Here is a 72,089-nt window from a genome sequence, read left to right as displayed (position 1 = left end):
AGCTAGAACTTACTGTATTTTTCTGCTAAAATCCAGAATCTTGGTTGATTTCATCAATTCTAACACTTTCAAAATTAAAGTCAAAGTTGGTCTAGTGATTGCTTGGATTAAGGCTTCTAATCATTCAAAAATTGTTGAAATTGAAAATTTGTGTCAAAATTGTGTTCTTACTGTCCTAAATCTAAAAAGTGTGTCGGCATTCATTCGAAATTTTAGTGCTTTATTCAAATTCTTGCAATTTGTGACTTTTGAAATTAAGTGTTTAATTGCAACAACTTTGATTTCCACTTTCAAAATTGAATTTTGTGTGAAATTGAGTCAACTTCTAAATTTCAAAGCTTGCATTGCTCTTAGTATTCCCTCTCTTTTTCAAAATTCAAATTTTGCATTTTTCAACAATCTGGGTAGGATTCAATTTTGAGATTGCAACTTTAATTTGGCCTATCTACAGATCATAAAATCACTCAATTTTTTCAGATTAGCTTTAAAATCATCATAACTTTCATCCTTGAAAATTTTGAAAAAAGTTGCGAGGACCGTGTGCACTCCGTTCGCCACGGTCCCTGACATTTTTTTCGAAATTTCGGGAGATTGTCGTGATTGCATTTAACAGCCTAAATCTAGGAGATTGGTTGATTTTATTGAAATTTGATACCTCTAAATTCAAAATCTTCTCTCTCTCTCCCTAGTGCATGAGTTTTACAACAAAAAGCCCTACTTACACTATTCCCATTAGACGAAGCCATAGAATTAAGTCTTTCCAAGGTTTAATTACCAAGGAGATGGAACCTAATTTGAATAGCCTTTTTAATGAGGACACGGGTAATTCCTCTAATCCTCCTAATGATGAAGAAGCTCTCCATGAGGTTTTTGTAGAACAACTTTCGAAATTGGATAACCAATTTGATGATTTTCAGTAATGGATGTCTCAAGAGTATCTCGATAGTCAAGCTCTTTCATTAATTGAGGGTCTAAAATGTATGGTTCAAAGTGATAAGAATGGAATTGATATTTTTTGTGGTATTGCACACATCATGGATTCGAATGTGATGCCTATGAAGAGTTGTGCCGAAACTTTAGGTTATACATAACCTCCCACTCAAGTTAATCATTCTATTCCTTTGACAACTCCTATTGCTAGCATACCTACCTTTACATCAAACATAATGACTACTTCTATACAAGACATTCCGCCTATGATCACCAGTCATGGGGGTAATCCTTCCTCTTCAATTAACCCTCTTCCTTCATTCAATCCAACTTCTTCATTCATTCCTTCAATGAGTGTTCCTATTACATCTCCACAGATGAACATGACGCAAGGGGGCAATTCATTTAACCATTCCATTCCTCCTTGTAGTGCTCCTCTTTTCCAATCATCTCCTATGACTAACTATCATAGTGTCCCGCCACCTTATTCTCAATCAATACCTTCTTTCAATAACATAATACCTCCATCACAATCTAACACGTCTAATATGAACTCCTTAACTGAAGCGACCATTAACAATCTTGCACAAACTGTCTCTTCTTTACAGCAACAAATTGCCTCTATGAATCAATCTAAGTTTAGTGTGCCCACATTTGATGTTGCAAGCCCACTTTCTCTTGACATTGTTCGAACTATTCCCCCTAAACATGTTGAAATTCCGCATTTGGAGCTTTATAATGGTAAGGGTGACCCTCTAACACATGTTAAGACCTTTCAAACAATATGTACCGATTTTGCTTATGACCAAAGGTTGCTTGCAAAACTATTTACTAGGACATTAAGAGATAAAGCCCTACAATGGTATTGCTCGTTGCCTTCTTATTCTATTACTTCTTTCGAACAACTTGCAAATGCTTTTATTCAACAATTTCAAAACAATATAAGTCCTAAAGTTACTTTGATTGATTTAATGCATTGTAAACAAGGTGTTAAAGAAAAAGTGACTGATTTCATTGGTAGATATAAGCATTTGTGTGCTCAAATTTCTTTTCCAGTGCCTGACAATGATATTCAAAGAATCTTTATTTCTAATTTACAAAAAGATATTAGAGAAAAACTTCTATTTTCTGAGTTTACTTCTTTCCAACAGTTGTGTGCAACTCTTCACAATTATCAACTGGCTGTGAGTCAAATGGAACAAGCAAATCCTATGGCTCTGAGTGATAAGGGTGATAGTAGTCAACAACCATTTGGGAAGTTTAAACTGAACAGAGAGTCCATTAAATTCAATGAAAACATCATCAACAACAATGTGAATGCAGCATCAGGTGTGCCTCCTATTTCTAAGTTTTTCAAGAAAGAAAGAAAGTTTACTCCTTTGAATGAATCATTGCATAGTATTATGAATAAGTTATTGGAACAAAATGTGCTTACTCTCCCTCCTGTAAAGCAAATAGATCCTGCAAAGATTAATTCACCCTATTTTGATAACAAATCTTTTTTTCAATTTCATCGTCAACCTGGGCATGATACTGAAAAATGTTTTGCTTTAAAGGGTAAAATTCAAGATTTGATTGATAATAATACTATCTTTGTTTCAAGAGTGAATGATAAAGGCAACACATCTGTAGCTCCTCCTAACCAAAATCTTAAGATTTTTACTGATCCATTACCTTCTCATACCTCTAATGTGATTGAGACTAATGATTCCTCTTTCTCATCTGATGGTCTTGTGTCTATGACTTCGAATGTGATTAACTTTGTAGAGCAGAAAGAAAACCCTAAAGAACCTTCCATCACATTTGATTCTAGTGAAACTATTAGGGCACCTAATGGTCCTTTATGCATAGTTGCAAAAGTCAAGAATACACCTTTTCGTGGAGTGCTTATTGATTCTTCTTGCATGGTTAATGTTATTACTGAAGAATTTCTTTTTGCTTTGCAATTGAATCAAGTGATCTATGACAAAACAGATGTGATTGTGAAATTATTTGATGCATTTTCTTCTCCTGCAATTGGTTCTATTACATTACCTATTGAAGTTCATAACAAATCCCTTGATGTGAACTTCGCTATTATTCCTTCATCCGAACAATTTCGTGTGAAGCTAGGCTATCCTTGACTATCTTCCATGAAAGCTATTGCTTCTCCTATTCACAAGTGTTTGAAATTTCCCCATAATGGTGAAGTTGTTACTGTCAATCATAGTCTCTTTAAACCAGCTGAAAGAACTTCTAGCATTCCTATTGATTATTTTTGGCCTAAACAATTCCAATCTCTTCCACCACGAAGTGATCATCTTTTCAAATCTTATCAAAAGTGGAAAACAGATATGATCCTATCTCTAAGTGAACCTAGAACACCCAAACTTGATATTCCTATTGTTCTTGAGAAGGAAGTTCTTCCTTTGAAAGATAAAACTAATGTCTTTCCTCAAGAAGATTCCCAACCCATTCCTATGGATGTGACTATGTCTATGTCTAATAAACTTCCTAAAAGTAGGAATATACCTCCTCATCATGATGGACTTGGTCTCCTTACTAAACCAAATATTCCTCCTTTATATGGAGCAGTTCCTCCTCCTTCCTCTTATAGAGAGAATAGACCTTCCTCTTCTCTTATTATCCAACCTCAAAAACCACAACCTAAACACCCAAGTGATAAGGATGAGAACATTCCTCCTCCTCAATCTTCTCCACTTCCTACTAAGACTAGATGAAATCATTCTGCTCGTGAATGCTGATGAAAGCGTCATCTTAGAGCTCAGGCAGCTGCTTCTCAAACTTTGCAATCCCCAAAAACACCTTCAGTTAGTATTATTCCATTTTCTCCTTAGCCAAAAATTGAGCCAAAATCTCCTAAACATAAGATGCATGATGGTTTTGATCCTGTGCGAGTTAAAGATCCTATTTTTATAAACCTTGATGATGATATAGATGAAAATGTTATTCATGATGAAAATGTTACTTCTCTTGCTTCTGATAGTGAATATGAATTTGTTGATATTGATAACCATTTATCTAACGAATTTTCTAAAGCACTTATCGTAGCTCCTAGACAAGAACAACGTGGCTTGGAACATGAACATAGCCCTTGTTTGGATCTTGTGATAGCTCCATCTGCTGTGTTGAATGTTCCTCCTCTAGCGTGTTTCCTGCCTTCCTGAAATATTGATCAGCAAGATCGGGGGGTAGATGACGTGCTAGACTAGTTTCATTAGCATAGCAGATTATCTCCTCCTCTCTTTTGTTACTTCTTCTATGTGTTATTCTCATTCTTCTATTTGTTGTCCTTAGTGTTGTCTACTTGAGGACGATGCAAAGTATTGAGATCTCTTTTGGTCTCTCTCATGTTGACTCAAAAGACACATGTGTTCCCTTCTTCTAGGTGACCTTCCTTGATTGGGGAATGAAGAACAATTATGCATACATACATATGATATAAATGAATTATCATACAGCATACTGACCCCAAGGACAGCGAAGTCACCTCGTGCTTTATGTTTTGTGTCTATTATCCTTGGGTTTATCTCACACTTGGGGGCTAAATCTTTGTGATAACGTGCTCCTTTCCCTTCTCATTTCTTATGTGTATCACTACCTTAAAGCAATCACCCCCGTTGAGGCATGTGCGATTGCTTTAATGTAGGGGGGCATACACCCCGTCTATCCCTTCAGGATACTTGAAAATTTCTTGGTGAACTTAGCTTTGCCTTGAAAATTTTTGGTATTTCTCTTGCATGACTCATAGTGAGGGAACCTTACTACCGACAGTCATGGTTCTCCCTTGTGATCTTCCCTTTTACTTTGTCAATCAAAGTCATAAGATCCTTAGTCCACTGGGGGCTTGGCATATCTTGCCTCCTTGACATGGTGAAAATCTTTCAATGTTGTTTCCTTGTACTTTATCGAAAGTATGGGCATACGCTTATACTCCCGTTAAAGTGGGGGCTAAATGTAGTGTCCTAAAATTGTGACACTTGCAATTTTGAATGCATTTGGGTCTTCACGATGGTGATGTAACACTGAACCTGAATGGAGACCCTGAAACTTGTTTATGACATCAAAAACTGCATTTTTCAGCACCTTGGCCTGATCCTCCTTGCACCCTGTTGTCCTTGGAGGTGGGACCATGGCACCCAGCACCCTGGTCCCTGGCCCTATTTTGGGCCCGGTCTCTTATGGGGCTTCGGGTCTTTAAGTTTGCAAATTGGAAAATAATGTTTCCTGGTCGGCCTAAGGTCGGAAAAATTAGTCTTTCAACCCTAATTGGCAAGTATATAAACTACATTTCCTCTCCCATTTTAAGGAGGAGGGACATATGTGTACAAGACGCGGAAGCGATATTCAAACATTCAAGCATTCAAGCATTCCTTCAAGCAATTGAGCATTCTAAGTCTCCATTCAGGGCTAAGTGTTGCATTCAAGACAAGGATTCAACCATTGAAGAGGAGATCACATACAACATACAACATACAACAATATTTACACCTTCGCATGTAAGAATACAAACATTCTTATAACAAGGTATCAGTACTTGTTTACATTACAATCATTTACATTTACAGCATTCTCATTTATTGGTTAATTCCAAAACTGGGGTTTGACCTAAAGGCAAACCCCTAATCCCTAACCCCCCAATCATCCTCTCTTTTCTGTGTGTAGGTTGCAGGTACGCGGCTGTAATTGAAGATCTAGAATCCTTGTGCAGAGACGAACAGATCCCCCTTCATTTCGTGGATTTTTCGGAGGACCGTGTGCACACCGGGCGCCATCGTCCTATCAACTTTCGCTCAAATTTGCAAGACAGCGTCATCCCGACATTTTACTCCTAATTCCAGGTCCACAGCTTCATCCTATATTCCTATCTCTGTTTATAAGTGAATCTTTCTCACTTTACATGCATTCCTAGCTCAATCCTTCTATCTACATTCTTTACAAAAGAGGGTAGCCTTGCTTTCACAACCCTTGAAACTCATTTAGAATCCAATCTTGCATTGTGTGGGATTGGATCTTGTGGGTTTCAACCCCTCTTTTGAATGTAAAGTCTCTCCTAAGTGAAAACCATCAACCCTAGTGACCTCCTTTCTCTCTCCTTGGAGTTGGGGAGGGGAGAACAACTAGGGTTCGATCGTGATTTTCCGCTTTACAAGAGGTTTACTGTATTTGACACAAACAAGACCTGATATTATGAATGTAGTATGTATTGTTTCAAGATTTTAGAGTAATCCTAAAGAAAATCATGAATCAGCAGTGAAAAGGATTTTCCGATATCTACAAGACACAACAAATCTTGGCTTATGGTATCCTAAAGATGAAAATTTTGACTTATGTGCATAAACCGATGCAAATTGGATAGGAGATGTAGATGACAAAAAGAGCACCATTAGAGGAGCATTCTTTCTTTGTAGTAGATTGATTTCATGGCTGAGAAAGAAACAGAGTTGTACATCACTATCAACAACAAAATTAGAATATGTTGCAACATCAACTAATTGTACTCGGGTATTATGGATTAAGCAAATGTTGAAAGACATAAAGGTAAAATACAAAGAACCTATAATCATTTATTGTGATAATTCAACAATAATTGATATATCAAAGAATCCGGTATTTCACTCTAAGACTAAACATGTTTCTATCAAATACAATTTTTTGAAAGAGAATGTTGAAGCAAAGGAAGTGAAATTGGTTTATGTGAATACTAAAGAGAAAATTGTAGATATCTTTACAAAGCCTTTGCCTAAAGAAACCTTTAAATATCTCAGAGAGTAGCTTGGGGTAATACCCTCATGGTAGAGACTTAGATAGTTGGAGATTGGCATCAGACCGATAGAAATTAATAGAGAAACCTTTTTTCAGCTTTGATGGAGGCGAGCTAATTCTCAGGGGGAGTAGTTGGATATATCTATTGGTTACTGTAATTGGTTTTATGTTCTGGCATTTGTATTGCTTTGGTATTAGATGTCAAAGGGGGAGAGATATCTATGGAAAAACTTTGTATTTAGGAATCATTATCCTAGGGGGAGAGATGTTTACTCTCTGTATTTGTATTTTGATTTCTAGTAATTGATCTCTTCGGGAGATTGTTGGTTTTTGGTTTTTGGCATTTTTATTTTGGCACTTAGATGTTTTTCCATCTTGTGTTGCCATCAATGCCAAAGGGGGAGATTGTTGGTATTATGGATGTGTTGCATTGGTTTTGTCATTGATGTCAACACTTATCAACACTTATCCTTCTGGAGATCTATGGTTACATTGGTTATGTTGAACCGACACATTATATTCACCGACATGTTCAATGACTTATGCACAGTCACCAATATACTATTAATCGGCATAAAGTTTGGTTTACCGATATTATACACCAAGTTTGATTAAGTTATATTTGGGTTGAAATTAATAGACAATTGATTCAGCCCCCCTCTCAGTTGCCTTCAGGTCCTAACACTAAGTGCTCTAATGTTTAGGCATGTGAAAGAAATAAAATAAAAATGCCCCATCCATTAGAATTCTATGATGATGATTTCATTGTAGAAGTAGTGAAGGAGAAAGGGCTATGTGGAAATAGAACTAGAGATGTTAAAACATAGAAACTTCCAAGCAAATGCAATTGTTGAGTGTGAAGCCAACATCCTCCCCTCACATGCCTCTCCAACTTTATCCTTGCCTGTGTGTGGGTGTGGCATGGTGGATAATAAAAACATAGAAAATTTCAAGTAAATACAATTGGTAGGCTCAAGGCCAACATCCCCCTGCGTGGCATTGAAAAGGTTGAAGAAATTATAAAACAAATACGTTGGCAACATCCTCCCCTCACATGCCAGTGAAAGGATAGAAAAGTGAAGGTTTTAAGAACTTTCAAGCAACTACATATTGGCAGGTGTAAAGTATCCTCCCCATTGCGACCTTTCCAACATCTTCCCCTATAGATGAGAAATGTTGAGGTGAAAGGCATTAGAAACTTTCAACAAATGCAATTGGCCCGTGTAAAGCATTTTCTCTTGGGCACCAAATTGGGGTTTTAAAAGCTTTATGAAGCTTTCAAGCAATGCAATTGACAAGTATAAAGCCAAAGGATGCAACTAGAGAATGCATCCTCCCTACCACGCTTAGTATGTTGGAAAATATCATGTGAAATGTGGGAGCTTTAGCACAGATTAGTAGGCATGAGAGGAGCGTTATCCCACATTGGTTGTGGGGTGGGCATTTTTGTATTTAAATACAAAGCCACACACATATCTAGTGTCTAAAGCTTAAAGGTTTTTGACAAGAGACAAGGCATGGTGACCATGTGGACCCTCATGTGCACATGCAATCCCAGGTGAGCATGCATCCCAAGACAACCAAATTTTGTGACAAAAAGGCAAGTTAATGGGTGAGAAATTTTCAAAGGATCCAACGATGGTCACTGATACACGATGGGAAACTGCTCGCTTGTTATTCATCACGACTTGGCGACAAGGCGACCAAAGTCCAGTAGTGGATCCAGCCTAAGGTGAGTTGGTAGGTGAGGTGACGAATAGGTGGATCCATGAGTGAACTAGAAGAAGACACGTGGTAGATCAGAATGGGTGAAAAATCAAAATTAAATGTATAGTTCCAACTATAGTGAAAAGTGCAAAGATTTAAATGACTTTCTGCACTCGAGATTAATGGTTGAGGGCTTATTTTTTACCCAAATATACAAGTGTTATAAGTCATTGGAAAGCTCTTAGAATGAAGAGTTCATTTCTGCAATCAATTTCAACACATGCCAAATATTCTGAGAGCAATTTCCATGGGGCATGGTGCAAAGAATTTTCAATAGGGGAAAGAGGACACTTGGCAATTTGTGATGCAGATTTGATTTTTTCCCTTTTCTTCATATTCTCAATTCTTCTCATTTTTAGGGGTTCCCAATTTTTTGGAAATTTTCTCCAAGGGAGAAATCCAAAATTGCAAGTTCCATTGATGGCATTTTTCATTTTTTGCAAATGATAGTGTGTTTCTTTTGGGTTTCCAGTGTTGTCTTTGCTATAGACTTTGTTTCAATTTGCAGGTTTACACATATGCAAGGCATGTGTGAGTTTCCACAAAATTGTCTCCAAAATGACATTTATATTTATACAATTTCATCTTATCAAGGATAATTTGGATTTGTCTTTTTCAGTCTTCTCTGAGAGTGTAATGTTTGTCTTTTGGGTATTTTTCAAGGAAGGATTTAATTCTTGAAACCTAGTATTAATGATTTTGAATGTGTATATTGGATATGTAAGTATGATTTTGTGACATAGCAGAGGATTGTATTAATGTAAGGCATTAATATATGAAAATTTAATGTTGAAAATAGCTTGCAGTTGAGATTTCTCTTCCAATTTTATGCATGATTTTGTGGCCAGGATAAGGCACTGTTATTTTATAATGTTGAAGGATTGTCAAAACATCAATTTAAAAATCAAGTATCCATTTACTTTTATGTTTGTAGTTGTAGTTGGTTCTGCCTATCTCATGCTCAAACATAGCTGAGGTGTATGTGTAAATCTAGCCCATTTACAATACCCTCCTTGTTTTTGAGCCCTTAATGAGATCTATCTACTTTTTGTTGATGTTGTCATATGTGTGTAATGGGTCTAATTATATGCATCAAAGGTACACCCACCTAGGTTTTGTAGAGCCTGAAGAGTAGAAGGATTTGTATCCTTGTTATGTTGTCCCAAGCCCTAAAGTATTTCATTGATTGAAATTGGCTATTTCATAGATAATTTGTAGGTGAACTTGGGTTACTCATTTTTTAGAACAACAACATGCATTGTGTTTAAAATATTTATTGAGTTCATCTATCGGTTAGTGTTTGAAGTAGTTTTAGTTTTGGTGTCACTGATTCCCCCCGCCCCTCTCAGTTCTTGTCAAGTCCATCAATTGGTATCAGAGCCTACCTTCTTTGAAGCCTAATCACTTAGCAGGGAGCCTTGAAACCACCATGGGGAAAATGAGCTACTTTGAGATGGCTAGAGAGCTAGAAGCTAGTGGAAATGAGCTTCAAACCCTTAGGGTCAAACTGAAAGCTTCTCAAGTCAAAAGGAGAGAGCTAATAAAACAACTGTTAGAGATATCTGATAATAGTTGTTTAGATGAAGCCACTATTGATGCTTTAGTAGAGGAAGTTGAAAAGTTAAACAGTGAGAAACTAAATCTGAGGAGAGAGCTAGAAGGTCTCACTATCTGCACGAGTCAAGAACTAGAAGCTAGAAGAGTTGTTGAAGATCTTATCAAAGAAAGAGATCAAGAGATTTCCAAGATCAAGCGGGAAAATGTCACTATGCATGAGCATTTAGTTGCTGAAAGAGAAGAAAAGGAGAACCTATAGCTATATCTTGAACTTGCAACATCTCTTAAAGAAAACCTATCTAAACATAATGAAGATCTCACAAAACAACTTACTGAAGCTAATGAGAAATTGGAGAAGTTCTTTAGAAGTTCTACCATGCTAGAAGAACAAATTCAATCACAAAGGATGAAGGGTGATATCTTAGGACTTGGTTTTCACACATTTGAAAAAGGTGAATCCTCTGGTACAAAGAGCAATATTCCTAAGAACAAATCTACTCCTAAGATCAATAAGCCTACTGGTAAGAAGGTCTTTAAACATGTTTGTTATGTTTTCCATAAACTTGGTCACACTACAAATGTTTATAGAGACAAACCTAACAAAAATGCAAGCTATGATACTAATGCTAGGTATGTGTCCAATAAATTTGAAGGTCATTGCTTCACCTATGGAATGTATGGACATGGATCTATTGAGTGCAGATATGGAGCAAACAATCCTGTACTACACATGCATCCAAGACCAAATAGTGATCAGATGAGGAATTTTGACAACCGGGTAAACTTGAACTGGCAAAGACCCTATGACAACCGGTTTAGTCCATTTGAGATGGAAAAGGTAAAAAATGTTATTTGCACCATCTATAATAACTTTGGTCATGTGGCTATGAACTGCAGAAGAAGAACATGAAGAGGAAATGCAGGACCGTGGAGATCATCTGGTATGGCCTATTAACACTGTAACAAACTGGGGCACTTAGCAAAATTATTTAGATCAAAAAATAGCAAACCAATCAATTCTTCTAAGGATTAGAAAGGAAAGTAGAAAGTTGATGTTGAAGAAACCAGAGAGGATATGAATTGGATTTGGAAGAAGAAAAGTGATGACTCACCTGGAGAAGAAACTATTCCTTCACCCAGTGAAGAGAACCCTACATCGGTGACTTAAGCCTTTTTAATATGGCTAAGGGGAGCTTAACGGTCAAATTACCTCTGGACCCCTTGAGAAAAATGAGTGGTAAAGAATTTTGAAGCACAAAGTTTTGGTAACGTTTTGTCAATATGTTATCAACCGGTTTTATCCTTGAGCGGTGAAATTAGGGTTTGTAACCCTAACGGGAAAACATTTAATGCACTAGGTAAAAAGGATAAAAGTGAGTTTTTACTTTGTCATTTTTACCCTAATGCATTCAAGAAAGAAATTGGAGCACTTGCTAAGTTGAGAAAGATTATTTGTTGTCAATTGCTAAATTTATTTGTGATCTGAGTAATCAAGATGAATTGAAGGTTGCAGAATGTCTAACTGGTATACACTTGGGCATTTCAACCGGTAAACAAGGCAACGTGCGCGAAACAAGGTATTTATTTGAACATCCAACTTTGAATCTTGTTCATCTGAAATGGCATCATCTTCAAAGACTGTAGAGAGGTTAATGATTACTTTTGAGCCTATAGAAGTTGTAGAGGCAGAACAAATTGTGTCGTATAATGTATTGTCACAAGTTCTGAGTGGAGTTTTGGTCAAAGGTGATTTATCTAGTTATACTGACTGCAAGATAAAAGATTTAGGATCTCTATACATTTATACATAGTTGAAATCACTTTGTGATGAGAATGGAAAGATTAAAACAAAGTATGCTAGGGTTTTTAAAATTTTGCTTACTTTCTTGAATATTTCAAGGAAGAACACATCAAAATCATTTTGAGTCAAGTTCATGGAGAGAAAATGTATTTAGAAAGAACTCACACAATAACTAAAGAAGCCATTCCGGCTGTAACTAGTTATTTCTCAACTAGTGAAGTACCTGTTCTAAGATGAATTTTAAAAGATATGGTATTCTCTTTAACTGGTTCTAGTACTTCTGATAAGCGTGCTTTTTCTATTAAAAATATTAGAGACCCTGTAGTGAAGTGAAACTAGCAGCAATGGTGATAGGCTACCAAGTGTTTTACTCTAGTAGACTTAATAGTGTTCCATCTATAGCAATTCATACAACTCACAAAATGATTGTTTATAATGCAAATTATGATCTCTATGAAGCCATCAGAAGGCAATTATTTCAAAATTTGCAATCTATTAAAAATGACAATAGTCAAAATTTCAAATATGGTCATCTATTAGTTGGGTTATTCTTCTATTTCCAAAACTTTCTATCAGGAATTGGAGACATTGAATGGTCAAAAGACCTACCGATCACTGCACAAATCAAGAACAACATTAAGGCTATAAAGAATACCTTCCCCGTAGCCATGAATAAGTATTTTAATGAATTTAAAAAAAAGATGAGCATGAGAATGAGATTACCAGAAGATGTGGTAAGGCACTTTGCAAAAGACATAGTCTTTACTATTACCACTAACTTTTTCTTGATGCAAGAAATTGAGCCAAGAGAAGAAGAGATGGAAGACATGAGTTATGAGGTGACCTATGATCTACTGGTCAGTTATGCTAATACCCTATTAGAATCTCCTAAAGACAAAAAGAAGGCAAAATTGGACATTGTGGAAGTCCAAGTTACACCAGCAGAAACTAGTACTGTTCTTGTTACTAATGTGAAAGGAAAGAAAAAGAAGTCTGGTGAAACACCTCCAGTGATAAAGACTACAAGGGTGACTCGAAGTGTCCTAAACAAAAAGGAACTGACACCTAAAGTATATACAAAGAAGGAGAATGCACCAAAGAAGAGAAATCAAAAACTTATTCTCCAACCAGAATCTGAAGGTTCAAATATTGAAGAAGAACCAAAGAAGATGAAGGCTACTGGTAGAGTAGCAAAAACAGTTAAGGAAGTGCCAAAGACAACTATGCCTATTGATATAGCATCTTACAAGTCTAAAACCCATTTTGAAAGAACAATGAAGACACTAGGGAGGAATAGGTTTGACAATGTCAAAGAGCATTTTGATTCCTTCATGGAAAATGAGAAAGAGCAAGTCATTCAATAGGTAATCAATCATTTGTGTCATTACAACAAATATCCACATGAACTAGAAAAGGATATCTCAAATTCTTTGTACACTATTCTTTTGAATAAATGAGAGGAAGCTATAAAATTAGAAAAAGAAATCATTGATGAGGTATTTGTACAATATTTTCTTGAACTTTCTAAAGATGATATTAGTGCTTTAGTCACTTGATACAAATCTCAGTTTATGTTCAAAGCAAGAAGACTAAAGTTACTTATTCGAAAGAGGGCAATTATTGAAACTGAGACCCATCGAATTTCCTATGAAATCAAATAGATGGAAGATCTCATCCAATACCCTATGAATGAGGATAATGTTGACAATATTGCTAATCGATCGAAAATGGATGAAGAAGAGATTGTTCAAGCTGATGAGGTCTATCTTATCAAGAAGAAGGATGACACCATTATTCATGTTGTTGATGATATTCAAAATTCAATTGATCTACTTGGAGACAACACTGCACTAGATATGGAGCCTCCTACAATTACTGATGTACAGGTCACCTTAGTTGAGAAACTGACAACTCAACTAAAAGTGGACAATCCACCAGAAACAGAACAACTAGAGAAACCTCAATCTCCACCAGTCATTGAAAATACTCAGAAGGAGTCTACTGGAAAAGTTGTCACTCAGTCTTCTGAAAAGGAAACAAAGAAGAATGCAAAGAAAGCAATCATTAAGGTTATATCCTCTGAACAAGCAAAGCAAAAGCAACTTGATGAGGATGATGATGATTCTTTAAGTATTTTAGGACCTATTGATATGAACAACATGAGCGCATTGGAAATGATGAAGATTGCAAGTGTCATGCTATCTAGAGTGCATAAGAAGAGATTGAAACAACAAAGGGTTGAAGAAGAGACAATTCAGAATGCAGTAGATATTTTATCTGGTCTCCTACCAGAAACATCTACAACACATCTATCTACATGTATTAGCAAACTTGGTCAGTTAGTTGCAGATGCTTCTGATCAAATCAAGTCACTAGAAGATGTTGCTCAAATGTATGCTGAAAAGAGTCACAAGAAGAAGTGTGGAGAAAAAGTGGCAAAGGATATTGATAGTGGGAAAATGGCTCTATCGCAAAATAAAGATTTGTTGAGAAATGCTATTGAAACGGGAGGAAAGTATCTTGCTTCCACCTCTAATGTTTCTTTCTTTTATTATGACATTTCAAAAAGACAAACAAAAATAGAGCAAGAGCTAGAAAGGATATGCAAGGCTTATGTACCACTTTAGGACTCTATATTTGCCTTTAACAAATCTATAGCTGATTTACAAAATAGGCTGGATATCTATGATAATGAGAAGGGAAAGAGACTCCGGTCTCTCAAGGAACTCAAGAGTCTTCTCACATCACAAGTAGACATATTACAGAGAGCCTACTCAAATGCATAAGCTAACTTAGCAACTCCTGAAACCTACACACTGGACTCAATGGAAGAATTCCATTCACAACTAATGTCTACATTCGAGTATACTAAGAATGTGTTGGAGTCATGGAAAAATACTTGTCACAATTGAAGACGAGTTGCAATTTTATTTTCATGAGACTTGCTTATGCCTGAATTTTGATACAATTTTTTTTTTGTTACTATTGTATATACTAAACACTTTGATACAAATTCTCTCTCTCTCTCTCTCTCTCTCTCTCTCTCTCTCTCTCTCTCTCTCTTTTTATATATATATATATATATATATATTGCTTTTTCAATTTGGCATTGTTGTCAAAGGTGGAGTAGAAATATGTGTGTGTGTTTTTGAGAATTTTGTATGATGTATGCATTAAGGGGGAGCATGAGTATATGTGTAAATTTGTTGTGTATGCACACTTAGCGGTATTACTGGAAAATTTTCTAAGTGTTTCCATCAAAGCAAAAAGGGGGAGATTGTTGGCTTGATGATGATTGTAATGTATTCATCATATATTGTCATTGATGAAACACTCACACACACATATGATTATATTGACAACCGATGTAACTTCAATTGTTTACACTATCAACTAGTATACTTAGTGGTTAATCTCTAATCAAATAATTTGTGTTAACCGGTATGTGCATAAGAGACAACCTATGGTTATACTAAGTCAGCATCAAGATGAAGATCAAGATGGAGATCAATCAGAGATTCAAGGATAATGGTTCATGTGTTTTCCTCAAACTGCTATTAATTGTTCCAACTGGTATTTGTTGATTTTTGTGTTGATTTACCAGCACCAATTGCTTGGTGATAATTTTTGTGATGAGTTACCAGCACTGACCGCTTGGCAGAAATTTTTGTGATGAGTTATGGTCACTTGTCTAGATACACTACACCTATAAAATTGTGTTATGATTTCCTTAGGTCGACATGAAATATGAATGTCCATATATCGACATCTCCGTAAATTATTTATGTATGTATGATGGTATGCATGAAGAGTGAAAGATTTGGTTGAAGAGAAATAAGTGTTAAGATGAAGAGTGTGTTGTATAACAATGTTGAATATTCTTAGAAGGATTTGATCAAGCAAGTATTGTGCTACTCAGAACAGATCAAACCTATCATGTTGTTCTCTAACAATTATAGCATAATCAAATCCCTTAATCGGGTAAGCTCTAACAAGCTTCAATGTATAAATCCTCTAACAAGGTGATCCATTAGTTTGGATTCTGAAATCCTCCACCAAGGTTACTCCTAACAGGGTACTACTCTTAACAGGGTATAAGCTTCTAATAAAGCTTTTGGATCTCTAACAAGATTCGCTCCTAGTAGAGAACTTTGTAGACCTTAACTAGTAAATAATCTATTACTGCAGATAGTTAACTTGTGAGTTCCATCTCGCTGTGGTTTCTACCTAATTGGGTTTTCCATGTACAAACACTTTTGTTATGGTGGATTCTTTACTTTTTGTTGATGTTGTTATATCATTTTGGATAGCATGCATTTTGTTTAAAAGCTTTGTTAAGTTTATCTACCAGTTAGTGTTTGAAGTAGTTTTAGTTTTGGTGTCACTAATCCCCCCCCTCTCGGACCTTTTCAAGTCCATCACCCCTCATATGCTTTAGGCATAGTTTTCTTAAGTTTCCCATAGGGATCATAGTAATCCCTACCATAATCAAATTCTTTTAAGTTCAAATATTGGAGTTCCTACTCCGCTAACTTCACCACCTGGATTTTTTAACAAGAAAAATACCCAATAGAAATTGAAAAATATTCTCACTTTATGTTTTGATGATAGGAGGGATTGAAGGTTGAGCAACTGTCTGACATATTCTGGCAAAATGATGCAATCATTACAATACCTTGGCAGCAACATAGGGTTCCCTATAAACCCACTGACCCTTATGTAAGTGGAGTGTTGGTTTTGAATGAACCAACACGCCCATTCTTGAATAATGGCCATGGCTTCAGGGCTTATTCTAAACCCTGTATCTCCTATTAGTTTAATAGTTACATGGAGAAGGAAGGCATCATCGATTCTTTTAAAGTGTGTCTTTGCATTAGTGAGGGGCAGTTGGGAATAATATTCCCGAACCTTCTTCTGGCCTTCTTCATCCCCAAGTTGACCTTCCACCTATAAGCCTGGAAACTTACCTACTCGAGAAGCCACCCAAATGACATAGGAGGTGAAAAAGAACTTCTTTGTTTAGTGGACATCCTTCATCTGTCTGCATATGTTATCTGAAAGGATTTGAGCCCACTCAAAATATTCTTTCCCTATGAGGATGGTAGTCATGAATTGGAACATCCAGGGAAGAAAGTACTTGCAGTTAGGCTTGCCAAAGGCCCTGCTCAACATGATGATCAAATCCCTTTGTGGCTCTTTGAAATCTTCCCTCAATATATCAATGGCCTTTAAGCCTATTTTCCTCTCTTCTTCTAGTCAATTTTCATTCATGTGCCTCTTGTTTGAGGTCACATTACTATTCCATAATCCCATGGCTTCTTCTTTAGTAAAAAGAAATATTTCATCTCTTGTGGGGATCCCAAACACAAATCCTAGCATGTCTGGAGACAAAGAAATCATTGTCTTGCCCTGTGCATCTATGCATTTCCTAGTATCAGGATCATAAAACTAAGCAATTGTCATGATAAATTCAAGGGCCTATACTTACTGTGGGAAGATAGTAGCCTCCACTAGGGCTAATCTTTTAATTCTTCTCAATGGGGCCTCTAGCCTTGGCTTCTCCAATTGTGCTCTGATATCCTCAATTTCAATGTGGCCTATCTCAGTGTTCGTGACCCATTTGATTTAATCATCCAGTTTTGACACATTGACTTGCCCTTGGTAATGGTACTTCATTGTTATGGGAAATTTGTCTATCTCTTTGCCTCTCTTGCTAGGATTTGGGTCCATCTAATCACTTCAATCTACAAGAAAGAACCAAGCATTAATCCACTGTATAAAAACATTAAAAAATTCATCCACCTCGAGACTCCGGGGTTCCGGGGTTCCAAGGTAGATAACACCTTTTTAAACAAATGACCTTGGAACTCCAGGGTTACGAGGTTACCAAGTTCTGAGGTAGCTAGGATTAAAACACAAAGTCTGGAACTATGGGGTTCTAGGGTTTCGGGCTTGATATAGTGAAAAAGGGTCCAAAACTGTGGGGTTCTAGGGTCCTGGGTTTGAGATGTGAGGTTAACTTTGGGACTCCGAGGTTCTGGAATAAATCCATAGGATACCAAAAAGAGATTCTAGAACTTTGGGGATCCAAGGTTCCGAGATTTAAACATAGTGGGCTCAAAAGGGATAGACCTCAGAAGTCTAGGGTTTTGGGGTAAACATGCACAAGGAACAAGACTGACTTTAGGACTCCGGGGTTCTGGGGTCGAGGAAGAACAACCTAACCCAAAACTCTGGGGGTCTGGGGTGAAAAACTAGGGCACGCAGGAAACTAAAAATAAGACACAAAAATGACAAAGAAAAACAAGAAAATTAACAAAACAAGAAGATCTAAACTATAGAACAACAAGGAAGGCAAGAAAAATCACTAACCTGGTGAGGAACATCACCTAAGAACACAAAAGGAGCTCGGAAGGATGAAGTCATGAAGTTGGAAGGTCAAAGGCAAGAGCTTTGGAAAGTTGAATGCACAAATGAGCTTTGAAAATTTCATTCTTCCTATTTATACCCCCCCGAACCTCGTCCGTACGAACGCCTTATACAAGACCTCGGGACTCCGGGGTCGAAGAAAAACAAAGAACGAAAACTCACCTCGAAACTCTAGGGATCCGAGGTTTTGGGGTGCACAAAACATGCAAGCAAACCAATGACCTTAGGACTCCAGTAGTCCGAGGTTCCGAGGTGAACAAAACAAAACATACCTCAGGACTCCAGGACTTCGGGGTTCCGAGGTAAACAAAACAAAACATACCTCGAGACTCTGGGACTTCGAGGTTTTGAGGTATATAAAACAAAACATACCTCGGGACTCTAGGACTCCGAGGTTCCAAGGTAAACAAAGAAAAACATACCTTGAGACCTCTGGGACTCTGGGGTTTTGAGGTAAACAAAACAAAACATAATACGAAGAACTCAGGATTTTAAGACTCCGAAGTCTTGAGGCTTCCACAAAAAGGAAAAAGACAAGTCACAACCTTGGAACTTCGGGATTCTAGGGTTCTAGGGTTGTGCACCAAAAAACAAAAGAGACCAACCTTGGGACTCTGGGGTTCCAGGGTTGACAAAGAAAAAAACAAAAAGAAAGAGACCTTGGGACTCTGGGGTAAAAAGAACAAAACACAAAACAAAGCAACATAAAGAAAAAGGGGGACCCATATTTTCAACACAAGGAAACTAATGGGGGTTGGATATGCAGGGAATAACAAATAGAAACTATCTAGGAAAAATGACTCTAGGCAATTTAGAACTTCAGGATCTCTTGTTAACCCGACGCCTCAGGCTACTATCATTCAAAAGGGTGTATAAGAGAAAGAGGATGATCAAATTAATGAACAACCAACCAAGTCCAGAACCAAACAGGATTAACTCTTAAGTGTGTGCAAATGATTTATTACTCCATCATTTTCAATAATGAAGATAAACAAAGGAAACTGGGCCCAAGCTACGTAGGTGAAGTCAACCAATGTGTTTCATGCAGGGTCATCCTGGGCATAGATCTGCTACCATCCAGGTGTTCATAGCTCTGACATAGATACCTCTAGTTCTCATCAAGTAGTGCTCCACTGCCAGCCAGATGTCCATAGCCCAGGTGGAGATTACTTGAAACACCCAAGTTTAGTTGCTTTAAGAGGATCATTTCTTTTCTTTTCCTTTTTCTTTTTGAAAACATCATGGAATATAGAAGGACTATTTCTTTAATAACCTTTTAAGTAAATTTTAAAACATTGAAGTCTGATTACTAGGTTGGGAACCATGGCGGACAATGTGAAACATCCTGACTTCTATTTTTTCACTTGGAAATAAGTTCATCTGATATCTTACAAAACTTTTTGATGTATCTTAATGCGATGGTAGTGTTGAGTTATCAAGCTAGCCTTTTCCAATTGAGGGTCAAAAACTCAAATCATATTTAAACCATTATATACCACCTTGAATGAGTGTAGACAAAGGTTTCACAATTAATGAAATGACCATGAAGTTGTAAATAGCAAAGAGTGAAAGTCTCTCAAAATTAGGCAATTTGTTATGCAAAGGATACATTCCTTTCAAAATCTATGAGAATAAATATATATATCCTGACACAACAAAATGAAAATGAATGAAACAAAACAAGACAATAAAAAATGAAAGGGAAACAAGCATGCAGCAAAGTGAAAACATAACAAACATGCAAAAAAAACCCAAACAAGCAACAAAGAAAATGAAACAAAAACAACTATCTATTAAAAATAACTAATCTACTAAAAACAACTAATCAATTATATACAACAGGTCAAGCTTCACTAGGGGTTAATCAAAGTAGTGTTTGAGGAACTGACCATTGACAGACAATGGTACAAGTTCTCCAATCAAAGAGCTTAACCTAAAGGTGTTTTCTCCAAAAATTTTGGCTATTTGGTAAGGACCTAACCACAACCTTTCAAACTTGTGGTGATCACCTTTCTTCTCCTTGGCCTTATCCAATAACAGAACTAGGTCAGACATCTGAAAGTCTTTCACCTTGGCTCTTTTGTCAAACCATCTCTTAACAATGACTTGGTGCTTGGCGAAGTGTTGTAAGGTATTAATCCTTTTTTCATCAAGTTTTAACAGATTTAGGAGGCGAACCTCTACCTGATCCTCAATTTCAAGTTATTTCATTAACTAGAGGACCGGTATTTGTAAGTTGATTGGGAAGATAGGAGTTTAGCCATAAACAAGGTAATATGGAGAAGTTCCCAGGGCGGCTTTTACTCTATTTCAATCAACCCGTAATGCTTATCTCAGCTGATTATGCTAGTCCTTGAGATTCTTCTCGAGTAGCTTTTTAATGACATCTAGGATGTTCTTGTTCGTAGATTCGGCTACTTTGTTACCTTGCAGATAGTAGTTGGATGAAAATTTCAGTATCACCTTATGTTCGTATGAACATTGCATCAACTGTACGGAAGTAAAAGCAGGGCCATTGTCACATACCAGAGCGAACGTCATACCAAACCTGGTGATGATGTATTCTTTAATGAATTTCAAGACTACCTCCACAGTAGCATTTCGACATGCAATAGCTTCCGTCCATCGAGTGCAGTAATCCATTGTGGTAAGAATGAACTTATGTCCTACAGATGAGTTAGGATTAATAACACCTACAAAATCCAGTGCCCATTGGGTGAAAGGTCTTACCTTGAACACTGGCTGGAGAGGCATGGTAGGATTCATCTCTCTGGAAGCTGTGGTTTGGCATGTATATAGTGACAAACATGCTCATGAGTATCCTTAAAAATACTAGGCCAGTAATATCCAACCTTCCAAATTTGATGTGTAGTGGCATCTACCAACCCATGACTTGTACCATACTTCTCATGGAATTCCTCGATCATGTTACGGGCTTCTTGATGATCAAGACATCAAAGGTAAATACCTTCGTAATTCTTTTTGTAGTCACATAAATCTGTCCACTTAATTAAATGAATATTTAGTATTTATTTGATTATTTAACCATCAATCAATAATTAATTAAATTAATATTTAATAAATTCATCTTAACCCTCTTCTCCTATTAATTAAATAAATTATTCAATTTATTTGATTTAATTCACTTAACCAAATTCAGACCATTAATTAAATAAATAAATCATATTTGTTTAATTAAATCTTCTCTCACATTTAAATAAATTAATATTTATTTAAATCCCCCAAAATACCATCTCTCACATTTAAATAAATAAATATTTATTTAAATCACCTTTATCCTCCACCCACTTGCATTTTCCTACAAATGAAAGTTGCACAACTATTTTAAATAAATAAATTATTTATTTAAAATCCTATTTATCCTCACCCACTTGAAACCTTTAATGGTTTCCCTTAAAGTCTTCAAACTTAATGACTTCCTTCTAGAGTCTTCTCAAGCCTTTAATGGTTTCCCTTAAAGTCTTCAAACTTAATGGCTTCCTTCTAGAGTCTTCTTAAGCCTTTAAAGGTTTCCCTTAAAGTCTTCAAGCATTTAATTTTTTATCTTCCTTTTTCTCATTTAAATAAATTAATATTTATTTAAATATCCACCCAAATGTAAATTACACCATTTAATTGAAATAAATGATTTTACTTCAATTGAAAATCCCAAAATTCCTCCCACTTGCATTCTCCTACAAAATCCACTTGCATGACTAAATCCCTTCTAGATTCTTTTAACTCCTTCTAATTACCCTAATCCTACCTAATCATTGTCACATTCCTAAATAAAAGGAAGTCACTTCTCAAAAACCTCCAAAGTCTTCAATAACCATTAAAGACTTTATGTCTTCAAATGGTTAACCTCTAAATTCTTCCAAACCATTAAAGGCTCTTACATAACCATTTATGGTTAACTCACCTTTTACCTTTGGTTAGAGACTTTCCTCTAACTTAACCATCATTTTGACTCATGGGTCTCTTCAAAGCATTTATTTCTTTGACTAAGGTAACCATTTAACCCTTGCACATTCATTTATCTCCTGGATAAAAGGAATATCCATTAACCTAACCCTAACCCAACCCCCTAGGGTAACCATCATGTCCCCTCAAGCATTTAATGCTCCTTATCTCTCCTCTCAAGCCTCCTCATGGTGACACTTGTCAACATGGGATTGGGTTGAAAGTCTCACATAGATTGAATATCTTTCAATCTTAACCCTTGTTAAGATTGCTCAATCTTAACCCTTCATTTCCCAATTTCTTCTATAAATAGAACCCTTCTCCTCAAGCAAAGAAGGTAGTATTAGAGCATTGTTGTTATACTGGTATTAGCAAAGATATTTTTCATTGCATCACTATCTACACTTGCATAGCATTTTCTTATCATATTCAACCATCTTGAATCTCCATATGGCATCCATGGCTAGTGCTAAAAGTTGAGAGCTACACTCATGTGGAACTTGGAGAGGAGAGGAACAAGGGAGGAGCAACTATGAGCATCTTGATTAGCATTTGGAGGAGTATAGTTTATCTATTCTATATTTGTATTCTTTCTATTTCATGCTTAATATCTCTCTTGATATGCTTGTTTAGGATAATCTTTTGTTGCTAACACTAACGTTTGTTTGTTGTGCTCTTGTGTGTGTTACCATCAAGTGGATTTTCTAATCCTTTTTGCAAAGCATCACTTTCTATAAAGTGTTGAATCCTTGATCATAATTGGCACTTTTGAGCCTTAAAGCTCATCTTTGTGTGGTTGTCAACCCCTCAGGACACTTATTATTCAATAATATAAAAACAAAATCCGTGTACCATGGGTCTTGAGTGAATGACTCCAATGTATACTGTTGGCACTAGATTTGAGGGATGTTAGTCACCATAGCTTGAGACAATCCTTGGCCTCTGACTAACTTCATTTGATGCATCTCCAAATCAAACTCTTCTAAAATTGTCATCCATTTTCCTCGACATTCTCCCAACTCGGATTGCATAAGAAGTGACTTCATTGCTTGATCAGGCACAATCGCATAGATTTTACTCCTTAGGATATAATGCCTGATTTTCTTGAATGCTCTTACTAACATGAAATCCTATTTTTCAAGAGAAGAATATCTCACCTCAGTACTCTTGAAAGGGGAGCTCATAAATGCAATGGGTTTCTTGTCCCCTGCTTGCCTTTGCATCAAAACAACTGCTCCAGAGTGTAACAAAGCAAAAGAATATATGTAAAACAATAGAGTATAGTCAGGACTAATAAATATGGGAGCTTCACCGATGGATTTATTGATCTAGGTGAAAGCATTTTTTTCTTCAGTAGTCCATTCGATTTTAGCATCCTTCTTCATCATTTCATTTAATGGCTTGACTATCTTTGCAAACCTGGTGATAAATTTTCTAACAAAATTGATCTTCCTAAAGAAAGATCTCATCTCCTTTTTACTACCAGGCATTTGTTATTTTAGCAATTCTTCTACTTGATATGGGTCTATAGATATCCCCCTTTCAAAAATTACATGACCGAGGAGTTTTCCTTCAACCACTCCAAATACACACTTCTTGGGGTTAAGGGAAATCCCATATCTTCGACATCTCTCCTGAACTTTTTAGAGGTGTTCCAGGTGATCTTCTCTAACCTTGGAAAATATAGTCAAGTCGTCCATATATATAATAATACATTTTCCAATTAGATCTTTGAAGGCCACATCCATTTCTCTTTGGAATGTTTCCCCAACATTAATTAACCCAAATGGCATCCTTTGGTCCACATATGTTACCCATGTTGTTCACAAAATCTGGTTAACCCAAATACACTTGAAGTTGATCTATGAAATAGCCAATTTCAATCTATGAAAACTTCTGGGCTTGGACAACATAACAAGGATATGAATCCTTATACTCTTCAGGCTCTGCAAAACCTAGGTGGTTATACCTTTGATGCATTGAATAAGACCCATTACACACAAGACAACATCAACAAAAGTAGATGGATCTCAAAAGGTTCAAAAACAAGGAGGGTACTGTAGATGGGATAGATCTACACTTACAACTCAACAATGTTTGAATCATGAGATGGATGGACACAACCATAGAATAGAAAAACAAAAGATATTCTGATTTTGGATTTTTAAATGATGTTCTGACAATCCTTCAATGTTACAAAATACCAGTGCCTTATCCAGGCCACATATGTTACCCATGTTGTTCACAAAATCTGGTTAACCCAAATACACTTGAAGTTGATCTATGAAATAGCCAATTTCAATCTATGAAAACTTCTGGGCTTGGACAACATAACAAGGATATGAATCCTTATACTCTTCAGGCTCTGCAAAACCTAGGTGGTTATACCTTTGATGCATTGAATAAGACCCATTACACACAAGACAACATCAACAAAAGCAGATGGATCTCAAAAGGTTCAAAAACAAGGAGGGTACTGTAGATGGGATAGATCTACACTTACAACTCAACAATGTTTGAATCATGAGATGGATAGACACAACCATAGAATAGAAAAACAAAAGATATTCTGATTTTGGATTTTTAAATGATGTTCTGACAATCCTTCAATGTTACAAAATACTAGTGCCTTATCCAGGCCACAGAGTCATGCATAAAAATGGAAGAGAAATCTCAGATGCAAGCTACTCTCAACATTAAATTTCTATGTATGAATGCATTACATTAATACAAGTCTCTTCTCTATCACAAAACCATACATACATATCCAATATACACATTAAAAATCATTAATGTTGAGTTCCAGGATTTAAATTCTTCGTTGAAGAATACCCAAGAGACAAACATTACATTCTCAGAGAAGACTGAAAGAAACACCTCAAATTATCCTTGATAAGATGAAACTGTATAATTTCAAATGGTATTCTGAGGACAATTTTGTGGAAAATCACATATGCCTTGCACATGTGTAAACCTGCAAATTGAAACAAGACCTACATCAAAAACAAAAACCTAGAATAAACACACTGTCATTTGCAAAAAATGAAAAATGTCATCATTGGAACCTGCAATTTCAGGTTTCTCCCTTGGAGAAAATCTCTCAAAAAACTGGAACCCTTACAAATGAGAAGAAAAGGGAATATGAAGAAGGGGGAAAAAAAACCAAATTGCATTAGAAATTGCCATGTGTCCCCCTTTCTCCAACTGAATATTTTCCTTTCTCCTTCCCATGGAAACTTCTCTCAATATATCCAAAATCTATTGAAACAAATGGTACAAATGGATTCCTTGTCCCGAGAGCTTTCCAATGGTATATGATACTTGCTATTTTGGGTAAACAATAACCCCTAGGTGAATTAATCTCTCAGATGGATCCATCATTTAAATTTTTTGAATTTCTATCTATAGTGAGGACTTTACATTTAATTTTTAATTTTTCTCCATTTTTGGCCCTGTGTCCTGCCACGTGGAAGTCTGTGATTTGCTTGCAGGGTCCACTATTCACCACCTGGGATGACACCTCACTTGTCTGCCACTTCACCACCGTGTGGATCGCCACCTATGTGCCACTGGACTGCTCCATCATCACCACCTTAGCGGGACCTGCCAACTCATCTACCACCCAGATCTGCCAGCTCATCGGTCACTACTCCATGATGGTTAATTGATGAGCACCTTTGCTTTACGGAGTAGCGACAACTGTCGATCATCCTCGAATTTGCACGATCTTTAATCCACCATTTTCTGCACGTGCTTTGTTGCTGATCCGCGATGGTTAACCGATGAGCATCTTCGCCTTGCGGAGTAGCAACCACCATCAATTGTCCTTGAACCTGCTCACCAGTTAACTCATCCTTCCTCTGCAAAATTTGCTTACCTAGGGAATCATGCACACGTGGGGTCCATCTGGTCGTCAGCTAGCCTCCTTCCTTATCGCCCTGGGAGTCATGTACGCACATGTGGGGTCCACTGGGCACCCAACCGACACCTTGCATCAAAAGCCTTCGAGGCTTTGACACTATGGTTGAGTGTGTTCTTAGTTTTAAATATCAAAAAGATCCACTCCTCAACCAATGTGGGATATATGGTATTTGCACATTCCCCTTCTTTATTTTGGCATTTGCATTCGCCTAGAAGTTTTTAATGACCATGTGATCCCTGGAGTAGTTAAAGAAGGTTAGGGACTTTGCATTACACATTCCAATGTTTTTGTTGAAAGTTTAAAATGCCCACTCCAACCCATACATGGAGGATACCAGCAATGTACTTGCCCATTCTGCATTTTCTGAAAACTTTCCATGCCTCCTCAATCACATAGGGAGGAGAGGATTTGGCTTCATCTACTAATTTGCATTTACCTGAGGTTTCAATGGCATTTACCCATACCACAACTCACACCACGCGAAGGAGGTTCAAGGATATACACCTACCAATATTTTTGTTGAAAGTTACTAAAGACTTTTCAACACCATTCTCTAGCCTTTGCATTTGTTAGAGTTTCATTACCCTCCACCATAGGAAAGATGGGCAATATAAGTGCCTTGAGAATCCCCAATATACTCAAATTCCATGCAGGAAAGATGGGAAAAGGTTGTGGAATTTGTCTTACACCAATGTCAATTGCATTTGTTTGGAAGGTTCTTTAAAATCCTTTCCCAACCACCAACGTAGAGGGAGGACTTGGCCATGGGCCTGCCAATTTAATTACTGAAGACTTCAAAACCCCCACACCATCACTTAGGAAAAAGAGGATTTGGTTTTAAATTCTCCAATTGCATATGTTGAAAGGTTTTCATTTCCCATGCCTATGAAGGGAAGATGCTACCAATGTTAAATGACTTTGGTTTTATGCTAGGCAATAGAATTTGTTGAAAACTTATAAAACCCTCTCCATACCACACCATCTACCAGGTGCATTTACAGTTTTTTAAATGTCTCCTCTGTCATTGAAGGAGGATTTGGCACTAAACTCGCCAATTTGAAATTTCCTAGAGTTCTATTAGGATCTTGAACTCTTATGACATGTCTTGTGATTACAATCCACATTAAAAAAATTTTGAAATTCTCCCAGTCAACCAAGTTGCCAATAAAATCAATGCACGAGCATGAGCCAACTCGGGCCCCAAAGTGGGTCCGACTAAAAAATATTTCATTTTCATGTAACTGACCTTTGAAATTCCTCACAAACCTTAAACATACCTCTGGAATCGATTGGCACCATTTTCTGATCATTAAACTGAGTTTTGCAACTTTCAAGCACTTGTGCCACATTTTCGCATTTAATCCTAAAGACGTATTTTACAAACTGGTCAAAACACCTTTCTGTACTTTGCAAACTAAGAGGTGTGTACTCTGATATACAAACATGAATTCTACCCAGCAACTTCTCAAGATGAATCCCGAGTGAAGAAATAGTAATGGTCAAAGATGACCAACTGGCTCAGTCAGCACTATGAACCTAATAAAACTAGTGCGCAGGGAACACAAAGTGCCTTTCTTAAAAATATCAAATGATCTTTGTAGACCCCCAAATCTAGGGCATAATTACCTTGAAGTACACAAAAGACCTTGGAATGCTCAGTTCGATCGGTAAGATGACTGGGTGCAAATAGTGCGCTCATGGAAATAGCCACTTTAACTAATGTAGCAATGAAAATGCAGAAAACTGACCAAACAAATTGGTAGGGGCCTCAAACTAGAAACATAGCTTGTCTTTTATACCAGTAGTAGCCTAGAAGAACATTCTGGCATGACATTCACCGGGGCAACTTTTACATGTTCAAAGTGAGGCTCTAACTAGGGATGAAATAGGGACTTGTGCAAACCATAAGCTGCAAACGGATTGAGCTTACCAAACTAAGAAAATGGATTCGCATGGACTTGAAATTTTGCATGTTGACTCACATTTATGCATACAATTCAATACACCTTGAATTTCACCATGACAATCAACCAGTCAAAAGTTATAGGCGCCCAAAGTAGGCTACTTAATTAAATTAAATTTGCACCTATGATGCACTTTCAGCTCACCCCTTGAAATGGGTACTTGATAAACTAATCCAAACTGAAAACTGAAAGTTGCAGAACACTTCATAGGCCAAATGAAAGGTGTAGGACACATTTTCCAAGCCTTACCCTTTGAAAATCAACTGGCTCCATTTTAACCTCTCTCTAACTAGGCCACCTAGATGAGATTAGGTGCCTTTTTGAAAATGAAATAGCAAAATTTTGAAATGGGCCTCTCAAATTACTCAAATTTAATGAGTCCCAACAACCCACTTCATTGTAAACATTGTTTTCATATGATCCCCATAGTTCACCAAAACTTGGTTATATCCAGAATAACCATCTAAGAATGACATCATTTGTGAATCATTAATAATTTGTAGTACTTAATCCAAGGAAAGAAGCGGGTAATTATCTTTTTCAGATGCCTTATTGAGGTTGCGAAAGTCCACACAAAGCCGAATTTCCCCATTCTTTTTCCTTACTGGTACCAAATTGGTGACCCAAGTAGAATGACGTACTGGGAAAATAATCTTAGTAGAGAGCAACTTTTGTACTTCCTTGAAAATCAACGGTTCTATCAGTGAATTAACTAGTCGTTGCTTCTTCCTGAACGACTTTATATTGGATTTCAAGGCTATAACATGGGTGATGATTGATGTATCGAAAGTTTTTAGATCTTCGTACCCCCATGCTATTACATCAATGAACTCTTTCAAGATTTGTAGAATTGTCTCTCTTTCACTTTGAGTACAAATCTTCCCAATATACACAATCTTCTCTTAGCCTTCTAGACCAATATTATGTGGTTCATATTTATCGACATCTGAATCCGTTGTTAATCTATCTTTTACCCTAGGATCAGAGTCAAAAAGCCTCTCTAAGGTGACAATACCTTTAGGAATAACGTTAGTTGGTAAATTCATAATTTCTTCATCACCCACTTCATCAAGATCATCTGATTTATCCTTCTCATCAATGATTTGTTCTTCAAAAGCCCCTGAATTGGCAACAAATGCTAGAATGTGGTTATCATCCTAGAAAACTTGAAAGTGTTTGATACTATCAAGCACAGCAGGCATGGAGACCAACTCTACGAAAAACTTCTTCAAAGGGGATTGGCTCACTAGTTCTAATATACTTGCTTCTACGGCCAATGCATCTGATATTCTGTTCATTTTCTTGGGTTCTAGCTGAATATTGAAAGCATCAAAATCCTCATCCAAACCCAATACTCTATTCCTATATGCTACTAACCTTTTATCATGACATGGATATTGACTTCGCACTTGTTTGACCACCATTTCAGAATCTCCCTGCACTTTCAAGCATTTAGCTCCCTTCTTATTAGCAAAGAGTAGTCCTCTAATTAGGGCCACATACTCTGTCATATTATTAGTGCAATGGAATTGGAGCTGGTAGGAGCCTAGAAAGGTTTTTCCTTTTGGGCTTGCTAATTCTATGCTTGCTCCACTGCCTTGCTTGGATCTTGACCCGTCAAACTTTAAAAAACATATTTCATCTTTCAGATTCTTTACATTCTTCATCTTAGGGTCAGTGGTCAAATTAGCTTCTGGAGCTAATTGTTGTCTCTTAGGTTCAAGGTCTTGTAATACCTGAGGTTGTTCAATTACTAGTTGTAAGAGTACTTCAAGGGTGTTAGGAGTAGTCTATTGCACTTGAGGTTGCGCTTGAGATTGGGTTTATTCCTTCTCCTACTTAGGTGGGGTATTCTCATTCTCTTGTTTGTAAATCTCAACCATGAAGATATCCTTGTTGCATTATCAAAATTGGGAAGTTTTGTTTATAAGATCCATTGTTTGGGGTATTACTCCCTTGCAACTTGGAACTTGAATTTCTTCCATGTTGATGACATGATCAGCATCCTCACATGGGACTGGGCTCATCAAATTTGTAATCTCATTCTAACATGGGATACATGACATCTCTGAGTGCTCCTCATGATGTATTTGACACCATTTTGGAAGCAACAAATCTTGTATTTTCATAGTATCCCCCTGCAAATTCATCCCTTGGTTTACTGTTGTAAGAAAATATTTGACCTGCCCTCTATATACAGTCATATCAGCTTGATGTAACTTAGGAAGGGCATGTGCAGAGAAAGTGAGGATTTCATTTACTCTATAGACTTCTAGACTCACTTCAGCATATGCCACCTCATTAGGAGCTCCATAATTTGTGACCAACTTCTTCAACTTGGGTTCACTATCAACTCGGATCTAGTTGCTCACCCCTTCCATGGAAGCCATAGGTATGTAAAACAGGTTGAGAAATAGCCTCCTAGATTTTTTGACCAATCCCTACTGAGGAGCATCCCATACACCTCTTGAATATCCACCACTTGAATGTCAATGTAATAGGATATGCAGGGATCAACACCCAATTAGATATATACATCTTTTAATTCTCCAATTACATTAACCTCAGTCTTGTCTAGTTGTACCACCTTGCTGTTTGCACATACTGGGTTGAGACCGAGCTTTTGACATACAGAGTAGGGCATTATGTTTCCTAAAGCACCTAAATCTACCAAACAATTGTGTATATTCTTTCGACATATCCTCAAACTAAGTAAAAATGGTGGGTTCTCAATTCCATCACTACTGACATTGGTGTTGACTTCATTTAGGTCAGCCATCTTAACCTCATTGCTCTGTGACTCTAATAGTTCCAACTTCCTAAGGAGAGCCTTCTTTTGTTCAAGGCAATATCTGAGTACCTCCATTAAGGACATAGTGGTAGCAGTCCTCTCCATCTCCTTGGTAACATCAAATGATCCTTTCAAAACATATTCTTGCCCTTGAGTTTGTCTAGGGTATGTTCCTTGAAAATCCTGAGGAGGGTGAGGATTGTTGCTTGCATTCACATCGGGAGGTACAAATCCTCCCTTTGGGGGAAGTGGCTCTATTAATGGAGCCTTTCCTTGACTCCTAAGATTGTAATTATCTCTTGTCTGAAAGGCCTGAGCATCATAAATACATGGTTCACCTTCAGCTTGAGCTTGAAACTCTTTGCATAGGAACTTGTCAACCAACATTGCGGTATTAACTTTCTCGAGTTCATCATTAAAGCAATCCTTTAGTTGAGAATCAGCTTGAGTGATTCTTATGATCTTCTCTAACTGGGCACAATTAACCTTGGAATGTGCAGCTATATCATGCAACCTACACCAATTAGTCAATAAATTCATATCAGCAAGGTTAACGCTTTGTGTGTTATTTGGCTTATCTCATGCGTAAGGATGATCATGGTTCACCCCACCATTGTTTGGATCAGTGTTCCATTTCCTATTATATGGTTTGTTGTTATACCTTTGGTTTTGGTTCTAGTTGTTGTAATTTCACTGATTATTGTAAGGTTGGGATTGGTTATACCCTCCCGGAGGATTCATCTTTAACTGACTCAAATCTGAAGTAACTTGTGGGATCATTTTCTTTAATGCCTCTACTTCAATGGATATATGAGATCCTTGACCCTCAAGCGTCGTAGTTGGAGGTTGTCTTGTTGCATGAGAATTACCAAATTGTTGATTTTCCCCTTGTACTTGACCAACATATTGTATTTGACTGGGAGCAGCATTGGTATTATTCTGCCAAGTCAAATCTTGGGCAGCAAACTGTTGATTAGCCTGAGTTTGGGATGCATGGATTGGCACCGGGTTCATTATTGGGGCTCCTATAGGTAAAGGTGAGGGTATGCCGAGAAGTTCATTATAGTTGCCTTTATTCACTCCTACGGGTAAATTGTATCCAACCCCCATGGCATTTGGTTCAACTCATGATTCATGCTAATCACCAAGGTGTCCATTTGATCTTCGGGAACACTCTTCTTGATAAACATAGCGGTTCATGGGTCAATATCTCTTAGATATGAGTCAATCGCTATGTTGGGTGCTACTTGGTAAGGAGCTTGAAACCTCTTGAATGCTCTTTGAAAGCTAGTATTGAAAGTTGTTAAAGGCTTATTCGGTGACTTCTTAAGAGAGGTGAGCTGATGGTACAGTGTTCCGGGGTCTACATACACTCAGAATTGATCAATGAAAGCTTTCTCCAAGACATCCCAACCAGTGATGGAATTTGCTAGTAGGGTTAAATACCAATTATATTCATTCTCCCCAAGTGAATATGGGAAGATTATACACACTACATCTTGGTGTTCAATGTTATTACAAATGACTACATCTTTGAATGCTTCAATATGCTCATCAACCGTCCTGCCCCCCAAATAATAGAATTTGCTACAAAATTTATCTGGGTTTTTGGGTAGGTCATGTATATCCCCTAGTATATTTCCTAGTGGTGTGTGGTCTTGGTTAAAGTAGTCCATTGAAGGTGGTGATGGTGGAAATTGAGTCACAAAAGGTGTAGCGATAGGCTGAGGATTAGGGATCAGTTGATCTTCTACGTTGAGTATGGATGACTGCATTGGTGAGGCTGTTGAGGGTTTTCTCTTAGCTTTGTTCATCTTTCTCCTAGTGGTAGGTCCTAAATCTACTAAATTGGATGGTGAAAAACTACTCCTAAGGACTCTGTGGAATCTCTCAGGAGAGAAAGATGATATATGATCTAGCTTAGTACCTCAATTTTTTGGTTGCGGAGGTGGTTGTGGGTTTTCTTATGGAAGAAGTTGCCTCTGTTCCTCCTCTTCTATACGTATAGTCTTTATCTTTCATTGTCAAGGACTTGTCATGCTCACAACAAATCACTATAATCCCCTGTACTATCCCAAGCAAGATTGTATAGTTGAGTGACAATTTTGTCTTGCTTGTAGTTGAGGTTGGGTTGTGTAAATGGTAAAAAAATATCTCCTAGAAGTGCCATGTATGTGGTTAATCAATGAGGGGACTAGTATGTGTCCCTCCTTCTAGCACCAGTTTTTGTTGATGACTGTTTTGACACACTCGCCGACAGTCAGGTAGCCAATGTGAACACTCACCACCTCTCTTGAAAAGCAATAAGTTCTGGGGAACTAATCACTCCAAGGTCTCTATAGTCGGGTCTCGATGATGATGGGTATCCCAATGGTCGATGTGGTTGTACCTATTAAGGGGCCTACTGGTTAAAACTAAATCCCACTAATCATTAATAACTTCACTTCCTTTTTTTTTGTATTTTATGGTTTTAAGATTCTTCTGGAATTAAACTGCAAGAGATAGGGAAACAAGAAAACAACAATGAAACCAATTCAATAACAACTCAACAAACTACTCAACTAGTTCTCTGCAATCCAAAATTATCAGATATTATCCAAATTAGCATTCAACAATAGTCCTCCAGTAAACCTGCAAAGTCAACAAATTCACAGACTCATGGAAAGAATATCACCAAAAATATTGTCTACCTCAATAATTCGCATACACCACTTACGTGTGCAATATGATTCATAAAGCAATAAATGGAAGATCAAAACACATTGCTAATTCAAAATAATAGACATTACTAGATCACAAAGAATAATTTCATAGAATATATGCATAGATCAGGCAATCTACAAGTTGTTTCTTGTATTAATTTCAAAGAATGTGTAACAAAAATAGCTTAAGTTCATAACAATCTGCAAAATAATCTAAAATTTCTATGTGGGCCTCAAATCATGAATTTGTGGACCCTTACAAATGCATCAAATTTCTCAATTTATGGAGTTTTCTACCCTACTTTCTAGGAAATAAACCTAATCTAAATTAAGAACTCAAAACAAGGAGTCATAGTTAACTTGCAAGTTTCTGCCTCTAGACTCTAGTTAACTTCTACGAAAGAGAGGTTCAGTGAGCACTACAAAGAGAATGTTGTATGAACCTGACTCTTGTAGTCATATATAATTTTGTTCAAAATTGGAAAATGAGTTGGAGCTGCCGTCAGAGTGCCAGTGGAGAAGTCATGCAAAATCTCTTCTGATAAATCCTTCTATCTTTAGTAATTGTAGGTTCATCTTCTACTTCTTTTTATAAGATTTATAATTATTAATGATACATGCAACTTCTTTAGTAGGAGGATCAGCAACATGCTTGATTCTAAATTTATACTTTTTCAAAATTTCCTCTGCCTTCTCTCTTTTCTTCTCCAACTCCCCTATTGTTTATGTTGCCTCTTGACATTGTGTAATTAAGTAAGTATATCTATCCATCAGTGTGACATCGAACTGAACTGGAGGTCCCAAATGTTGGGCCTCATATGCATCCCACTAGCTCAATACTTTCTCTTCCTCCATGACCCCTATATTAGTTATCCCTAATCCAAAAAATCTGAGTAGATGCTTTACAAAAGCCTCATATTTCAAAACTACCTTGGGGAGAGGAACTCAAATGTCTGCCACATCCTTCACATATTGTTGAAGCATCTCGATCTTCAGCTCCAAAATGTATGCCTAAGAATGCAAGTTCTTACAACTATCACCACCCAAGAGGTCTTCCTCTATTATTACCTCTTCTCCTAGGTGCAAAACTTTACTTAATATCCTGAACTGTTTACTAAATATTTTGAGCTTTCGCTACCATTGCTGAGAAGAAGAAGCTAATGCTCCTCCCACTTGTACCACCTCCTTATACTCCTTCATAGTATTTTGCAAAAATAATTTGATCTTGGAAGAATTTATTTGGGCCCATGACTTTGCTCTAGTGGCCACCTATCTTACCTCTATTAATGCTTTTACCTCTTCTTCTAGAAGTGAATAGGTTGAAGGTAGATTGTCATTTCTATAGGAATCTAGAGGTTTTCCCATCTCTACCAGTGGCTACTTATACTGCTCTAGCTATGCTTTAAGCTCTATGTGGGAGGTATGTTCTTTCTCTATTCGTCCCCTAATGATATTGGTGGCTAGTTCCAAAGTATCCAACTCTTCCCACTTTGTTTGCTTGCCCAATTTTACTTGAGATACTTGGTATTTTGGGGAGGCTTGACCCTCTATGTGAAGTGGAACTACCACATCTACAACCACTTCACTGGAACCTATTCTTGATAAATGATATAAAACCTTAGGTTTCTTGACCTTTCTTGGTTCTTCCATGATTGCTTGTTGTAGCGTAACTTTAGGTAGCTCTATTTTTCTTTTCTTCCTCTCAAAGGTGAATTCGAGCCATTGTGGGACATCTTTGTCCTTGTCACCTTCATGTGGTACCATGTTAGTGGTTACAATATGGATGTCAGCCTATTCTTCTACTTCACCCTCATCCTCTACTCCCATGCATCTGTATCCTTGGAGTGAAGTCATTCGATGGGAAGGACCAGCCCAGAGAGCTACATCTTCATTCAATTGTTTCTACTTGTGCAACTCTTGCAACTTACTATTGAATTCTTCTCTGAATGTCCTTCCCTCCTTATCTATTTCTATCATACCATGTTTGATAGCTATATCCTTAAGGAGGTCTTCTTGGTCTTGAGGGGTCAAGATGAATCTTTCATTCAACAAATCTTCCACCTCACTTGGTTCTTTCTCCCCTCCAAGTGATTGTTGTTTCCTAGGTTGTTCCTCTTTTTGGTTAGAGTCTAATTCAATATTTTTTATAATTACATTCTTGGTGGTAGGCCTAAATGCCTATATCCTAGGTGCCATTGTGGTTGTATCAATGGGTGGTGGTATAGGGGCATTGGTAACTGGGACCTATGTTGTAGCTGTAGGAGGAGGCCTAATGGGTGCATCTTCATCTATTTTTGTTTCTTCTTCTTTCTCTTGAGCACCTTATCTTGCAGTCTGTCCTATAATTGTCCTTGGTGGAAGAACTTCAGCGAGTGGCACAACTCCTAGTCCATCTGTTACTCCAAGGTCTGAAACTTTCTTCAACAATTTAGATTTTCTTATCTGCACAGGAAGCTTTTCTATTAAGTCATCAGTGTTATCTTCAGGGTCAACTGCATCATCCGGGTCAGTGGATTTATTTTTTCCTTGAGCTCGATATTGTCTTGTGAGCATATTCCTTATAACCCCTTGACTAGGACACATATGAGGTGGACTCTTTCTGCTTCCCCTTTTAAGCACTCAGCCTAACCCTTAAACTGATCCACTATTTGGTTCTGGTGATGACGTCTTGGGAGACTTTGCCTATATTCAGATCTTCATGTGTCGACCACCTTATAGGGGAGAGGACCCTTTTATCAATTTCCTTCTCTTTGTATGCAAAGTCCAGTAAATCTCCATCATCCCTTAGGTCTTTAGGGAGATTAGTTTCTATTTTAAAATCCTTAATTTGGGGTACAAACAGTCTATTATTATTCTTTTCCCTTACTTCAAAATTGTCTTGGAGATTTGCCAAAAAATCCTCCAGTGTGGGCTTGTGCCCCTCATATACTTTAGACATATTTTGCTTGAGTTTCCCATAGGGATCATAGTACTCCCTAGCATAATCAAATTCTTGTAAGTTCAAATCTTGGAGTTCCTGCTCTGCCAACTACGCCACCTGGATTTTTGAACAAGAAAAATACCCAATAGAAATTGAAAAATATATTCCTACCTTATGTTTTGATGATAGGAGGGATTGAAGGTCGAGCAGTTGTCTGACATATTCCGGCAAAATGATGCAATCATTACAATAACTTGGAAGTAGCATAGGGTTCCCTATAAACTCCCTAACCCTTATGTAATTTTAGCATTGGTTTTGAATGAACCAACATGCCCATTCCTCAATGATGGTCATGGCTTCAGGGCTTATTTTGTACCCTGTATCTCCTGTTAGTTTAATAGTTATAGGGAAGTGGAAGGCATCATTGATTCCCATAAAGTGTGCCTTTTTGTTAGTGAGGGGGAGTTGGGAATAATATTCCCAAACCTTCTTTTGCCTTCTTCATCCCCAAGTTGACCTTCCACCTGTAAGCCTGGAAACTTACCTTCTCAGGCAGCCGCCCAAATGACATAGGAGGTGAAAAAGAACTTCTTTGTTTAGTGGACCTCCTTCATCTATCTGCATATGTTATCTGAAAGGATCTGAGCCTAATCAAAATATTCTTTCCCTATGAGGATGTTAGTCATGAATTGGAACATCCAAGGATGAAAGTGCTTGCATTCAGGCTTATCAAAGTCCTTGCTCAACATGATGATCAAATCCCTCCATGGCTCTTCGAAATCTGCCCTCAATATATCAGTGGCCTTTAAGCTTGTATTCCTCTCTTCTTCTTGCCAATTTTCATTCATGTGCCTCTTGTTTGAGGTCACATTACTATTCCATAAACCCAGGGCTTCTTCTTCAATAGAAAGGAATATTTCATCTCTTGTGGGGATCCCAAACACAAATCCTAGGATGTTTGGAGACAAATCAATCACCGTCTTGCCCTGTGCATCTATGCATTTCCTAGTATCAGGATCATAAAACTGAGCAATTGTCATGATAAATTCAGGGGCCTATACCGACTGTGGGAAGATAGTAGCCTCCACTAGGCCTGATCTTTTAATTCTTCTCAATGGGGCTTCTAGCCTTGGCTTTTCTAATTGCGCACTGATATCCTCAATTTCAATGTGGCCTATCTCAGTGTTTGTGACCCATTTGATCTGATCATCCAGTTTTGACACATAGACTTGCCCTTGGTAATGGTACTTCATTGTTATGGAAAATTTGTCTATCTCTTTGCCTCACTTGCTGGGAGTTGGGTCCATCTAATCACTTCAATCTACAAGAAAGAATCAAGCATTAATCCATTGTATAAAAACATTAAAAACTAAATCCACCTCGGGACTCCATGGTTTTGGGGTTCCAAGGTAGATAACTCCTTTTTAAACAAATGACCTTGGAACTCCGGGGTTTCGGGGTAAGTAGGCTTAAAACATAAATTCCAAAACTCTGGGGTTCCAGGGTTCCAGGATGGGTAAACTGGAAAGAGTCTAGAACTCTAGGGTTTCAGGCTTGATATAGTGCAAAATGGTCCAGAACTCTAGGGTTCTTGGGTTTTGAGTTTGATATGTGAGGTTAACTTCGGGACTCTGGGGTTACAAGGTCCCAGGGTAAATCCATAGGATACCAAAAAAACATTTCGGAACTCTGGGGTTCTGGGATTTAAACTAATGGGGGTTAGATATGCAGGGCATAACACAACCCAAGGAGAACCAACCCCTGCACTAAGCTCCAACTCAATGATTACAATATCATATATAAAAATAAAAGTAATATCCTTGTTACAAATGAACTTTGTAACTCTCACACATGTCTCTCCATTGGTTCGCCTCTATCCAATTCTCTGTTGGTTCTCTGCTCACCTTCTCTCTACTATAACTTTACTAGTTCAACCTTTGTATCTTCTCTTCCGGTACTTAGTTCTCTTCTCACTACTGGTTCACAACTTTCTGGTTACTTCACTTGTCAGTTTAACCCCTGAACCATTATTCTCTATTTCTTCTCTACAGGATCACTCTTCTCTTATTCCTTTGCCAGTTCATTATGTGCAAGTTTAGACCACTATCAAGCTCAATGATAGTCTGTCGGTTGCTTCACCCTTCGTCGGTTACACTCTTCTAACATGTTCTCTCTTGAGCACTCAGTAACCTCTATGATTATTGATGAGCACTTGACTGATTATCTATCCAGTCCCACTCCATTTACTAGCCTAACTCTCTCTTGTAGCATAAGCTAATTTGGTCTTCGATTTGCATATTTATACTATGCCTTCCCACCAAAATGACATTCAAACTTCTGACACACTAGGGTTCCTTCATCAACCTTGAGGCAAATCAAATCCAATCAAATATCCTTCTAGAGATTGACCACCCACAATGGATCAATCAAACTCCACCAAGCCCGATGCGTCCAGAACACGTTTGCCATATTTGGCAAACATGACACCTCTTTCGGTCTACACTTGTCAAACACCTATGAAGCGATCACGCAGATAGCTTCACCTACCCTGATCAACACTTGGACACTTGGCCTTGATCATTAAGCCACTAAATCAGATCTATGTTGTCTAATCAATCTCATGCCGCACCCTTCTACACTCGAACCGTGATACACACTATCGACTTTAATATTGACCAGTCACCACCTACCTCACTGAACACAGTATGCATGACACCTATCTCCTACATGTCAACTTTATTGGCATCCACCTCTGCTAATTCTTTTGTGTCAATCCAAACAAGATCACCGACCAAACACACAACCTTTTTCATCTACCGGTTCACATACCCTGTCAGTTATACCCTAACCAGTCTGCCTTCAAGCTTGTAATTTTCTTGTCTTCTGGTGGAACACCATTACCAGTTACTTCACATTCTAGACCATTGCATACTCAAATTCATCAGACAAGAGCTCTTCACTTGTCACTTTATTAGCTTTACCAGTGGACATGCTTACCAGTAAGTACGTTGGTGACACCATGTCATCAATCTTCAATGGTCTCCATCTTAAATCCAGTTACACTCTCTTTCGGCAACTACTTAAACTTTGCCTTCTTCATCAATAGACTGGTTGTCCTATCAACTGGTTTGTCAAAGTGACAAACCTATCCTTCCCTCTTTGTGTCGGCAACTCATCATGTCTATCTGGTTAATCCCGTACATATCTTTGATTTCATGCACCTAAGGCAACTTAGTATTTCACTGGTTCATCCAGTGTGAGCCTTCAATCACCTACCTTCTACTCTTTTGTCTTATCTTGGAGGACTATGATGTATTCTATGCATAATAAGAGATAATCTCTACTTGTCAGTGGGAGTGGATCCTTGTCATCTCATTCAACATTGCACCATTATGGCTTCCTTGTTTGAGCAGGCATATCTTCAAGCATGCACATATGATCTAATTGGGTACACTCTCTATGAGTCTTCTCATCATTTGGTGACTGCATCTTTATCCGATGGGAGTCTTATTGTTTCACATCCAAAATAATGAATAATGATGAACAGTAAATACCTAGCAGGTACTGAGAGGGGGGGGTGAATCAGTATAGACAAAAATTTCTCCGATAACTTAAACTGCAAAGACTTCTCTAACTGGCAAATAGCATCATCAACCCAAATCAAGTCACTACCGGTAAAACACAATGAGACTGTAAAAGACATAAACCGGTAACACTTAGAACTTCTTAAAACCTAATATCTCATTTCAACTTCACCCATATGCTTAAGCAAGTAATACATCAGAAATACAATGACCATTAGATCAGCATGCTTTACCACTTAACAAAAAACACTAAATCATCACATGAAAAAGCATCACACATAAAACACTGATTTTTCACATGGAAACCCAACTGGGAAAAACCACGGTGGGAATGAATACCCACAAGTTATTCTTGAACTCTCTTGAAGTCCGCTTTGTTAGGAGTCTAGTCTAGTTAAAGACTTTACAACAGGTTCTGCTAGGAACTGGTCCTGCTAGGGATCACTCGGTTAAGGGATCGCTAAATACTTGGTTAGAGGTTAAAAACCTATTAAAGGTTGCCTCATAAGAGGATTTGAAGAACTCAATGATTTTGAGTCACCCTGTTAAAAGATTTACAAAAAGCTTGCTAAAGCTACTCGGTAAAGGGATTTTCCAACTGTTGAAATGGTTAGAAATCAATAGGTAATACACTAATTTGATAACAACACTCAATGCCATGGAAAATTCACTTCAGTTCCTTTACATCTGCAATCACAATCTACAGATCTCTACTCACTTCTCCGGTCTGGCAAGAATCACTTCACATACATCCATTTGCCAACAACTTCAAATGAAAAACATCATTGTCCTTATAGATAACAATTAGGTCGGTGGCCAAAACCTAAAACCCTAAGCATGTAGGTTAACAATACAATCGGTCCAATCCTGACCATTTAATCATATTACTTAGGATAAAACAATCTTGAACAAATCTCAAGACGTTCTTTATTGTCCGTTCTTCACTGCTTTTGGAAGCTGATAACCCATCACACGCTCTCCACTATTTACTAAGATTTTGCACATTCCCGAGGTAGATAGAATCAATCTCTTCATGAAAGATCCTCAAGGAAATCCTTCACACACACAATGTTGATGTGGCAACACAATCTAATCTTTTTCAATGCTAACTCATCATAGGATGTCGTCGATCGAATCGCACAGACTTGGAATGCATCAACCGGAAACCCTGAAGCTGATACTACCAACCGGTAGTCATATCAAGTGAAGGCCTGATACAAAATTTGCATATACCAGTGCACTTGCTAGTTTACTTACTTCAACATACCGGTTCACTTATACTAATTCACACTTCATCATATTGACATCAATGACAACATAAACTATCATCATATCATCAAACTCTGCACATATGCCAACAATATCCCCCTTTGGCATTGATGACAATACACAAAGATATCTCTACATTTTCTTCCATATTATATGTCTTCAATATTGCAGATATCTTTTCCACTTCACATCTTCTCCCCCTTTGACAAAAATGCCAAAGTGGAGGCACAAGCTTCCATGTTCCACTATGTTGCTCCCCCTGAGGCGTAGCATCCTTCAATACATAAATCCTGAAAATATTTGACAATGCAATACTTGACTGATGTGGAGAACATACCTTTGGTGATGCAGAGAGATCAACTCTGGAACTCTCCCTAAGGATTAAATCAACTCAAGGAGACACATCAAAGGATCCTCTACATGCTAGGTGATTCAAAACCAAACTCAACTCAACACACCCAACCAAGGATAACATCAAAATGGTTTGTTCCAACACCTCTATTGGTCTTAACACATCCCAAACACCATAAGACAAGGTTCTACACACCCCCAAACTCAGACTCAAACTCATAAACCAAACTTGCTCTTCTAGGCTCTATTCCTTGTAGCCCCCAAATCGGGTATTTTCAACTTTTCTCCAAATCATCCCAAAACACTTGACAAAAAAATTACATATTTAGACACCCATTTGGATGTTACACAACATATCAGAAAACCAATATATGTTGTTTTGGACGGACCCTTTTCTGTCCTCAAATGTGCCCCTTTTTAGCCTTAAAAACCACCCACTTTACAAAGGAAGTACCAACAAAACTTAACACCAGGTTACAAAACTTTTTACAGTATTCAATTAGGTTCCCAAAAAAAGGATTTTCAAGGTTTTAGGGGCTGCCCATCTCATCTATCCCGTGAAATCCCAAACCCTCACTTTTAGGCCTCCAAAACTAGGGCCTTCTCAAATCCGACTCTCCAAAAACTTTCAGATCCTATTAATGGATCAAAAACCTCATATTTAACCTGAAAAAACATAATCTAACATAAAACCAAGCACTTGTTAATACATTTTGCTCAGACCTTGAATGTGGCACCCCAAAAGCACTCTTTCTCACTCAACCCCATACTCTTGGGCATCAAAAACTTCAACTCCAGGTTCTTCCCTGCACATGAATGATTAAAGAACATATTTTACATTATTCTTGACCCATTCCACAAGCCACATTAACCACATAAAGTAGAATGGGTCAGATTCACAAAATGACTCTCAAACCCCTCTTAAACTGTCACCTACAGCAGATTTTAGGACAGTCAATATAAAACGTACAAAGTGATTGATTAAACCTGAAAACCAATGCAAAATGAAAGTTAAAACATTTCCCTATCACTTCCAAAAAGAATCAGATCAAAAGGTCTTGTAAAAATGAAATTACAATGGTTGCAAGTTCAGATTTTTGATCAAAATTGCAGGGAAAACTGGGTATTCATTGCTCCAACTTCAAAACTCTTACATTTCAATCAATTTTGACCATACTCCAATAACAACCAACCTCTCCCCATGTGAGAATGAGGTTTTTAAATGCATTTAGACTCCCAAAACCGAAATCAACCTCCCTAACTACCATTTTAACCAACTTTGGTTGTTTTACACATAATCACTCACTTGGTTTACATAACAACTTTTGACCTCCCTTGTGCTATGAAACTAATAAGAATTTCTATTACATGAATATGGTCTTTTGAGACCTTATGAACACAAAACATTAAACAAAACTCCTACTTTACCCTTGAACCCATTACATGCTCAATTTGCCCAATTTTGCCCATTTTGACAATTTTTACAACTCATTACAAAATAACTCATTTTATGAGTTTCATGACTTCCAATGGTCTTATTAACCATGATTACATATTTAAATGGTCAAGATTGACCTTACAACATCAAAATATTTATAATCTTCATTGCCCTTCAATGTGGCCTTATGATGGCCATGTTTGCCTTGGGTGCTCCTGCACCATACTCCCCACCTTTAAAATTTTCCAAGTCCCTTGGAAATGTTGTACCTGCAAAAAAAAATAAAAATAAAATATAAAAACTTGCACCATCTTCTCCTTGTTGTGCTCTCATCTTCACCTTAGGCTTATACTTGACCTCCTCCTGAAATCTGATCCATACTTTGACTCTTGCACTCCTCATTGCTTCTCTTTCCACTTGAATCTTTTTCATACTCTCATTATGTTGCTTCCATCTGCTCTTTATCTGACCTGCACCTTCACATATATTAAAAAATCTGAGACTCTGACTCTTTTCTTTCATCTTCACCCTTGGTTTCCTACTCATCATCAAAATCATCAAAAACAAGAAGCAATAGCATGCCCCTTCCATCATCTGACTTCTGCCAACATCCAGCATCTTCACCATGTTTGAAATCTCTGTCATAACAGCATACACCTGCAAAATAATCAGACCTACCATCCAAAGATAACTCATATTTTTATTAGCAACATACTTCATCTCCATGCTAGGAGAACTCATACTTTCACTAGCCTTGTCATGGGCCATCATCAATTCATCAACCAACTCAACTTCTTTTACCAACTCTTTCCTCATCTCATGCCATTCCTCTTGGCATTCCAACTCTCTATTCAACTTCAAGGCTTCATCATGAACCTTACAACTCACTATCATAGGGGTACCTTGCTGTACTATCCCTTTTCTCACATCCAAAGGACATTCCATTGTCCCAACCAAGATCACTCTTGCATACTCAAGCCCTTCAAGACTTAATTCCCTGCTGTCATTACCAGCATCTCTGTCTGCTAACTCTGTCTTAACTTTTAGAACCTTTTTATCAGTAGGTTCACCATCCTCTTCACAAGTTATTTGCTGCTCCTTGCACTCTTGCCCTATCAATGGACAACTTACCTCACCTTGAACATCTATATCCTCTTCTAGGATCCTTGTCTCAGCTTCATATACATCAGCACTATCAATTTTACCAGTCACCAATCCATCCTCCACTTTCTCTGTCAGCAAATCAATCTCATCTTCAACTATGACCTCTCTAGGCCATCCTTGCCTTGTCATTGACAATATACCAGCACTCTTACTCATATCAGCTTCTTCATTTGTCATCATCTCTGTCTCATCTGATCCACAAACCTTTTCATTATCAGATTCACATGCTTCATGTCCTATTAATGGACTCTTCACCTGCACAATTTCACCTTGTTCGTTCACCTCATACCTGCTCTTTTCTTCATCCTCATGTTCCTCATACCTTAGGAACTCTTTTCTTGTAATTAACCTCAACCTTGACATTCTCCATGCTGCCTTATCATCCTGCAATGGAGTCATCACAAACTTTTGTCCATCCTTGTTAATAACATATGTATTTTCTCTACCATCATGTAGGGCTCTAACACCAACTTGCCATACTCTACCCAAGATCATATGACAATCACTCAAAGGCATAACATCACATAAAATAGTATCATAATATGAACCAATGTTGAAAGAAACATATGCTTGCTCTTTAACATCAACCCATAGATCATTGCTTACCCCATATGCTCTGTAAGGTGACTCAAGAGGTATCCTTGGCAGGTTCAACTTTTCAACCATCTCTACTGAGACTAGATTTTCAAGAGAACCACTGCTAACAACAACCTTGCATACCTTACCCTTGCATTTACAATGTGTCCGGAATATAGAGTGCCCTTGACCATACCTTGCCCACATCTCTTCATCTTCTTCCATATTGGTTCAACTCCTATCTCTCAGTCTTCAACCTTCAATCACAAGAACATATTGTCTTCTTTCTGATCTTTTCAAAGTCATACCCACAAATCTCTAGATCTCCAAGCTTTGATACCACTTGATGTAGAGAGATCAACTCTGGAACTCTCCCTAAGGATTAAATCAACTCAAGGAGACACATCAAAGGATCCTCTACATGCTAGGTGATTCAAAACCAAACTCAACTCAACACACCCAACCAAGGATAACATCAAAATGGTTTGTTCCAACACCTCTATTGGTCTTAACACATCCCAAACACCATAAGACAAGGTTCTACACACCCCCAAACTCAGACTCAAACTCATAAACCAAACTTGCTCTTCTAGGCTCTATTCCTTGTAGCCTCCAAATCGGGTATTTTCAACTTTTCTCCAAATCATCCCGAAACACTTGACAAAAAAATTACATATTTAGACATCTATTTGGATGTTACACAACATATCAGAAAACCAATATAGGTTGTTTTGGACGGACCCTTTGCTGTCCTCAAATGTGCCCCTTTTTAGCCTTAAAAACCACCCACTTTACAAAGGAAGTACCAACAAAACTTAACACCAGGTTACAAAACTTTTTACAGTATTCAATTAGGTTCCCAAACAAATGATTTTCAAGGTTTTAGGGGCTGCCCATCTCATCTATCCCATGAAATCCCAAACCCTCACTTTTAGGCCTCCAAAACTAGGGCCTTCTCAAATCCGACTCTCCAAAAACTTTCAGATCCTATTAATGGATCAAACACCTCATATTTAACCTGTACAAACATAATCTAACATAAAACCAAGCACTTGTTAATACATTTTGCTCAGACCTTGAATGTGGCACCCCAAAAGCACTCTTTCTCACTCAACCCCATACTCTTGGGCATCCAAAACTTCAACTCTAGGTTCTTCCCTGCACATGAATGATTAAAGAACATATTTTACATTATTCGTGACCCATTCCACAAGCCACATTAACCACATAAAGTAGAATGGGTCAGATTCACAAAATGACTCTCAAACCCCTCTTAAACTGTCACCTACAGCAGATTTTAGGACAGTCAATATAAAACGTACAAAGTGATTGATTAAACCTTCAAACCAATGCAAAATGAAAGTTAAAACATTTCCCTATCACTTCCAAAAAGAATCAGATCAAAAGGTCTTGTAAAAATGAAATTACAATGGTTGCAAGTTCAGATTTTTGATCAAAATTGCAGGGAAAACTGGGTATTCATTGCTCCAACTTCAAAACTCTTACATTTCAATCAATTTTGACCATACTCCAATAACAACCAACCTCTCCCCATGTGAGAATGAGGTTTTTAAATGCATTTAGACTCCCAAAACCGAAATCAACCTCCCTAACTACCATTTTAACCAACTTTGGTTGTTTTACACATAATCACTCACTTGGTTTACATAACAACTTTTGACCTCCCTTGTGCTATGAAACTAATAAGAATTTCTATTACATGAATATGGTCTTTTGAGACCTTATGAACACAAAACATTAAACAAAACTCCTACTTTACCCTTGAACCCCATTACATGCTCAATTTGCCCAATTTTGCCCATTTTGACAATTTTTACAACTCATTACAAAATAACTCATTTTATGAGTTTCATGACTTCCAATGGTCTTATTAACCATGATTACATATTTAAATGGTCAATATTTACCTTACAACATCAAAATATTTATAATCTTCATTGCCCTTCAATGTGGCCTTATGATGGCCATGTTTGCCTTGGGTGCTCCTGCACCATTTAGTTCACCTCTTGAAGGGGCAGCACCTCTAATTCACCTCTTAAGTAGGTAAATGTAGCCTTCAGTAGAGGCTTGGTGAATATACCTGCTAATTGCTCCTTACTGGAAACATGTTCCAATACAACCTCTTTGTTCTAAACTTTCTCCCTCAAGAAATGATACTTGAGCTCGAAGTGCTTGGTTCTAGCATGCAATACCAGATTCTTGGAGATATTAATGGTACTTGTGTTATCACAGAAGATACTCACCGATTCAGATACAGGGACTTTGAAACCACTTAATACATGCTTCATCCAAATTGTTTGAGTACAATTCATAAATGCTGCTACATATTTTGCTTTTGTTGTGGACTAAGAGATACAACTCTGCTTCTTGCTCATCCATAAGACTAGTCTACCACCAAGAAAGAATGCACCACCGGTTGTGCTCTTTCGATCATCCACATTACTAGCCCAGTTGGCATCGGTAAACACTTTGAGATTGAAATCATTATTGTATGGATACCACAATCCATAATCTATAGTTCCCTTTAGATATCTAAGAATCTGCTTGACTGATATCAAGTGGGATTCTTTTGGACTTTTCTAAAAATGTGCAGCAATGCCCACTGCATGTGCAATGTCTGGTCTACTATGTACTACATAGTGAAATTTACCAATCATTGACCAGTATTCCTTTTCATTCACCAACGCTGAATCATCTTCTTTAGACAATTTACAACTGATCATCATCGATGTACCAACCAGTTTGTTGTCTTTTATGCGAAAGGTCTTCAAGACCTCTTTGACATACTTGGACTGAGTGATAAAGATACCATCTTTCATTTATTGAATTTTTAGTCCAGTGAATAACTTGATCTCTTTGATTAGTGACATCTCAAATTCCTTCTTCATTTCATCGGCAAATGTATGGCTCATCTTATCATCTCCACCAAAAATTATGTCATCAACAAACACTTCACAGATCAGAATTTGATATCCTTCTGACTTCAGATAGATATTGCTATCTTCACTTGTTCTTTTAAATCCAATCTTCGTAAGGTTGGAGTCTAAACGTTCATACCATGCTCTAGGTGCTTTCTTCAATCCATACAAGGCTTTATGTAGCCTACACACCATATCACTATCTTCTATTAGGGAAAACCCATCTGGTTGCTCTATATACACTTCAAGTATTCCATTCAGAAATGCAGATTTTAAATCCATCTGATACACTTTGAATCCCTTGAAGGCTGCATATGCAAGTAGCATTCAAAATCCTTCCAATATAGCTATCGGAGCAAAGGTTTCTCCATAGTCTTCTCCTTCTTCTTGAGCATATCCCTTACATACCAATCTTGCTTTGTTTCTTTCCACTGTGCCATCTTCATTCAGCTTGTTTCTGAAAACCCATTTGGTGCCAATAACATTTTTGTGCTCAAGTCTGGGTACCAAAGACCATGTACCATTCTTTTCTATCTGGTCACGTTCTTCTTCCATAGCCTTAATCCAGTCTTCATCTTTGTGTGCCTCTTTAAATGTTTTGGGCTCAAATTCAGAAATCATGCAAGAATTCTCTCTGACGTTTCTTGTTGTAAGTATTCCTGCATCCTTATCCCCTATGATTTGCTTTGGATCATGATGCAACTTTACATACCTAGGAACGATCTTATCTGATTCCTCTAGCTTTTCCTCTTCATCCTCATCTTCATCTTCATCTACCACAGCATCTACTGGTGTAGGAGCATTGTTGATTGTACTTGGTTGTTTTGCAACTGGTTCCCAAAAGGTTACACTTGATTCATCTACCCCTCACTCGCTGTTGGTTTCCTCAGGTTTCTTAGAGGTTTCATCAACTCTAACATTGATACTTTCAACAATTTTTTGAGTCCTATTGTTAAAACACTTGAGATCTTTGCTCTTGGTGGAATACCCTAGGAATATTCCCTCATCACATTTTGCATCAAACTTGCTCTGGTGTTCACTTCTCTTGATATAACACTTGCTACAAAATACTCTAAAGTAGCTTACTACTAGAGTCTTACCAATCCAATACTCATAAGGAGTTTTATCCTTACCTTTCTTGATGAGTACCCGGTTCATAATGTAGACTACAGTGCTCACTGCTTCTCTCTAAAAAGTGTGAGCAACCTTCCCTTGAATCAACATCGTTCTAGTTGCTTCAACTATAGTCTGGTTGTTCCTTTCTGCTAGGCCATTCTGTTGTGGAGTCCAGGGGGCAGACAATTGCCTCTTGATGTCGTTATCTTCACAGTACTTATTGAATTCACTAGAAGTGAATTCACCTCCTTGTTTTGTTCTAAGGCATTTGATCCTCTTACCGCTTTCCTTTTCAACTAGTGCTCTAAAGGCTTTAAACTTTCCAAAAGATTCAAACTTGTCTTTCAAGAATGTGACCCACATCATTCTTGAGCAATCACCAGTGAGAATCATAAATTACCTATCTCCCTGAACACTCCTAGTTTTGATAGGACCACACAAATCAATATGCACAAGATCAAGTAAATTATCTGCTATGAAAGATTTACCTTTGAAGGTTGAGGAAGACATTTTCCCTAGTTGACATTCTCTGCACAAAGGATTCTCTGGTTTGTTCAGCACAGGCAATCCTCTAACTGCCTTGATCTTACTAGCCTTCACAATATTATCAAAATTTACATGGCAGAGTCTTCTATGCCATATCCAACTGTCATCAAACTTAGCCATTAGAGATTCACTGATATTTGTATTTAATTAAAATAAGTTATCTCTAGTCTGCATACCAGAGGCCATCAGTTCACCACTCTTTCCTTTTATTTTGCACACTCCACCTTTGAATTCCAGAGTGAGTCCTTTATCATTCAGCTGGGCAACACTCAAAAGGTTATGTCTGAGACCTTCTACCCAATACACATTATCAGCACTGCTTTTTCCATTAAGAGAGATGGACCCTTTGCCTTTTACCATACATGGTGCATCATTACCAAATTGGACTACACCTCCATCATACTCTTCCAGTGACAGAAAAGTTTTCCGGTCACCAGTCATGTGGTGAGAACATCCACTATCAATAATCCACTCATTAGAATTATTAAAGCGGGAGACAAGAGCCTTCTTGTCTAGCACATCTTCCTTAATGGCTACAAACACTATGTCTTCGCTTTCTTCATCTTCTGATTCATCATCAGTGACACCTTCATCGACTGCAACAAGACAGTTTCTCCTATTTCCTCCTTTGAAATTTTTAAACTTCTCCGGTTTGTCCTTAATATCACTATTAGGACAATTGAAAGCAATGTGTCCTATCCTATTGCAAGAAAAACATTTCAAAGGGAGCTTACCTCTATATTTTCCAGTTCCCTTAGGAAGTCTCTTGGCAAGAAGAGCTTCAAATTCCATTAGGATCTCCTCATCATCCATATCTCTATTTTGTCTAGGTTCATAGCTGGTACTAGCTTCTTTTCCCTTTCTAGATAGTGCAACAGATGCTCTAAAGGATGATTTAGTCTTCTGAACACTGTCATCATAACTATTTAGATCATATGCGGTCAACTTAGCAATTATGGACTCTAGGGATACCTTTGTCTTGTCAATAGATCTCAACTCCTGAATAGTGGCAACCGTTATTGCATAGACTGGTAATAAGGATCTCAAAACCTTGCTAACAATGGTGGGATCATCCATTGTACCTCCTGCACTCTTGATGTCTCCAACAACAGTTTTAATTCTTATCCCATATTGTTGAATGGTCTCTCCTTCAACCATCTGCATGTCTTCAAATTTTCCTCTAAAGCTTTCTTCCTTAGCGTGCTTCACATGCTCATCACCACCATAGATAGTCTCCAAAGTATCCCATACATCTTTGGGATTGTCTCTATCCTGAACATCTATAAACTCAATATCAGATAGACTGCTGATGAGAGCTTCCATGACTTACCCATTCTCCTAAATTTTTCTTCTTTGATCATCAGTGAGAGTACTGGTAGGGACAACATAAGTATCACATGCTCTCCACCATTTACTAAGATTTTGCACATTCCCGAGGTAGATAGAATCAATCTCTTCATGCAAGATCCTCAAGGAAATCCTTCACGTGCACAAGGCTGATGTGGAAATGTGATCTAATATTCATTTCAATGCTAACTCATCATAGGATGTCGTCGATCAAATCACACAGACTTGGAATGCATCAACCGAAAACCCTGAAGCTGAGACTACCAACCAGTAGTCATATCAAGTGAAACCCTAATACAAACTTTGCATATACCGGTTCACTTGCCAGTTTACTTACTTCAACATACCGGTTCACACTTCATCATACCGATTCACACTTCATCATATTGACATCAATGACAACATACACTATCATCATGTCATCAAACTCTGCATCTATGCCAACACAAACATCCAACAACATACCGGTTGGCACTTCTACATTAGCTCACTTGCCAGTTGGCAACAATGCACTTCCAACATATCACTTACCGTTTGTTATCCAATACCAGTCTCCAAACCTTATGTCTTCAACACAAGCCAATACTAACTTATGTACCGGTGACTCCAATGATCATTATGCTAGATGGCATTCTCTTCCTTCCTGGTGACCTGCTATGCTAGTTGACATCAATGACACTATTTTTGGTATGCATCAATGACAACACTACTCATCAATCTCCCATACCAATTGACATCAATGACAACACAATGGCAACAATTTTGTTATGATTTCTTGCCTTTAAATCTTTCTAGTTAAAAGATCTACCTTATTTACTTTCTAGTTAAAAACATACGTAGAATCTATTCTTTGTATATTATTAGAAGGTAGTCACACCTTGTAAAATAATTAGAGAGTGGATGTAAAACATCATTAACATTTGTCTCAATCATTAATTTTTAGTTGTCACTTCCATGGGTGAAAGAATATAGAGTTAGGTGGCAAATCTGTCAAACAACAACAATCAATATTAAGGTTTTTTTTTCTTGGAAGAGATGAAAAAGGATTTTCACAAGGAGATAGCATGGGAAGAGGAAGGCTTATCATCCTTTAAGGCAATTTTTTCCTTTGAAATACATGGTAGTGGGGGGTCTTGACTTTGGTGAAGGGAATTATGGGTCAAGGCAAGGTTAGTGATAGGAATGTTCTATAAACAATAGTTAAAAATTGTATAAATAAGACCCTTGTGTAACAAAGGATAAATCCCTTTAGCAACACATTTTTTTATGAAAGAGAAAAGGAAAAATAAGTAACTTAAAGGGTTTGTGGTGACTTAAGTGATTTAGGAGAGAGTAGTGGTAGCCATGGACTATAGAAAATCTCCCCTCCAAAGTGAAATATTTTATTAAGTAATAACTTATATCTCCCCATGGCAACAACACCTTTTCTCTACTAAATCCATATTGGTGCCTTTTCAGTCTCTCTCCATCTTCCAAAAAAAAGAAAAATGTAATCCTCATATGCTTTTTCTTGGCTTAATTGAGGGACTTTCTCACGCTATTCATGAATAACAACATATAGATATTCGTCACTATCTTTCATAATTTTGAACAAGGGATTTTTTCCCCTATCAAAAAATCCCAAACTTGGGTATTTTTTTTACGAGAGTCATACAAAGTGGGCTCAACTCATAAGCTCTGGCTTCCCATGATTGAAATTATTGTGTACCTAAAACCAAAACACTCAACACTACCAGAACCTAGAGCAAGAAAAACTAATCTTTTAGTAGATAGTTCTAGAAACTAATTGAAATAAAATCTTGTGGCTGACCAAAATCCCCTTTCTAGCTAACACACAAGAAAAAACATAAAGTTAATTCTCTTTCTTCTCTCCATAGTTTCTTTATTTCTTTATAAACAATAATTATTGCAGGGAGTCCTTCTACAAGGTGTACTCATACACTTTTCTATTGTGAATAAAGATATTAATTTTATAAATCTCCCAGGGATATATATTACTATCAATTTGGCAATCATTACCCAAATATTCTTCATAAAGTTTAGAGATGTCATGGCATTGCCAAGTCACCAAATCCTTTCTTTTCCACCTCAGCTCTAGAAAGTTATTCACATTTCACACAAGAATAACAATAAATACTAATTTAAATATTTCATTTTTATGCATAATTAATCAACCCTTCATATCTATTATTGTTTAAAATATATCCTTGATGACATGATGAGGGATTTCCAATATTTAAACTTTAATATTTCATTAGAAAATGTATCCACGACTTTATTTCCCTCTCTATAGGTGTGGGTAGCTTCCCAATTTTGAGAACAACTCTATAATATGCTTACTATCCTCCATATAATTTTTAATTTTCCATGACAAGGAAGCTTTTGACCCTAGAACATTTATTAAATTTTTTTAATCCCCCTTCAATTGAGACATTATTAAACCAATGGATGAAGTTTCCTTTAAGACCCCACCAAAAGACGATAGCTTCCATTTCATAGCTTCCATTTCATTGTTAGTTTTTGACCCCAAATATTCAATCATATTCCTTCTATCAGTCTCCCCTTAGAATCCCTTATAATTCCCACAATCATTGCCACACCAGCTTTTGTCTTGCTACACTTGTCAAAATTTAACTTAACCCAATATTCACCTAGCCTTCTCCATCATACATGGCTTTCTCTTATTAGGTAGAGTAGTTGATGATTGTAGTTAAATTTTCTTTTCATGACAATAATTATTGTTGTAATATACATTTATTTTATTTTACTTTTTATTGTATTGAGAAACCTTAACCTAAAATATGCAACCATTATCAAAAAAAATCTAGTTACTTTAAATTTAACAATTAAAAAATGATATCTAATAGTAATTGGAAGGGGAAAACTATGTATTTTAAAGAAAGTGTGAAATGTTTGGATTTTATTTGTGGTTACAACCTTGTTAATTATAGTTAGCACAAGCTTTCTATATAGACTCAAAGACTTGTAACTAAATCTTTAGAAAAATTGGGTAAGATTATAGAGAGGGATTTGTTTATTAATTTGTTCAAAATCACTATTTTGCAAACAATCTAAAGACTAGGAATTTATTTATATCCTTTGAGAATCAAAATCCTAATAGATGATACATAGAAAACATATGAAAATATGAGAAACAAAATAGGGCATGGGTATTAGAAGCACTACATACCTTCTCTTTCTATGAACACACCACACACAAATTAAACCCACTACTTAGAATGTAGTTCAAGATAAGATTGTATATATCTTATCTCAATGGAAAAATTTGTACATATGATGGATTATAGTCAACAAATTATTGTAGATTGTCAAATTGTAGAAAGAAGTAACTTTCAATTAAATTATTTTGCCACCATGTCATATCTATAACATTATTAATTGTCATTTGAAACATTAATAGAGTTGGCAATTTTTGCAATGCCATTTTCAAAATAAATCAATAAAAAATACACAAAAGTTTAAAATGTATGACATGTACAATAGTGATCATGTCATTCAAACCATTAATAGAGTGGACACATGATTTAATGAATTAGATCCTTAAGATATCATTTTTTTAAAAGAAGAATTTTTTTTCTTTTACATTCATTATATCCAATATATAAATAAATAATATTTTACAATTATTTGAAATAGAAAATTAAATACAAGCTATAAGATTTTTGTTCAATTTTTTTTTAATTATATATTTGATTAACTGAACCAATGAAAAAAAGGAATGTTTGGTCTGTGCCTCATAAGTTGTTTAATGTCTTACTTTTGTTATGGGGCCTTTCAGTTTTAATATTCTTTGTTGTATTAACTGTTGATTAAGACTTCATGGAACTTTTATAATGTAAAGGGTTTCAGTCCCTTCAAAACCTGTTTTTGTCTTAATAAAAAACTAATAACATTAGAACTGAAAATTAAACTTCTAATTTAAAACACTAAGAAAAATATGAGATTTCCTATCAAATATTAAAACTTTAAAAACGTCTTAATCTGAATGAGTGTATGAGGACCACCCCGAATTTTGTATGCTTTACCAGTGCACAGTTTATCCACTTGGATGTGAGACTGCTACTTTTTCACTCAAAGTAATATATGGACGGGAAAATGGTAGATGTGGGACGGCTACTTTTCCACTTACAAAGTAATGCATGGAAGATGGTAGATGCGATTGTGTCGATGTGAGACCACCGCACTCCCACTTGTTCAATAATACATCGAATACGATAATAAATACTGTGTGAATGTGAGACCAATACACTTCCACTCATTCAATCGTACATAGAAATGACAAAACTATCATGATCGAGTGACTCTTTGATTCATTCAATAATACTGAGAATATGTCTGATTGTGCAAGTATGAAAACACTACATTTCAACTTGTTCAATAATAGTAATTGTGTGAATGTGAAAGTAAATGTCTACTTTTCGAATCCTCCAATAATAAACGGCACGCCCATTATCACAACGATGTTTAAGCGAACCAAGGGATGTATTTAGTCATCATATTCCCTGTTCTCTGATCAGCTCTTTTAATTGATATGCACTTTAGTTTGCGGAAGACATGGAAGCTACGCTTGCATATAGCAGAGTTGCCCTTACAGTCATAACAATATCATGGGGCCTCTTATGTTTCATCGCTTATCCTGCAATTGCGTGCCCCCTCACTGAAAGAAATCTTCTCCTGGACTTCAAGGAAGCAGTTGTAGATGAGGAGAGAAAGCTAAGTTCCTGGCACGGATTGAATTGCTGCACATGGAGTGGGGTTGGTTGTAACTTCGGCACAGGCCATGTTTCTTTACTCGATTTGAGTGGATACGAGTTGGAGGGTTACATCCATTCATCGTTGTTCGAACTTGCAGAGTTAGAGCACCTCGATCTCAGTGAGAACTACTTCAAAGGTACATTCGCTCCACATATTGGAATGTTAAAGAAACTCACTTTTCTTAATTTGTTTGATGCTGGCGATGTAAATGAATTCTATGTAAGTGAATTTAATGTGAGTTTGGAAAGCTTATCAAATCTGGTAAGCTTGGAAAATCTGTGTCTGGATGGAGTAAACATCTCTGTAAGCAAAGGGTGGGGTGAAGCTGTTGGCAATCTACACAACCTTCAACAACTCAGCATGTCTGACTGTGGGCTTAGCGGACCAATTCCCAATTTCCTGCTCAACCTCACTTCTCTCCTTCATCTCCGTCTTTCACAGAATTCTTTGTCAGCGCAAATACCTGCTTGGTTTGAAAATGTGACTGCCCACTTGGTGTCACTTGATCTCTCCGACAATTACAATCTTGGAGGAGATATTTCTGTCATAGGGCAACATATTTCTCCGTCACTGACTAGCATTATTCTTTCACGGACAGCTGTGGAGGGCGAAATTCCATCTGCTATAGGGAATATGTCATCCTTGGAGATTCTTCGTCTGTTCAATACTAGTATTGAAGGTAAAATTCCTCTGTCCATCGCGAATCTCTCTAAACTTGTTTGTTTGGATCTGTTCTACAACAAGTTAACGGGGTCAATCCCACCTTCGTTGGGAACACTTTCTTCCCTTTCATATCTTGACCTCAGGCACAATCAATTCGATGGCCCAATTCCACACACAGTTTCAGATCTTGTTAGCATAAAACACCTTTGGCTGAACTCCAATAGTTTAAGTGGCTCCATTTCCCTTTCTCTCTTCGATAATCTCACTAGACTTGAATATCTGTTCCTTTCCGATAATCACCTAACTGTGACTAGTGATTCAACATGGCTTCCACAGTTTAAAAACCTCAGGGCTCTGCGACTATCTTCCTGCAAGTTAGAAAGAATTCCACCGTTTCTAGTGACCCAATATGACTTGATAGAGCTGGATCTGTCTGCTAACAGCATCGCAACAAATATTCCATCATGGATATGGGACTTGACCAGTCTTTATTATTTGAACCTTAGTTGCAACCAATTAACAGGTTCGCTGCCGTCTGGTCTAACATTCATGAAGCTTTCGTATCTCGATCTGCACAGTAACAGCTTAGAAGGTCCTCTTCCTCTTCCTCCTGATGCTCACCTGTTGGATCTGTCGGTTAATCATTTTAATGGTTCTATTCCTGCTGATTGGGGTGCATACCTTTCAAATATGTGGTTTTTATCCTTGTCGGGGAACAATCTCAGTGGAGCCATTCCAGATTCCATTTGCCCTTCAGATTTGCAAGTTCTTGACCTCTCAAGTAATATGCTGAGCAGCATTCCTCCTCATTTGACAAGGAAATGTTCTGTTCTCAGTGTTCTAGATTTGGCGCAGAATCATCTGGAAGGTAAAATTCCAGCAGAATGGAGAAACCTGAAACAGCTTAATACATTGAAGCTTGCTGGTAATCAGTTGAGAGGAGTTCTTCCGTCTTCGCTTTCAAAATGCCGCTCTCTGCAAGTATTGGATTTGGGAAATAATAATTTACAAGGCACAATCCCCCATTGGATTGGAAAGCTATCACAACTGCATGTGTTGGTGTTAAGGTCCAATCATTTCCATGGCAGTGTCCCACACCAGGTGATTCACCTTCCAAATCTTCAAATTCTGGACCTTTCACACAACCACCTTTCAGGACCTATCCCAAGCAACCTTACAAACTTGCTTGCAATGGTCAATGCATCACAGAGTAATCCAAACCATTTGGAAAAGCATACTAACGATAATACAATATATACAAATAAAATTGCAATTTCCTGGAAAGGTGCCGATGCTGAGTTTGTGAAAGTTCTTTTCATTCTTAAATGTATTGATCTTTCAAACAACAATTTATCGGGGAATATTCCTCTCACAATGGGATCCCTTAAGGGCTTGATAGCCCTTAATATTTCAAGAAATCATCTCAGTGGCCAAATCCCGAAGACACTGGGAGGCATGGATCAGCTAGAGTCTCTGGACCTCTCACTAAACAGGCTGAATGGCGAAATTCCGTTAGAACTTCAGTTGCTGAGTTATTTGCAGTTCTTGAATCTATCTTACAACATGCTTGATGGAAAAGTACCCCACGGGGGGCAGTTTCTAACCTTTGGGGAGTCGTCCTACTTAGGCAATCCTAAGCTAAGTGGGATTCCATTTACCAATACAAGAGTCTGCAACAACTCTTCTGGCTATGACAACTGCACAAGTATTGATACAATTGGTAAAGTAGAGAATTCAGATGGTGAAATGAAAGGGTGGGGGATCGGACTTGGATTGAGTTATGGTTTGGGATTCTCTATTGTGATTGGAATATTGACTTTCAATAAGAGGGTGAGAGGGAGAGTCTTCAATTTGTATGATGATGCAATTTTAGCTGTTGATCGGTGTATAACAGGGAATAAGTTCAAGTAGATACCATTATACATAGGGTTGGTTTAGTATACATGGACAAAGTTTTCTGTTAGTATACGACCACTGCAACTTTGTAAGCATGAGGGAAGCTAGAAATTGCTTGTGCTACTGATGCCGTCAATATTTTAATGCGTAATATATGTGATTGTTACAGTTTTTGTTTTTAGAAATTAATGTGATGTGTAAAATGTAATTTAAGGGATAAACTTATATATTTATAAGTTTTTTAAATTAAATTTATTATTTAAATATATAACTATAATATATAATTTTTTGAATATTAATTGATCTTTATTATTTTAAATTTACTAATTATATATATTTTTTACTTAAAAATATGGTATATGATAAGATCAATTTTTGGATTAGATCAGGGAGTTCAATTCAATTTATCTATTTCAAAATTTAAATTTTTATTTGTTGCTGACCTTTTTTTTTAACAATCTAAATGTTTTTATGGTATAATGGCCAAACCAATTGAATTAGAATACTACTTGTTCTTATATAACTATTGTGTTCTTATAAAAAAGAAGTACCAACTTCCAACCTAAAAATAGACACAAAGTCTGATGGGAGTGGTACTGTGTGCTAGGGTTTTAGAGGGGGTTGGTGATTCAGAAGAGGGCAAAGATGATGATGGGGAAGTAGATGATGAGGAGTTTGCCTTGGTTGTGGTGGATGCTAGCTTGGGTTAGGTTTTTTTTTGCCCGGTTCGGTGTTTTCTTTGCTCTAGTAGGTGTGTTTGGTGTCTTCCTTTGCATGATTGGGGTTGTTGTGTCATGGTTTGGGCTATGGATGAACACCTTTGTGCCATGGACCTTTGTTTTGGGGTTTTGTTCCTTTGACGTGTTTTTGTGTGTCTCATTCATGGGTAGTCGACGGTTACAGGCTATGTTGGAATGGTGGTTGGGCCTGTTTGTTTTTGGGGCAACAAATGCTCATTGGTCCAACTTTGTCTTCGCAGGTTCGTTGGCTACTCGTTGCCCTCCTACTCTAGATTTGTGGTGCCCTTCATGTACTCCTCTCTGGGATACTTTTCTTTTCCTTATGACAACGGGAGTAGGGGTTTCGGTGGGTGGAGATTGTGGGCTATTGTTGGTTGTGCCCTATTTAAGTGTTGTGGCATTTGTTTGTTGTCGATTGTTGGTTGCATCCTTGTCTGCTTTGTTGGCCTTTGGTGTGCCTCCTCACAACATTTCTTTGGCTCACATTCATTTGTGGAGTAGCTTTACTTGGGGATGGATTCTTATGGAGGCTTTGGTGTTACAATGGGATCTTATGCTCTGTATCTCTAGACCTATAGAGCTAGGCTTTTGGGCAAAGTTGGGTTTCTTTCTCAGGTATTGCAGGTCTTTGGAGTGCTAGCAACAATAATGAAGGGAAACTGAGAGTGGGGGTGAATCAGTTTTCACTAGAATCACAAATTTAACCTTGAATGTAAATCTGATTAACTGCAGCAATAAGAAAGATAAGCACAATAACAACACAACACATAACACCAAACTTTTGACGTGGAAAACCCGGTTAAGGGAAAATCCATAGTGGGAACCTACCCGCAATAAGATGATACTCTACAATAGTATGTGAAATAATTACAATGGGAATGCACTTGCATTTAGGCTCACTACCTAGAGCTCACTGCTCAAAGAACAATAACTTGGAAGGCTACAACCCTCAGGGAAGGTTCACTACCTTACAAGGAAGTCTCACTGACTTACAAAAAATTTGTACAACAATCTGGAAATAAATGAACTAAAAAAAATACTATCTATAAATGCTTGAGAATAGTTCTGATTAAGCACAATTGTCTGCTCTGCAATTGTTCAATCTCTGCTCAAACACAATTGTGAATGATTTCTTCACTTGTTCGCACAAATGTCTCTTTGATGATGCATACACCTCACTAATACATAAATTGCATGAATAATGCATCTATATATGGTGATCATCAACCTTGACAACAAGTTTGGCTCAACCCAAAAAGACCTAATTATAAAAACTTAACACCCGATACAAAGATCAATCACCAGACCAATATTATGACATACATGGTATAACATGGAGACAAAACAAATGCTCAAACATGCAACACCTCCGAATCATCTCCAAGAACAACTACAATACGCTACAACACCAAATAGGTCTCACATAACATGAAGAACACCACTAGATAAATAGAACACCAAAACCATGCAAAATGATCAATGTAGATCATCAAAACAAATAGGACATGATTAGGAAACAACAACAAACATGTTATAATCATCCACAATAGCTACACCAGCACCACTTATCATTTATCCTCATCGATCAACATCTGAAACTCAGGAAAATAGATATAGCAGCAACTACCACATGAAAAGATATCTTGCGAGGTACCAAATCACAATTCTACTAAAATGAAGATATACATGAATATCCCAAACAATATCCCAAAACTACATCTCAAGATCTGATCACACTAGAATATACTGGAGGAAATACTGAACTCTGTAAAGAACTAATTAGAATAAACAAACCATGAACCAGATCAAATAATATGATCAACCAATTTCCTGAATCATTGAAACCAATCAAGAATGATACAATGATACAAGAAATACTCCAATACTGAATCATAAACCCAATAAACCAATCTACAATCATCAAAGAAACAAATCATAGGAATATGTTGACATCAATGACAACAAGATATGCCAATAGCAACAATATCCAACAACTCAGCAACATGGAATGGGGTAGCCTTGCCTTCCCCTATGTGAGAATGTCTTTTAGTACTTTTTTTCCTATTTGGAAAGGGTGTTCAGAGTGCTATTTATTGTGCTTCTTTCAGTGACCCTATGGAGATGAGCCTTGAAGGCGCTTTGATCATTAAATATTCTTTTGTTGATGGGTGTTTGTGGGGGTTGGATTTAGTCTTTCTTGAGGATGATGATGTGGTTTATAGAGGTAGTTTTCCATGTGCTATGATGGGAGTTTTTGGGATGAGTATTGAGGGTTGGTTACCTTGTGGGCATTTAGCCATAGATGACTATGTTTCCTTTCTTCCTACTACTATGTTGGATCCTTGCTTCTATTGGAGGATGTTGTCGCTTTTGAGGATCTCATCTTTTCCCCCCTACTCCCCTGTCATGTGTTTTGCCTATTTAGAACTATTCTCTTAGTACTTTATGTTTAGAGTTTTAGTTGGTATCTTCTTGTCTTTGAGTTGATGGCTGGAATCTCTCCCCTTATGTTCTTACCTTCCGGGGCTATGATTCCTAATGTTTCTACTGGTAGTTGTCCTATTGAGGTGGCCCATGATGAGTTTTTTGCAAGTTTTTCATCCAAGCAAAGATTCATAGGTTCATTTCAAAACCCCTTGAGTTTTTTTGTGCTAGTTCACTCTATGGTTTCTTTGTTTGATGTTATAATGGAATGGATAGGTGTTTCTTCCATTTCGAGGTCCTTGGGTGCCTCCATAGTCTTATTTGTGTTCTTTGGTGGCCCTATTGTCAAAAGGTTACATAAACCCTTTCAAAATATGTTGTTGGTTGTCTATTCCCTTCGCCAATTTGATCCTATTATGAGGGGGTTTGTTAGGAGGATGGTTCAAGGTGACTTCCTAAACCCCTATGTTCTGATTAGGTGATTTTATTTGTGTGGGACTTTTCTTCCCAATGGTTATGGTTCTGGTCAAAAACCTCTTTTAAAAAAATGGTTTGCCTTTTTTAGTTTTTGTGGTCTTGGTGGTCTCACTTCTTGTGAGCTCCTCTCTTGTGTGTACCTTCGTGGTGGTTAACTAAAGGATTAGACCTATCCTGATTTTATCTAATCAGAACTATTGTGTTCTTGTATTAAGGATTATAGTGAATATGTATATGATAATTAATAATTTAATTTATTATATGATGGAAGAAAATAGTAATTGATAGTAGTCTAAAATCAAGATAATGTAATTATTAAATCATAAGAAAAGATAAATCTAAATAATTTTTTCTTTATATAGTTCTCATCAATTGGTTTACCTTAAAATTATTGATATACTTTATTTCCTTCTTTATATATCACAAGTCAAATTTACCTTTTGTTAATCAATTGCATTTTTAAGCTTCAATTTGGATTTAAAATTTCAATTATCATATGTGTTTGTGTGTGTGCATGTGCATGGGTGCGCGCACACACACACACATAGGTAAAGCAACTCTTCTAAAATAGACCACAAGTCAAATTGATCTTTTGTTAATTAGTTACATTTTTTAAGCTTCAATTTGGATTTAAAATCTCAAGTATTATTTAGCAACTCATAAATCATATTTATTAACTTAAGTTTCCCTAAACCAAGAGGTTAAATAATTCATAAAAAATTTAAGTAAATAAAATCTCTTGAAATCTTAATTTATATCGAGGTCCAAATGTGAACTAACATGTACATTGCCATTGAAATGGTTATAATACTAATCGTACTTCAAATTATTTCAGTTATTCCTAATGGAAGTCTAGTTACCAAAATTGATGATTGATAGTTGGCAAAGTAATTTCAAGTTTAATGAGGATATTATCAAGCTAAATAACCTTAGTATTAGTATTGATAGCCCCATGATACTTAGACAGAATCAAAGAAACAACAATCACATGATGCTTCTTTCTTTAACAACAAATCAAACTAAAACCAAGGTAAAAAGTATATCATGATATGGATATTTAATCATTTATTCTTGATGGAAGTCTAGTTACGAAAATTGATGATTGATAGTTGGCAAAGTAATTTCAAGTTTAGTGAGGATATTCTCAAGCTAAATAACCTTAGTATTAGTATTGATAGCCCCATGATACTTAGACAGAATCAAAGAAACAACAATCACATGATGCTTCTTTCTTTAACATCAAATCAAACTAAAACCAAGGTAAAAAGTATATCATGATATGGATATTTAATCATTAAGATCGGTAGCCTAGTTAGAGTTTGCATCTCTAATCAAATCAAAATGTGTACCTTCTATATATTGAATCTCACATCTATGAGTTCCCTACATATAGTGTAAAATGTGTTTTCTTGTTTTCCAATGAAGCTCATGTGTCTCCATAACAAAACAAAAAATAATATTACAAACTATAAATAAAATATCAGAGTGAGTGAATTGGGTGGATGAGGCTACCAACAAGCTAATGGGTAAAAGCACAAAACTGTGTCACGTTTCAGGCAAACTTATTAGCACAAGTGAATTTAAGTAATTCTAATTAAAAATTAATTTTAGTCAAACATATGGTCTATATAGATTCATTATAGCTAAGTTATATATGGGACACAACTTTTCCAATTGGAAGTGTCTACTAAATGTATATTTTATACTACTTTTGATTTAATTACAAAAAAAAAAAAAAACTTGATGTTACAACAACTCCTACTCTTATAAATAATATTTGTTTTGAAATGTAAAAATACCCTTTTATAGATCTATAAGTGAATTTTCCAAAATATATGTCTTTTAATATTTTAATTAGTTTTTTATTTTTTATATTTTATTTTTATTGAAAGTAGGTTATCAGCACTAAAATATAAGGTTGATTATCTTGTCAAGGAAAACTACTATGTAGTAGAGAAAAGAATCTATGTCAAGATGATATAATTCTTATCTGATTTGGATAAATAATTAAGAAAAAAGGTGGTGGGAATTCGAAACAGTTATATTTCAACACACACAACTTTTCAAATTTATTGAAAAATATATATTTATAAAAAATAGTAAACAATATATCCATGCACTAAAGTTTCAAGTTATCAATATACAAAAAAAAATTCAAGAAAAAAAAGTAAATTTTACTAAATAAAGTGTGGTGGCTTGTGTAACTTCAATTTCAACATTTTTTCAGCAACTAAATTATAGTGTTTACTTTATTAAAAACTATATTCAAATAATTTTTTAAATTTTTGTTAAAATTACAAACTTAAAATACACATAAGAATATAAATTTGATTAGTTCACATCATTTCAAAATTCAAATCATTCAAAATTCAAATCATATATTTCACTTTCTATTGATTTAATTTAAAAAGTTGAATCAGCATTGGCCATTTCCTTTATAAAGTGTGACACAACTTTGTACTTTTACCCTAATGATACCAAGCGGAATCACCCAATGGTGTGGAACAATTCACCTCAAGCTTCACTTCAAAAATAATAGGAGTTAATATAGGCTTATAATCAACCAAGTGAAAGTGAGCTAGAAGATTAAGAGCATAACTTGGTTGCTCAAGTAGGTCTAGGGTGTTAGCAAAAATAAGGAGAGACAACTGAGAGGAAAGGGGGGGGGGGTAAAAAAGTTGTCACCAGAATACCAAAAATCATCTCAAAAATAAAACTGTTCAACTGTAGCACTAAGAAAGATACGAATAATAGCATCACAACACATAACACCAAGATTTTGACATGGAAAACCCAATTAAGGGAAAAACCATGGTGGGACCCTAACCACAATGAAATGATACTCTGTAGTATTATGTGAAATATTTACAATGAGGAATGCACATGCATTCAGGCTCACTTCTCAAGATATAATAACTCGAAAGGCTCCAATCCTCAGGGAAGGTCCACTACCTTACAAAGAAGTCTCATTGACTTACATAAAGAGTGGATAACAATCTAGATTACATGAATTGAAGAAATAACATCTCCAAATGCTTGATAATAGTTTCGGTTAAGCTCATACAGTCTGCAACACTATAACCTCTGCTCAAACACTTCACCGAAGGATAGATTCACTATACCTTGCACAAAAAAGTTTCTCTGATAATGTAGACACCACCACACCTATGAATTATATGAATAATCCATCTATATATACCGGTCATCAACCTTAGGCATAAGGTCAGCTCAACCTAATAGACATAATATCAAGAATCTCAACACCCCATATAAAGATCAACCACTGGACCAATATTACAACATAAATGCATAACATGGACCCAAATCAAATGCTCAAACATGCTACACCACTCGGAATATCTCCAAGAACAATCACAACATGCTACACCACCAAATAGGTCTCATATAGTATTAACACCATCACCAGATAAGAAAAACACCAAAACTATGCAAACAGATCATTGTAGTGTTGAACATCAGATTTCAATTGTTATACAACTCTGATATTGGAGGAAAACCGCACTCAGATAATACTTCTACAGGAGTATGTGAAAATATTACAATGGGGATTGCACTTGCAATTAAGCCAACCGCCTAGAGCACACTGCTCATCACAAAAGGGAAGTCTCACTGACTTGCATAACCATCAGATTACAATTGGAGGAAAATGAACTATCAAAATAGCATCGCCTAATGTTGGATATAGTTCTGGTTAAGCACAATGTCTTCCCTACAATACCTAAACTCTTCGCAACCCTCCGCTGAATGATGTATCCTTGTTTGCACATTAACCTCACACTGATAATGCAGAATCGATCCACAAATTACATGAATATGTCACCTATATATATTGATCATCAACCTTGATAAACAAGGTCAGATAAACCCTAAACCTATAGACCATAATTACAAAAAATATATTACACAATACCACCTGACCAATATTGTGATTTACATTACATAGCATAGTCGTAATTCAAATTCTCAAACAATTATATCCTTTGGAAATCACGCTAAGACCAAATGCAACATGTTTCACCAACCGATAGAAACCCTTAGTGCAATAACATGGATTATCCAACTGTGTCCAAATAGGACCACCAAATCATCATGCTAGCCAATCCAGAGTCATCAAACAATTAGGACACGATCAAGAACACCTTCAAAATGTTAGGAACCATTTCTAGAAGCCGGACCAAAATCAATCAACCAATTCATCAAATATCACCAACTGGTATCGCCAACCAGTACCAAGAATATCAACCAGTAAACCATAACATAAATTATAGCTTCTAGAGAGCCAAATCAAGAACTAACTGAATGTGACATCGATAAAATCATCTTGAATAACCATCCAAAACTGAATCCAATGATCTGATCATACTGGATCGGAATCTGCCAAAACCAAGACAAATCATAAAAGGAACCAATCAGGATACAGAACCAACTGGGATATAGTGTTGACTTCAATGACAACACATAATCAATTCCTGCATATTTTCAACAATCTCCTCCTTTGAAATTGATGGCAACATTGAATGTGAAAAACATCCAAGTGCCAAGGAATGAAGAAACAACAAAATATCTCACCGCCATACAATATATCAATCTCTCCAACTGAGATTATCTATTTTTCACATGAACACTTCTCCCTCTTTTTAATCAATGATAAAGGTATAATGCCATACTAAACAACTGACTGCCCCCCCTTTGCAGAAACATCATCTCATCAACTTGGATCAGAAGATATTTCTAATAAGCTCATCAGATTGATGCATCCCTACATCACCAAGTCTCTTCCGAAGGGGTGGTGACCCCCAACTGATTTCTAAGATATTTAAAGGTATCTTTAGGTAATGGTTTGGTTAGAATATATGAAATTTATTCCTTAGTAGGCACATAAACCAATCTGACTTCCTTTGCTTCAACGTTTTCTTTCAATAAATTATACCTTATAGAGATATGCTTTGATTTGGAATGAAATACTAGATTCTTTGACATATCAATAGTGGTAGTATTATCACACTAAATAACAATAGGCTCATCATAACTTACCCTTACATCCTTCAACATTTGCTTCATCCATAAGATTTGAGTGGAGTTGGTTGCAACAGCTACATATTCAGCTTCAACAGTAGATAATGAAGTACATGATTGTTTCTTGCTAAGCCATGAGACCAATTTCTTCCTAAGAAATAATTCACCACCTGTAGTGCTCTTTCGGCCATCAACATCTCCTCCCCAATCAGAGTCTGTATAGGTACATAATCTGAAATCATCATCCTTTGGATACCATAACCCATAATTTGTTGTTCCTTGTAAGTATCTAAATATCCTCTTAATAGCAATGTCATGACTTTCTCTAGGATCAAACTGAAATATAGAAGAAATGCAGACAAAAATCATTATATTTGGTCTAGTCTTAGTTAATTACAGTAATCCACCAATCATTGATTTGTATCCAGATAGGTTCACTCTAGGAGATTCATTATTCTTTGATAGTTTGCAACCGGTTATCATAGGAGTACCAACTATTTTTAAATTTTCAATTCCAAATTTCTTAAGAAATTCATTCACATGCTTAGTTTGACAAATGAAAATACCTTTATTAGTCTGAGTAATCCGCAGACCTAAGAAAAATTTATCTCACCAATCATAGACATTCGAAATTCATTCTTCATGTCATCAGTAAATCTCATGCATAGATTTTCTTCTCCTCCAAAGATGATATCATCAACAAAGACTTCAATGATCAGTATGTCATTATGTTCAATCTTATAATATAAGTTACTATCAACATTACCTTTCCTAAATCCGAGCTTCAAGGGATATTTATCAGATCTAGCATACTAGACTCTAGGGGCTTATTTCAATCCATATAAAGCTTTCTTTAATCTACAAACCATGTCCTTATCCTCTGATAAATAAAATGCATCAGGATACTCAATGTAAACTTCTTCTTCAAGATCTCCATTAAACAATGGACATTTGACATCCATCTGATATACCTTGTAGTTCTTGTGTGCAACATAGGCAAGAAATAGTCTTACAACTTCAATCCTTGCAACCAAAGCATAAGTCTCATCATAATCAATTCCTTCTTGCCGTGAGTATCCTTTGCAAACCAATCTAGCCTTGTTTCTTACAACTTGACCTTCCTCATTTAATTTGGTCCTGAAAACCCATTTAGTTCCAATAATATTTTTATCTTTAGGTCTAGGAACTAATTCCCATGTATTATTCTTCTCTATCTGATCTAATTCCTCTTCCATTGCTCTCATCCAATTCTCATCTTTACTTGCTCTAATAAATGATTCTGGTTCAGTTTGAGAAATTAAAGATACCTCTTCAACAACCAACCTTCTTCTTGTCATCAAACCTTTCTTCTTATCTCCAATGATTTGATCTTCAGAATGATTTAACTTAACATACCTGGGATGTTTTGAGTTATCTTGACTTTTTGACTCTTTCTGCTCATCAACAGTCACTATAGAATTTCTTTATGTTACCGGAGCAACTCGATTAATGCTCTGAACTGATTCTTGCACTACTGGTTCTGATCTGACAATTTATTCTTTCAATCCATAGTCATATGATCTGATCTGATCATTGGTTTTCTCATCCACTTTGACATTTATGCTTTCTATTATCTTCTGCAATCTTTTGTTATAACACCTATATGCCTTGATTTTAGTAGAATAACCCAAAAATATTCCTTCATCACATCTAGGATCAAATTTTCCTAATACATCATCTCTTTTGATATAGCATTTACTTCCAAAATTTTGAAATATGTGATAGTAGGAGTATGACCGAACCATAACTCGTAAGGTGCCTTACCAGTATCACCTTTTATGTGAACTCTTTTGAAAGTGTAAACCATAGTACTAACAACTTCACTCCAATAGATATCAGCTAATTTGGCTTCCATCATCATTGTCCTTGCAGCATCTAAGATAGTTTTGTTCTTCCTTTCCACTATTGCATTTTGCTGTGGAGTTCTAAGTGCAGAAAATTGCCTTCTGATTCCATTTTTCTCACAAAAGTTGTTGAACTCACTGGATGTAAATTCACCACCTGGATCTAATCTTAAGCATTTAATCTTAAATCCTATTTCTGTCTCAACCATAGCTTTGAATATTGTGAATTTCTCAAGAGTTTTAGATTTTTCTTTCAAAAATGCAACCCACATCATTCTAGAGTAGTCATCAATAAACAACATAAAGTATCTATCACCTTGAAAAGAAATTGTTCTTCTCGGTCCACATAGATCAATATGAATAAGATCAATAATTTTATTAGATTTATCATGTATGCATCTTAAGGAAGTTATAACTTTCTTACCCATTTAACATTCTCTACATACCGGATTGTGAGGCTTGATAATCTTGGGAAAATCTCTAACAGCCTGAGTTGAACTAATCTTCACTATGGAATCAAAATTTACCTGACACAAGCGTGAGTGCACAAAGATGGTGTGTGGAAAAGTGGACATACCTAAAAAACTTGTAAAAACAGGCACCAAGATCGTAGTACTAAAAATTCAAATCACCCCATACGTGCTAAAGTTTAGTGCCCCGATCCTAAAGGGACAAGAGCATGTACAAGGTTCTTTTAAAAAAAAGACCATGTATGCACTGCTTTAGCACTTAGCACCGCATACGTGTTGTTTTAGGACTTATCACCACATACGCGGTACCTATCAATAATTATTTTTTTAGCAAACTGTGTTTTACTTTTCACGTGGCCCCGAGTTTGAAATTAGGGTTTTTTTCCACTAAACCACAAATAGGCTCACTCATTCTCACCCAAACACCATGGATCAAAGTTTGTTTTGCTTTATTTTTGTTTTTCTTTCACATTTGTTTAATTATTTTTACATTTTGAATTTAAATTTGTTCATTTTCATTAGGTTTTTTTATTTTTTGTTACATAAACTAGATTCTCAAAATCCACAACAAGAACAATAAGATGTTGTTGGCATTTACTTGAAGATTGCATTAATGATATGTTATGTTTTTGATATTAATGATATTGTTGATATTGTTGTTATTATTGATATTGTCTTTTAACTGGTAGGAAGAAATTTGTGAAAGATATTGTAAACCGGTATGTAAATTTGTGAGTTGAACCAATAATCGATATAAGAGGTTAAACCCTATCTATGGAATGTAACTGGTAAACCCTGCCAGTTGTTTTTGTTAAACCCTAAACGATTAAGATTGTTGAATTGGTTATGTTGGTTTATGATCTGATGATGAGCGATAATGATGATGACATGTGTGATCATTGTATGAAGACAAGTTCAAATTGTTGTAGTGCATTTTTTTGTCTATGGAATGAGAAAAGTGTATTGCATCTAATGCAAAGCGTGTGATGAGTTAAAAAGTCTGGTGAATCGGTGATAAAGGAGAGGTTGGAGTTTTCTTAAATAATGTGTATAGATTGCTATGTAAATCCAACGGTCATTCTTGAACCGATTTGTTTGTAATCTCTATGAGAGAATTAGGTTTTGTTGTGTTACCTACCTAATTGATTTGTTATAAGGTCGATGAAGTTGTTTTGTAAAAGGTGTTGGCAAAAATTAGTTGAGTGTGTGGTTGTTGAACCGGATAATGAATCTACAGTTTGAGTAAAGGCAGATTGAAGCTTAAAAGGATCCGATCACACAAGTGTAGTGTTATTCAGATAGATCAAGCAAAATCATGTTGTCTTCTAACAATTACAGCAAAATTGAAATCCCCTAATCGGGTAAGCTCTAACAAGGTGATCCATTAGCTTGGATTCTCAAATATTCTACTGAGGTTACTCCTAACATGGTACTTGCTTCTAACAAGGCATTTGTAGTCAATCCCTTAATTGGGTGATTCCTAACAGGATCAGTTCTTAACAGGAATTTTTGTAAAAGCTTTAACAAGCTTGGCTCCTAATAGGGCAAACTTTAGAAGAAGTCAGATAGTTATCTTGTTAGTCTCATCTCACCGTGGTTTTTCCCATTTGGGTTTCCACAACAAAAATATTTGTGTCATGTGGTGAATGTTTTTGTGGTTATGATCTTATGATTGATTTGATTAACTACATAACTATTCTGATAAGGCTTGATAATCGAAAGCATTGAGAAATGAATTTTGTTGACATATGAAAAAGCATTTGGATGTTTACAAGTTTAATGTTGTTTACTGTTAAGTTGCTATAACAGTCAACCAATTTTCTTATGAGATATTATCTTGACAGAGTTATTTTATTGATAAGTTTACTTTGTGTGATTTAGATTGATATTGGGAAGTTTGTATCACTTTTCCAATTTACTGATTCACCCCCCTCTCAGTAATCTACCAGATACTTATTCTTTCAACATACCATCAATTTGTATCAGAGCAACTCGGGTCCTCTAAGATCTAAGCCTAACATCTTGAGGAAAAGATTGTGTAGATCATGACGAAGAAGGAAGGTCTGAAGTTTAATAGAAAAAAATATGAGATATGTAGCGACAGAATGAAAATTTACATCAAGAGTCTCGGAAGTCAGTATTGGTAACATGTCAATACTAAATATGTTGCACCCATTGGGATTCTGACTGATGATCAGAAGAAAGAACAACAAGAAAATTATCAAGCATTAGAGGCCATTATTAGTTCCCTGTCTAATGTTCAATATGTATATGTTCATGGTCTAGAGACTACACATGAGGTATGGCAAGAACTTGAAGAAATTTATAGCAGTGATTAACATGTTAAGATTGCTAAAGAGGAGAGTCTAAGAGGAAAGTTTGATGACATGTGAATGACTGAAGGTGATAATATCTCACAGTATGGTCAAAGGATAAAAGAGATAATTAGTGAAATTAAGAGTGCATGAGGGAAAGTGGAAGATGCCACAGTGATCAGTAAGGTACTGAGAACCCTGCTATTGGTCTACGCTATTCGAGTTGCAACTATCCAGGAGATAAAGTCCATAGACAAAACTAAGGTAACTATTGACTCTATCATTGGAAAACTTACTTCTTTTGAATTAAATGGTTATGATGGTAGTGTACAAAAATCAAATTTTGCATCCAGAGCTTCTGTCTCTAACCCATCTGTGTGAAAAAATAGAGATACTAGTCATGGTTATGAATCCAGATCTAGCAGAGATGTTGATGATGAAGACAATTTAGTGGAGCTTGTAGCATTGTTGGCAAAGTGACTGTCTAGAGGCACTGGTAAATATAGAGGTAAATTACCTTTAAAATGTTTTGCATGCAACAAGATTGGTCACATAGCTGCTAATTA

The 72,089-nt window shown here is 36.6% G+C and overlaps 1 protein-coding gene across 1 annotated transcript; it reads left to right on the top strand.

Annotated features, from left to right (window-relative positions):
* The first annotated feature begins 55,417 nt into the window (after positions 1–55,417).
* On the top strand, positions 55,418–58,192 carry LOC131857843 (receptor like protein 22-like). Its single transcript, XM_059210598.1, has one exon. The coding sequence runs from the start codon at positions 55,418–55,420 to the stop codon at positions 58,190–58,192; it is 2,775 nt and encodes a 924-aa protein (XP_059066581.1).
* Positions 58,193–72,089: the final 13,897 nt, after the last annotated feature.

This window comes from Cryptomeria japonica, chromosome 8 (genome assembly GCF_030272615.1).
Source record: "Cryptomeria japonica chromosome 8, Sugi_1.0, whole genome shotgun sequence".
In the NCBI taxonomy this organism is placed as follows: domain Eukaryota; kingdom Viridiplantae; phylum Streptophyta; class Pinopsida; order Cupressales; family Cupressaceae; genus Cryptomeria; species Cryptomeria japonica.
This window is presented reverse-complemented; position numbering and strand designations above follow the sequence as displayed.

Excerpts from the sequence above, each read along its gene's own strand:
- LOC131857843 (XM_059210598.1), top strand. The coding sequence starts at position 55,418 with ATGGAAGCTACGCTTGCATATAGCAGAGTTGCCCTTACAGTCATAACA.